This window comes from Somniosus microcephalus, chromosome 33 (genome assembly GCF_052327205.1).
Source record: "Somniosus microcephalus isolate GS21.2 chromosome 33, FLI_Smic_1.0, whole genome shotgun sequence".
Lineage (NCBI taxonomy): Eukaryota > Metazoa > Chordata > Chondrichthyes > Squaliformes > Somniosidae > Somniosus > Somniosus microcephalus.
The window spans coordinates 35,814,137-35,885,218 of NC_141019.1; the positions used below are offsets into that span (position 1 = coordinate 35,814,137).

The 71,082-nt window shown below is 53.2% G+C and overlaps 1 protein-coding gene across 1 annotated transcript; it reads right to left on the reverse strand.

The window, feature by feature from the left end:
- Nucleotides 1-7,843: 7,843 nt before the first annotated feature.
- On the reverse strand, nucleotides 7,844-52,132 carry LOC147097165 (zinc finger E-box-binding homeobox 2). Its single transcript, XM_085973051.1, has 7 exons — nucleotides 50,928-52,132; nucleotides 35,872-36,039; nucleotides 32,587-32,801; nucleotides 18,420-18,528; nucleotides 16,371-17,893; nucleotides 13,770-13,953; nucleotides 7,844-11,710 (listed from the first exon to the last, which is right to left on the reverse strand). The coding sequence occupies exons 1-7, from the start codon at nucleotides 51,196-51,198 to the stop codon at nucleotides 11,355-11,357; spliced, it is 2,826 nt and encodes a 941-aa protein (XP_085829177.1). The 5' UTR covers nucleotides 51,199-52,132; the 3' UTR covers nucleotides 7,844-11,354.
- Nucleotides 52,133-71,082: the final 18,950 nt, after the last annotated feature.

Below are 71,082 nucleotides of genomic sequence, written 5' to 3' on the forward strand. Positions count from 1 at the left end.
AGTTGAGGCCAATTCATTAAATATATTCAAGAAGGAGTTGGATATATTTCTTAAGGCTAAAGGGATATGGGGAGAAAGCAGGGACAGGGTACTGAGTTTGGACGATCAGCCATGTCTCATTAAATGGCGGAACAGGCTCGATGGGCCGAATGGCCGACTCCTCCTATCTTCTATGTTGCAGTTTGCGGGAGCTTTGCGGCGCGCAAACTGGCTAGCCGCGTTTCCCTGCGTTACAAGAACGACTGACTACACTTCGAAAGCTTGACGAGATGCAGCGGGTGTTTGATTTAACTCGCACCTTCCCTCCCTGTGGGAATGTGGGATTGTGCTCGGGTTTCAGCTCCGGCACAGCGGACCGCCAGATTCTCGAACGGCTTTCGTGCGAACTAGGTGGGACGGCGAGTTGTGAGGAGAACGCAAAGAGGCTTCGAGGCGATTTAGACAAGTTGGGTGAGTGGGCAAATACATGGCAGATGCAGCACGGTGGCATAGTGGTTAGCACTGTTGCCTCACAGCGCCAGGGACCCGGGTTCGAATCTGGCCTCGGGTGACTGTGTGGAGTTTGCACATTCTCCCCGTGTTTGCGTGGGTTTTCTCCGGGTGCTCCGGTTTCCTCCCACAGTCCAAAGATGTGCGGGTTAGGTTGATTGGCTATGATAAATTGACCCTTAGTGTTAGGGGGATTAAATACGTGGGGTTACGGGGATAGGGTGGGATATGTGTTGATGTAGGGGTTACGGGGATCGGGTGGGATATGTGTCGGTGCAGGCTCGATGGGCCGAAATGGCCTCTATCTGCACTGTGGGGTTTCTGTGATTCTGTGAAATGTGAAGTTATCCACTTCGGTAGGAAAAACAGAAAGGCAGAGTATTATTTAAATGGTGATAGATTGGGAAATGCTGATGTACAGAGGGACCTGGGTGTCCTTGTATACCAGTCACTGAAAGCAAACATGCAGGTGCAGCAAGCAGTTAGGACAGCAAATGGTTTGTTGGTCTTCATTGCAAGAGGATTCGAGTACAGGAGCAAGGATGTCTTACTACAGTTATACAGGGCCTTGGTGAGACCACACCTGGAGTATTGTGGACAGTTTTGGTCTCCTTACCTAAGAAAGGATATACTTGCCATAGAGGGAGTGCAGCGAAGGTTCACCAGACTGATTCCTGGGATGGCAGGACTGTCCGTATGAGGGGAGATTGGGTCGACTAGGCCTGTATTCACTAGAGTTTAGAAGAATGAGAGGGGATCTCATTGAAACGTATAAAATTCTGACCGGGCTAGACAGACTGGATGCAGGGAGGATGTTTCCCCTGGCTGGGTGGTCTAGAACGAGGGGTCACAGTCTCAGGATACGGGCTAGGACATTTAGGACTGAGATGAGGAGAAATGTCTTCACTCAGAGGGTGGTGAACCTGTGGAATTCACTACCACAGAAGGCTGTGGAGGCCAAGTCACTGAATATATTTAAGAAGGAGATAGATAGATTTCTAGACACAAAAGGCATCAAGGGGTATGGGGAGAGAGCGGGAATATGGTATTGAGATAGAGGATCAGCCATGATCATATTGAATGGCGGAGCAGGCTCGAAGGGCCGAATGGCCGACTCCTGCTCCCATTTTTCGATGTTTCTATGGACCATTGCAACCCTGAGGCTCGCCTGCGCTTATTTTATTTCTCTTTTTCTTCATTCCCGCTCCTTCCAATATTTAGAGTCATAGAGTTTTACAGCGCAGAAAGAGGCCCTTCGGCCCATCGTGTCCGCGCCGGCCATCAAGCCCTGTCTATTCTAATCCCATTTGCCAGCACTTGGTCCCTAGCCTTGATGCTCTCCTGAAAGCATTAACTGCCCCTTGGCTCTGCGGAGATGGAGTGGGGGGGAGAAAGGGATCGTGCTTTGGTGGAGGACCGTCGACGACGCCGACTCGCAATCATCAGGGAGGAAGAAGATGAGTATTGGCGGGCTGTTGGGCTGTGTGGGGCCGGAGGCAGCGTACCCGAGCCCAACCCTTCCCCGTGTGCGCACACACACACACACACACACTCACACGGGGGCATACACACACATGTACACACAGAAAGAAAGACTTGCATTTCTCCAACGCCTTTCACCAACTCAGGATGTCCCTAAGCGCTTCACAGTTTTTTTGAAGTGTGATCATGTGGGAAAGGCGGCAGCCATTTTTGCGCACAGCAAGCTCCCACAAACAGCAATGTGATAAATGACCAGATCATCGTTTTTTTAGCGATGTTAGTCGAGGGATAAATATTGGCCCCAGGACACCGGGGAGAACTCCCCCCTGCTCTACCTTGAAATAGTGGCTGTGGGATCATTTACATCCACCTGAGAGGGCAGATGGGGTCTCGGTTTAGTGTCTCATCCAGAAGACGGCCCCTCCGACAGTGCGGTACTCCCTCAGTACCACCTCTCCGACAGTGCGGCGTTCCCTCAGTACCGCCCCTCCGACAGTGCTGCGCTCCCTCAGTACTGCCCCTCCGACATTGCGGCGCTCCCTCAGTACTGCCCCTCCGACAGTGGGGCGCTCCCTCAGTACTGCCCCTCCGACAGTGCGGCGCTCCCTCAGTACTGCCCCTCCGACAGTGCGGCGCTCCCTCAGTACTGCCCCTTCGACAGTGCGGCGCTCCCTCAGTACCGCCCCTCTGACAGTGCAGCGCTCCCTCAGTACTGCCCCTCCGACGGTGCGGCGCTCCCTCAGTACCGCCCCTCTGACAGTGCAGCGCTCCCTCAGTACTGCCCCTCCGACAGTGCGGCGCTCCCTCAGTACCGCCCCTCTGACAGTGCAGCGCTCCCTCAGTACTGCCCCTCCGACGGTGCGGCGCTCCCTCAGTACCGCCCCTCCGACAGTGAGGCGCCCCCCTTAGTACCGCCCCTCCGACAGTGCTGCGCTCCCTCAGTACTGCCCCTCCAACAGTGCGGTGCTCCCCTCAGTACCGCCCCTCCGACAGTGCGGCTCTCCCTCAGTACCGCCCCTCCGACAGTGCGGCGCCCCCCTCAGTACCGCCCCTCCGACAGTGCGGCGCTTCCTCAGTACTGCCCCTCCGACAGTGCGGCGCCCCCCTCAGTACCGCCCCTCCGACAGTGCGGCTCTCCCTCAGTACCGCCCCTCCGACAGTGCGGCGCTCCCTCAGTACCGCCCCTCCGACAGTGAGGCGCCCCCCTTAGTACCGCCCCTCCGACAGTGCTGCGCTCCCTCAGTACTGCCCCTCCAACAGTGCGGTGCTCCCCTCAGTACCGCCCCTCCGACAGTGCGGCGCCCCCCTTAGTACCGCCCCTCCGACAGTGCTGCGCTCCCTCAGTACCGCCCCTCCGACAGTGCGGCGCTCCCTCAGTACTGCCCCTCCAACAGTGCGGTGCTCCCCTCAGTACCGCCCCTCCGACAGTGCGGTGCTCCCCTCAGTACCGCCCCTCCGACAGTGCGGCTCTCCCTCAGCACTGCACTGCGAGTGCCAGCCTAGATTTTTGAGTTCAGGTGTCTGGAGCGGGTCGCGAACACCCACAGCCTTACTGACGCCGAGGCGAGGGTGCTTACCCACTGAGCCACCCACTGAGAAACACGTGAACACACACACATTCCAGGGGGTGGCAGCCCTCACCCATGGGAACCCTGGCGGGGCAGATCATTCCACCTCCCCTCGGCTGAGGGGTCCTGAGGCCAGCTGTGGGAACCCGCTGCCGCTGCTTCTGTCGCGCTGAGCTCAGCATTGTTGTTTTCACCTATTTTTTTTTTGCTTAGAGTGGGAGGAGGCTGAGGACAGAGTAGAAAAAAAGAGTCCCGACCTGCATCACATGTACAGCAGATGTGAATGACGCATTGCCACAGGATGACACACCAGAACATGAGATGAGTCGCCTCGCGCAACGGTAGGACGGTTCTGACTCTGCTTTTAATGTAGAGTCAGAATTCGACGAGATTGGGCGATTTATGCCGTCAACCGCAATTTCAAACCATACGTCAGCAGATATAGGAGCGAGTTTTACTCTGTATCTAACCCCGTGCTGTACCTGCCCTGGGAGTGTTTGATGGGGACAGTGTAGAGGGAGCTTTACTCTGTATCTAACCCCGTGCTGTACCTGCCCTGGGAGTGTTTGATGGGACAGTGTAGAGGGAGCTTTACTCTGTATCTAATCCCGTGCTGTACCTGCCCTGGGAGTGTTTGATGGGACAGTGTAGAGGGAGCTTTACTCTGTATCTAACCCCGTGCTGTACCTGCCCTGGGAGTGTTTGATGGGACGGTGTAGAGGGAGCTTTACTCTGTATCTAACCCGTGCTGTACCTGCCCTGGGAGTGTTTGATGGGACAGTGTAGAGGGAGCTTTACTCTGTATCTAACCCCGTGCTGTACCTGCCCTGGGAGAGTTTGATGGGACAGTGTAGAGGGAGCTTTACTCTGTATCTAACCCCGTGCTGTGCCTGCCCTGGGAGTGTTTGATGGGACAGTGTAGAGGGAGCTTTACTCTGTATCTAACCCGTGCTGTACCTGCCCTGGGAATGTTTGATGGGACAGTGTAGAGGGAGCTGTACTCTGTATCTAACCCCGTGCTGTACCTGCCCTGGGAGTGTGTGACGAGACAGCACAAAGAAGAAATTAAAATGAAATCGAATCTTTCTTTCAGTAATACTGTTTATAGATGGGTTTTCACAATTTGTCATCATGCATTGCTTCTCTTGAAAAATACAGAAACCACATTTTATTTTATAAAGTGTTTAAAATTTAAACTGATATAGTTTTCTTTATTTTTAAAAACAAAATTTTGTAAAAGATGAAAGTAAACAAAAGCAGATTGTTAGATCGAAACTGTGCACCTGAAACTGCAACAGAACAAACAATTTTATTTTTAAATGTATTTTGAGGGTTCCAACAATTTCTGCACTAGTGTATATGGCGTCGATAAATAAATAAAATTTTGCACGCTGAAGACACGCAATGTCATTAGCTACAACACTGATGCTGGTGGCTTTATAAAGTAACACTGATGTGGTAAAAGTGACGACACCTAGACTTTTCATCCAGGCTCCCAAGACTAGAGCTCAACAATCTAGGCTGAAACTCCAATGCAGTACTGAGGGAGCCCCGCACTGTCGGAGGGGCAGTACTGAGGGAGCGCCGCACTGTCGGAGGGGCAGTACTGAGGGAGCGCCGCACTGTCGGAGAGGCAGTACTGAGGGAGCGCCGCACTGTCGGAGGGGCAGTACTGAGGGAGTGTCGGAGGGGCGGTACTGAGGGAGCGCCGCACTGTCGGAGGGGCGGTACTGAGGGAGCGCCGCACTGTCGGAGGGGCGGTACTGAGGGAGCGCCGCACTGTCGGAGGGGCGGTACTGAGGGAGCGGCGCACTGTCGGAGGGGCAGTACTGAGGGAGCGCCGCACTGTGGGAGGGGCAGTACTGAGGGAGCGCCGCACTGTGGGAGGGGCGGTACTGAGTGAGCACCACACTGTGGGAGGGGCGGTACTGAGGGAGTGCGGCACTGTCGGAGGGGCGGTACTGAGGGAGCGCTGCACTGTCGGAGGGGCGGTACTGAGAGAGCACAGCACTGTCGGAGGGGCGGTACTGAGGGAGCGCCGCACTGTCGGAGGGGCGGTACTGAGGGAGCGCCGGACTGTCGGAGGGGCAGTACTGAGGGAGCGCCGCACTGTCGGAGGAGCGGTACTGAGGGAGCGCCGCACTGTCGGAGGGACGGTACTGAGGGAGTGCTGCACTGCTGGAGGTGCCGTCTTTCAGATGAGACGTTAAACCGAGGCCCCGTCTGCTCTCTCAGGGGAATGTAAAAGATCCCACGGCTACTATTTTGAAGAAGACGGGGAAGTTCTCCTCGATGTCCTGAGGCCAATATTTATCCCTCAATCAACATCACAAAAAAAAAATGATCCGGTCATTTATCACACGGCTGTTTGTGGGAGCTTGCTGTGCGCAAATTGGCTGCTGCGTTTCCTACATTACAACAGTGACCACATATTTAAAAAAAGCACTTCATTGGCTGTGAAGCGCTTTGAGACGTCCTGAGGTGGTGAAAGGCGCTGGGGAAATGCAAGTTTTACTTTCTTTTTGATCTGTAAACCATCCTAAACCCTGCTGCCCGTGTCCTAACTCGTTCGTACTCACCGACTTCCCGGTCCGGCAACCCCTCAATTTTTAAAGTTCCCACCCTCCTGCTCAAATCCTTCCACGGCCTTGTCCCCTCTCCCTATCTCTGGAACCTCCTCCAGCCCCCTACAACCCTCCCTATCTCTGTAACCTCCTCCAGCCTCCTACAACCCTCCCTATCTCTGTAACCTCCTCCAGCCCCTACAAACCTCCCTATCTCTGTAACCTCCTCCAGCCCCTACAACCCTCCCTATCTCTGTAACCTCCTCCAGCCCCTACAAACCTCCCTATCTCTGTAACCTCCTACAGCCCCTACAACCCTCCCTATCTCTGTAACCTCCAGCCCCCTACAACCCTCCCTATCTCTGTAACCTCCTCCAGCCTCCTACAACCCTCCCTATCTCTGTAACCTCCTCCAGCCCCTACAAACCTCCCTATCTCTGTAACCTCCTCCAGCCCCTACAACCCTCCCTATCTCTGTAACCTCCTCCAGCCCCTACAACCCTCCCTATCTCTGTAACCTCCTCCAGCCCCTACAACCCTCCCTATCTCTGTAACCTCCTCCAGCCCCGTACAACCCTCCCTATCTCTGTAACCTCCTCCAGCCCCCTACAACCCTCCCTATCCCTGTAACCTCCTCCAGCCCCCTACAACCCTCCCTATCTCTGGAACCTCCTCCAGCCCCCTACAACCCTCCCTATCTCTGTAACCTCCTCCAGCCCCGACAACCCTCCCTATCTCTGTAACCTCCTCCAGCCCCCTACAACCCTCCCTATCTCTGTAACCTCCTCCAGCCTCCTACAACCCTCCCTATCTCTGTAACCTCCTCCAGCCCCTACAACCCTCCCTATCTCTGTAACCTCCTCCAGCCCCTACAACCCTCCCTATCTCTGTAACCTCCTCCAGCCCCCTACAACCCTCCCTATCTCTGTAACCTCCTCCAGCCCCCTACAATCCTCCCTATCTCTGTAACCTCCTCCAGCCCCCTACAACCCTCCCTATCTCTGTAACCTCCTCTAGCCCCCTACAACCCTCCCTATCTCTGTAACCTCCTCCAGCCCCCTACAACCCTCCCTATCTCTGTAACCTCCTCTAGCCCCCTACAACCCTCCCTATCTCTGTAACCTCCTCCAGCCCCCTACAACCCTCCCTATCCCTGTAACCTCCTCCAGCCCCCTACAACCCTCCCTATCTCTGTAACCTCCTCCAGCCCCCTACAACCCTCCCTATCTCTGTAACCTCCTCCAGCCCCCTACAACCCTCCCAGATCTCTGCGCTCCTCCAATTCTGGCCTCTTGAGCATCCCCCCCGATTTACATCGCTCCACCATTGGCGGCCGTGCCTTCAGCCGCCTGGGCCACGAACTCTGGAATTCCCTCCCTAAACCTCTCCGCCTCTCCTCCTTTAAGACGCTCCTTAAAACCGCCCTCTTTTGGTCACCACTCCTGACATCTCCTTGTGGAGCTCGGTGTCAAAATCTGTTTGATAGTCGCTCCTGTGAAGCCCTTTGGGATGTTTCTCCCAAACCTACCACACATCATGTCTCAGATTACTCATATACTCTATTCCAAAATATTTGTACAATTTGAAGGGCTGTTGGAGATTCACAACAGATTCCCGATAATGAATGACAGGCTGGAATCTAATCGAGGGGTTCGGGGTGTTTATATATAGAATAAAGGTACCCGGGAGCGAGTTACAGGCTAGAATCTAATCGAGGGGTTCGGGGGGGTTTATATATAGAATAACAGATACCCGGGAGTGAGTTACAGGCTGGAATCTAATCGAGGGGTTCGGGGGGGTTTATATATAGAATAACAGATACCCGGGAGTGAGTTACAGGCTGGAATCTAATTGAGGGGTTCGGGGGGGGGTTTATGTATAGAATAACAGATACCCGGGAGTGAGTTACAGGCTGGAATCTAATCGAGGGGTTCAGGGGGTTTATATATAGAATAACAGATACCCAGGCGTGAGTTACAGGCTGGAATCTAATCAAGGGGTTCGGGGGGGTTTATATATAGAATAACAGATACCCGGGAGTGAGTTACAGGCTGGAATCTAATCGAGGGGTTCGGGGGTTTATATATAGAATAACAGATACCCGGGAGTGAGTTACAGGCTGGAATCTAATTGAGGGGTTCGGGGGGGGGGGTTATGTATAGAATAACGGATACCCGGGAGTGAGTTACAGGCTGGAATCTAATTGAGGGGTTCAGGGAGGTTTATATATAGAATAACAGATACCCGGGAGTGAGTTACAGGCTGGAATCCAATCGAGGGGTTCAGGGGGTTTATATATAGAATAACAGATACCCAGGCGTGAGTTACAGGCTGGAATCTAATCAAGGGGTTCGGGGGGGTTTATATATAGAATAACAGATACCCGGGAGTGAGCTACAGGCTGGAATCTAATTGAGGGGTTTGGGGGGGTTTATATATAGAATAACAGATACCCGGACTGAATAGTGCATTACACCGGGGGAGCCCTGGTGAATGAATAGTGCATCGCAGAGGGGAATGAATAGTGCATTGCCCAAGATCACTATTGTAGTGCAAGATACTTGTTGGCTCTCACAGCATGCAGCCATGCATTTCATTCCGCTGCTTGCGTTGTGTGTACACGTTAGCTGCCATTTCACACCAAGGCCCTTGGGTGGTTGGTTACGCTCCATATCCTATCTGTCAGGCAAGGCTCCCCTCGCCTGACCCTGTCCAACAGGGGTCAAATGACCGATCGGCCCGGGAGCAGAGGTCAACGGTCAAATTTGGATCACCCCCCCCCCCCGCCCCGTTTAGTTTGCGTTGCGTGGGGTGGGGTGGGGAGGGGAGGGGAGGGGAAGAATTTGCCTCCTCCCCACATGGAATCATAGAAATGTACGGCACAGAAGGCGGCCGTTCGGCCCATCTTGTCCGTGCCGGCCGACAAAGAGCTATCCCAGCCTGATCCCACTTTCCAGCTCTTGGTCCGTAGCCCTGTAGGTTACGGCACTTCGAGTGCATAGCCAAGTACTTTTTAAAAATACGATGAGGGTCTCTGCCTCTACCACCCCTTTCAGGCAGTGAGTTCCAGACCCTCACCACCCTCTGGGTGAAAAAAGTTCTCCTCAACTCCCCTCTAAACCTTCTACCAATTACTTTAAATCTCTGCCCCCCTGGTTATTGACCTCTCTGCTAAGGGAAAATAGTGAGAAGTCACACAACACCAGGTTATAGTCCAAAAGCTTTATTTGAAATCACAAGCTTTCGGAGCGCTGCTCTTTCGTCAGGTGAAGTGAAGAGATGCATATAGGCACAGCATATATAGTCAGAGAACACTGCCAGATGATTACAGGTAATCTTTCTAACTGCCCTTTATCCCACCTCGGCAGAGAGATCTTCGGGTAAGCATTCTCCAAGGCGGCCTTCGAGACACACGACAACGCAAAATCGTCGAGCAGAAACTGATAGCCAAGTTCCGCACTCATGAGGACGGCCTCAACCGGGATCTTGGGTTCATGTCACGCTACATGTAACCCCACCTGACGTAGAGTCATCCAGACTCGAGCCGTCGTTGGCTTGTTCTCTCGACACAGATGCGGCCGGACCTGCTGTGATTTCCAGCAAAAAAAATCTTTTTTTTTATTGTTCTTTGTTTGTTTTTTGTTTTTCATACAGACCCCAGCATCTGCAACATTTGACCCCTGGTGACCCCACCTCATTGTTCTTTGATGTAATGTTTTCCTGACTGACCTATTTGGACACCATCCACACCTTTGATTGCTGTGATTATCTCTCTGCCGAGGTGGGATAAAGGGCAGTTAGAAAGATTACCTGTAATCATCTGGCAGTGTTCTCTGACTATATATGCTGTGCCTATATGCATCTCTCCACTTCACCTGACGAAGGAGTAGCGCTCCAAAAGCTTGTGATTTCAAATAAAGCTGTTGGACTATAACCTGGTGTTGTGTAACTTCTCACATTTGTCCACCCCAGTCCAACACCGGCATCTCCACATCAAGGGAAAATAGGTCCTTCCTATCCACATCAATCTTGGCCCCTTGTCATTTTATACACCTCAATTAGGTCTCCCCCTCAGCCTCCTCTGTTCCAAAGAAAACAACCCCAGCTTATCCAATCTTTCCTCATTAGTTAAAATTCTCCAGTCCTGGTAACATCCTGATAAATCTCCTCTGCACCCTCTCTAGTGCGATCAGATCGTTCCTTTCAGGTGGTGACCATCTTTGTGGGGCATTTTTAGCCCGAGAGGCATCAGGAGGCGTGCATTACAGAGAACGTCATTGATATAACTCATTGATCGTTCTTGCGCGAATACCCAATCTAGCCCATTGATTGGCTCCACTGAATGATCCCAGAAATTTGGTGAGACCACACCTGGCGCACTGTGCACAGTTTTGGTCTCCTTATCTAAGGAAGGATGTACTTGCCTTGGAGGCGGTGCAACGAAGGTTCACTAGATTGATTCCTGGGATGAGAGGGGCTGTCCTATGAGGAGAGATTGAGTAGAATGGGCCTGTACTCTCTGGAGTTTAGAAGAATGAGAGGTGATCTCATTGAAACGTATAAAATTCTTAGAGGGATTGACAGGGTAGATGCTGAGAGGCTGTTTCCCCCCTGGCTGGAGAGTCGAGAACCAGGGGTCACAGTCTCAGGATAAGGGGTCGGCCATTTAGGACTGAGATGAGGAGGAATTTCTTCACTCGGAGGGTGGTGAATCTTTGGAATTCTCTAACCCAGAGGGCTGTCGTTTGGCAGAGATCTTTGGACTCTCGGGGAATCGAGGGATATGGGGATCGGGCGGGAAAGTGGAGCTGAGGTCGAAGATCAGCCATGATCTTATTGAATGGCGGAGCAGGCTCGAGGGGCCGAATGGCCGACTCCTGCTCCTAATTCTTGTGTTCCGAAGAGAACAGAAACCTGAGATGCCAAACGAGCGCGGGAAGGTGCAAGGAAAGGTATCTAAAATTGGAACAACCCGCCTCTCGCAGATTTGTTTTGTCCGAACTGGGAGCTTCCTTCGAAGTCGGTGACTCCTCCTCTGTGGCTTCTGCATCTTGGCGAATATTGGAGAGGTAATGTGTGCGTCCCAGGCACGAGTTGAACGCCAATCTGTCTTAAACACGGAATGTGAATTTCTTGCAAAGTGCCATTGGTTTTTGATGTGGAATATGGATATGGCCAATAAGGCTTGTTAGTACCAACAGATTCATCCATTGGCCAACATCTCTCTCTCTCTCTCTCTGGCGGTGTGTCCTTAGTCAGGCTGCTCCTCCTCCTCCTCCTCCTCTTCCTCCTCCTCCTCCAGCGAGCCCTGCCGCGATTCCGATTGCTCCTGGGCTGGTGGGAATCCCTCCCCGTTCTCCCCCTCGGCTCCCTGCCCCTCGTTGGAGGACTCGGCCGGTCCCCTGGTCCCCGCTTCCTCCTCGCCCTTCCTGCAGTAGGAGTACCGGTGGTTCATGTGCTGGGAGTAGGAGCCGGAGTGGGAGAAGCGCTTCCCGCACTTGTCGCACTGATAGGGCTTCTCGCCGGAGTGAAGCCGCAAGTGTTCGATGAGGTGGTGCTTGTGTTTGAAGGCTTTCGAGCAGATCTCACACTGGTGCGGACGTTTCCCTGCAGGGATCGGAAGAATTTGCGATTACACACTGCCTTTTAACAACCGCGGGATGTCCAAAAGCGTATCTAACCCCGTGCTGTACCTGCCTTGGGAGTGTTTGATGGGACAGTGTAGAGGGAGCTTTACGCTGTATCTAACCCGTGCTGTACCTGCCCTGGGAGTGTTTGATGGGACAGTGTAGAGGGAGTTTTACTCTGTATCTAACCCGTGCTGTACCTGCCCTGGGAGTGTTTGATGGGACAGTGTAGAGGGAGCTTTACTCTGTGTCTAACCCCGTGCTGTACCTGCCCTGGGAGTGTTTGATGGGACAGTGTTGAGGGAGCTTTACTCTGTATCTAACCCCGTGCTGTACCTGCCCTGGGAGTGTTTGATGGGACAGTGTAGAGGGAGCTTTACTCTGTATCTATCCCGTGCTGTACCTGCCCTGGGAGTGTTTGATGGGACAGTGTAAAGGGAGCTTTACTCTGTATCTAACCCCGTGCTGTACCTGCCCTAGGAGTGTTTGATGGGACAGTGTAGGGGGAGCTTTACTCTGCATCTAACCCGTGCTGTACCTGCCCTGGGAGTGTTTGATGGGACAGTGTAGAGGGAGCTTTACTCTGTATCTAACCCGTGCTGTACCTGCCCTGGGAGTGTTTGATGGGACAGTGTAGAGGGAGCTTTACTCTGTATCTAACCCTGTGCTGTACCTGTCCTGGGAGTGTTTGATGGGACAGTGTTGAGGGAGCTTTACTCTGTATCTAACCCCGTGCTGTACCTGCCCTGGGAGTGTTTGATGGGACAGTGTAGAGGGAGCTTTACTCTGTATCTAACCCCGTGCTGTACCTACCCTGGGAGTGTTTGATGGGGACAGTGCAGAGGGAGCTTTACTCTGTATCTAACCCCGTGCTGTACCTGCCCTGGGAGTGTTTGATGGGACAGTGTAGAGGGAGCTTTACTCTGTATCTAACCCCGTGCTGTACCTGCCCTGGGAGTGTTTGATGGGACAGTGTAAAGGGAGCTTTACTCTGTATCTAACCCCGTGCTGTACCTGCCCTGGGAGTGTTTGATGGGACAGTGTAGGGGGAGCTTTACTCTGCATCTAACCCGTGCTGTACCTGCCCTGGGAGTGTTTGATGGGACAGTGTAGAGGGAGCTTTACTCTGTATCTAACCCGTGCTGTACCTGCCCTGGGAGTGTTTGATGGGACAGTGTAGAGGGAGCTTTACTCTGTATCTAACCCCGTGCTGTACCTGTCCTGGGAGTGTTTGATGGGACAGTGTTGAGGGAGCTTTACTCTGTATCTAACCCCGTGCTGTACCTGCCCTGGGAGTGTTTGATGGGACAGTGTAGAGGGAGCTTTACTCTGTATCTAACCCCGTGCTGTACCTGCCCTGGGAGTGTTTGATGGGGACAGTGCAGAGGGAGCTTTACTCTGTATCTAACCCCGTGCTGTACCTGCCCTGGGAGTGTTTGATGGGACAGTGTAGAGGGACCTTTACTCTGTATCTAACCCCGTGCTGTACCTGCCCTGGGAGTGTTTGATGGGGCAGTGTAGAGGGAAATTTACCAGAATGGTACCGGGGGATGAGGGACTTCAGTTACGTGGAGGGACTGGAGAAGTTGGGATTGTTAGTACCCACAGAGAAGGTTAACGGGGAGATTTAATAGAGGCGTTCAAAATTGCGAGGGGTTTTCATAAGAGTAGAGAGGAAGAAACTGTTTCCAGTGGCAGGAGGGTCGGTAACCAGAGGACACAGATTGAAGATAATCAGCAAATGAACCAGAGGGGGAGATGAGGAGAATGTTTTTACGCAGCGAGTTGTTGTGATCTGGAACGCGCTGCCTGAAAGGGCGGTGGGAGCAGATTCAATAGTAACTTTCAAAAGGGGAATTGGATAAATACTTGAAGGGGAAAAATTCACAGGGCTACGGGGGAAAGAGCAGGGGGAGTGGGACTAATTGGAGAGCTCGTTCAAAGGGCCGGCACAGGCACGACGGGCCGAACAGCCTCCTCCTGCGCTGTATCACTCTGCGATTCTGTAAAGAGACACAGAGAGAGGAATCTTTACTCACCTGTGTGTTCGTACTTGTGTCGCAGCAGCGAGCTGCTCTTTTGGAAGTTTTTATCGCACTGATCGCAAGGGTAGAGGCCGCTCTCTGTCTTCCGCAGTCTCTTTCTGGCCGGTCCGAATTCGAAATCGCTCCCGTCCTCCAGCGGCGACAGGTAATTCAGCGCCCGTCCGGCCAACAGGTCCCCCTGCGAACGGACCAGAGTGAGAGAGGAGAGGAAACACAAACCGCTCCCCAGTGGGCGGCGTTGTTCTCGAGCTTTCAAATTCCCGTCTCCGCCACACAGGTTTCGGGCCGAGCCCTGCCCCTGCCCCCCACCCCCCGCAACACCCTGGTTCAATCCCACCCACCAGTTGAAGGCTTGCCAATAAAAAGCCAACTGGCTGACTGGGCCATTGCCTCTCGCACCCGCCTCTCCCTATCTCTGTAACCTCCTCCAGCCCCTACAACCCTCCCTATCTCTGTAAACTCCTCCAGCCCCTACAACCCTCCCTATCTCTGTAACCTCCTCCAGCCCCTACAACCCTCCCTATCTCTGTAACCTCCTCCAGCCCCTACAACCCTCCCTACCTCTGTAACCTCCTCCAGCCCCTACAACCCTCCCTATCTCTGTAACCTCCTCCAGCCCCTACAACCTTCCCCATCTCTGTAACCTCCTCCAGCCCCTACAACCCTCCCTATCTCTGTAACCTCCTCCAGCCCCCTACAACCCTCCCTATCTCTGTAACCTCCTCCAGCCCCTACAACCCTCCCTATCTCTGTAACCTCCTGCAGCCCCTACAACCCTCCCTATCTCTGTAACCTCCTCCAGCCCCTACAACCCTCCCTAACTCTGTAACCTCCTCCAGCCCCCTACAACCCTCCCTATCTCTGTAACCTCCTCCAGCCCCTACAACCCTCCCTATCTCTGTAACCTCCTCCAGCCCCCTACAACCCTCCCTATCTCTGTAACCTCCTCCAGCCCCCTACAACCCTCCCTATCTCTGTAACCTCCTCCAGCCCCTACAACCCTCCCTATCTCTGTAACCTCCACCAGACCCTACAACCCTCCCTATTTCTAACCTCCTCCAGACCCTATAATCCTCCCTATCTCTGTAACCTCCTCCAGCCCCTATAACCCTCCCTATCTCTGTAACCTCCTCCAGCTCCCTACAACCCTCCCTACCTCTGTAACCGCCTCCAGCCCCCGACAACCCTCCCTATCTCTGTAACCTCCTCCAGCCCCCTACAACCCTCCCTATCTCTGTAACCTCCTCCAGCCCCTACAACTCTCCCGAGATCTCTGCGCTCCTACAATTTTGGCCCTCTTGTGCATCCCATACTGCATTCGCTCCAGCATTGGTGGCCGTGCCTTCAGCTGTTTAGCTAGAAGGATCTGGTGATGTGGTGAGATGAAGTAGGGTTGGGAGGAGGCTCGTGTGGAGCATAAACACCGGCACGGACCAGTTGGGCCGATTGGCCTGTTACATTAGGAACAGGAGGAGGCCATTTAGCCCCCCTCGAGCCTGTTACATTAGGAACAGGAGGAGGCCATTCAGCCCCCCTCGAGCCTGTTACATTAGGAACAGGAGGAGGCCATTCAGCCCCCCTCGAGCCTGTTACATTAGGAACAGGAGGAGGCCATTCCCTCGAGCCTGTTACATTAGGAACAGGATGAGGCCATTCAGCCCCCCTCGAGCCTGTTACATTAGGAACAGGAGGAGGCCATTCAGCCCCTCGAGCCTGTTACATTAGGAACAGGAGGAGGCCATTCAGCCCCTCGAGCCTGTTACATTAGGAACAGGAGGAGGCCATTCAGCCCCCCTCGAGCCTGTTACATTAGGAACAGGAGGAGGCCATTCAGCCCCCCTCGAGCCTGTTACATTAGGAACAGGAGGAGGCCATTCAGCCCCCCTCGAGCCTGTTACATTAGGAACAGGAGGAGGCCATTCAGCCCCTCGAGCCTGTTCCTCCATTCAATTAGATCGTGGCTGATCTGTATCTTAACTCCATCCACCCACCTTGGTTCAATATCCCTCGATACCCTTACCCAACAAAAATCTCAGTTTTGAAAGCTCGAATTGACCCCCAGCCTCGACAGCTTTTTGGGGGGAAGAGTCCCAGATTTCCACCACCCTTTGTGTGAAGAAGTGCTTCCTGACACACACCCTGACGTAAGAAAACTACTAGGCACTTGGTCTAACCGTTAAACAAAGCTTTAATCAACTGTTTTACAACATGGAGGTCTAGTTGTGTCCTTCACTAGTTCCTGTTAAAGAATGTCCTGAGCAAGCTGGGCCCGTGCCCGAGTATTTATACTCTCCCTGGACAGCGCCACCCGCAGGCCGCTCAGAATTATTTCATAAGACTTTCTTTCATGAATGAATGACTCATGTCAAACCCTGAACGGCCTGGCTCTAATTTTAAGATTACGCCCCCCTTGTTCTGGACTCCCCCCACCAGAGGAAATAGTCTCTCTATCGACCCAATCGAATTCTTCAATCATCTTAAACACCTCGATTAGATCACCCCTTAATCTTCTACACTCGAGGGAACACAAGCCCAGTCTGTGCAACCTGTCCTTGTAATTTAAACCCTTTTAAGCTAACTGTGTCTTTTCCTTACCAGAATCAATTGTTTGTGTCGGTGCTTCCGCTGCAGTCGAATATCTTCGTCCATTATGTACGCGTAGCCCAGCTGCTGGGGGAAGCTGATTCCAGTGGAGGCGTGGTAAGGTTGTAGGCCAGCGGCGGTGCGGAGGAAGGGGCTGGTGGGCGGGAAGCTGGGGTACAACCTATCGTTGCCCAGCCCGTGGAAAGCGAACATTTCTCGGACCCCCTGCTCCGAGGGGGCGGCCTGAGGGTAGCGGGGCGCGGTGCCGGTCGAGAACGCGGGGCCGGCGACTTTCCCGTCTCCTGCGCGGTCTGCCATCTTGGGGAGCGACAGGTCAAGCGGCTCCGACTGCGCATCCGAGGAGGAGGAGGTGGAGGTGGCCAGGCTCGTTGGGGAGCAGGAGGCGGTGGAGAGGTTGAGCGGCGACGGAGAGGCCCCCGGGGAAACGGCGCGCTTCGTCGTCGGCGCCTCGCCCTCCCAGCGGCGGGACGGGAAAGGCGTCGGGGTGGAGGCGGGGCGCGGGCAACCGCCCGGCGACCGCGGCACGAAACGTAGACGGCTCTTTTCCGTGAACTCCTGGGGGGCCACGATGCCCGTGGGCCTGGCGGGGACACCACCGCGGCGCCTGTCCTTCCCGAGGTCGCCGCGCCCCGCGAAAGACGGCCCGCGGCCGCCCCGCCGAGCCTGGGCCGCCGGCGACCCGGCCTCCTGTCCCCGGCTCCCTCGCCACCCGCCGCAGGCGTGCTGCTGGAGGGAGGCGGGGTTGGGGAAGCCCCGCCGGCACTCCCGGCACGGGTAGCGGCACTCGCCGTCCCAGCCGGAGAACGGCAGCACCACCCGGGTGATCCAACTCAACTGCCGGTTCGACTCCGGCCCCGGGTCCAGCCCGCCGAAGATGTCCTCTCCGTAGCGCTCCAGCGCGCAGTTGGGAACGGACTTTGAGGGGCTGCCGGGGCTCTGGCATGGCAAACCCAGACCGGTGACCCCCTGCCGCCCTGCGTTCATCAATGTCCTGAACCCTGAGCCAATCGCACTGCACCCGCTACCGCTGTCCAACCCTTCTTCCTTGACCTCCGTCCTTCTGGTCGAGAATATGTCGCTCACGAGCCGGAGAAAGCTGTCAGCGGCGCTGCTGCCTGAATTGGGGAGTTCCGTGGCACTGTCCAAATATTGGATTTGATTCTGGAGGACATGGTTCAGAGACAGGAGCTGGCCGGGGTCCAGGCTGCCGTTGACTGGTGCCGCACAAGGGCCAAAGTCTCGGGCCGCTAGGCACACACCCCTGAGGTCCCTGTAGTCCAGAGGCTCCTGCTTGATTCTGATCGAGTCCATCCCTTCCTTGGGTCCGCCCGCGGTCAAGGTCAGTGCGGCGGCCGAACTGGGCACCAGCGCGGGCAAGGCCGGCCGCAGCCCGCCCTCCGCCTTGCCGGGCACCGGAGCGAGACTGACGCACTTCCTGTTGCTGATGTGCGAGCTGTAGGAGCCGGAGTGGGAAAACCTCTTCCTGCAGTTTGAGCACTCGTACGGTTTCTCCCCTGTGTGAGGCAAGAGATTTGGGATTACATAGGGGAAAGAGAAGGGCTGCACTGTTGGAGGGGCAGTACTGAGGGAGCGCCGCACTGTCGGAGGGCCGGTACTGAGGGAGCGCCGCACTGTCGGAGGGGAGGTACTGAGGGAGCGCCGCACTGTCGGAGGGGCAGTACTGAAGGAGCGCCGCACTGTCGGAGGGGCAGTGCTGAGGGAGAGCAGCACTGTCGGAGGGGCAGTGCTGAGGAAGCGCCGCACTGTCGGAGAGGCAGTACTGAGGGAGTGCCGCACTGTCGTAGGGGCAGTACTGAGGGAGTGCTGCACTGTCGGAGGGGCGGTACTGAGGGAGCGCCGCACTGTCGGAGGGGCAGTACTGAGGGGAGAACTACCCTGCTCTTCTATGAAACAGTGGCTGTGTGATCTTGTATATCAACCTGAGATGACAATGGGGCTTGGGTTTAACGTCACAGCTGAAAGACTGCACCTCCGGCCCGACGTCTGAAAGGGGCTGTGAGCGGAAGGTTTGGGACTTACCACTGTGTATGCGTATGTGCTCCTTCAGGTGGTGTTTATACTTGAAAGCTTTTCCACATTCCATGCACTTGAACTTTCGGTCCCCAGTGCTCCCGCCTGCTGTTTGACCCTGTGAGGCATCGCAACAAGGGAGACAGTGAGTCGTACACATTCCTGTGCTCAAGGACTTACATTGACTCCCGGTCCAGCAACACTACAAACTTAATATTCTTATCATTTTTTCACATCCTTCCGTGGCCTCCGTGCCCACTCCCTATCTCTGTAACTTCCTCCAGCCCCTACAACCCTCCCTATCTCTGTAACCTCCTCCAGCCTCCTACATCCCTCCCTATCTCTGTAACCTCCTCCAGCCCCTACAACCCTCCCTATCTCTGGAACCTCCTCCAGCCCCCTACAACCCTCCCTATCTCTGTAACCTCCGCCAGCTGCTACAAACCTCCCTATCTCTGTAACCTCCTCCAGCCCCCTACAACCCTCCCTATCTCTGTAACCTCCTCCAGCCCCTACAACCCTCCCTATCTCTGTAACCTCCTCCAGCCCCCTACAACCCTCCCTATCTCTGTAACCTCCTCCAGCCCCTACAACCCTCCCTATCTCTGTAACCTCCTCCAGCCCCCTACAACCCTCCCTATCTCTGTAACCTCCTCCGGCCCCTACAACCCTCCCTAACTCTGTAACCTCCTCCAGCCCCCTACAACCCTCCCTATCTCTGTAACCTCCTCCAGCCCCTACCACCCTCCCTATCTCTGTAACCTCCTCCAGCCCCTACAAACCTCCCTATCTCTGTAACCTCCTCCAGCCCCCTACAACCCTCCCTATCTCTGTAACCTCCTCCAGCCCCTACAACCCTCCCTATCTCTGTAACCTCCTCCAGCCCCTACAACCCTCCCGATCTCTGTAACCTCCCCCAGTCCCTACAACCCTCCCTATTTCTGTAACCTCCCCCAGTCCCTACAACCCTCCCTATCTCTGTAACCTCCTCCAGCCCCCTACAACCCTCCCTATCTCTGTAACCTCCTCCAGCCCCCTACAACCCTCCCTATCTCTGTAACCTCCCCCAGCCCCTACAACCGTCCCTATCACTGTAACCTCCCCCAGCCCCTACAACCCTCCCTATCTCTGAAACCTCCTCCAGCCCCTACAACCCTCCCTATCTCTGCAACCTCCTCCAGCCCCTACAGCCCTCCCTATCTCTGTAACCTCCTCCAGCCCCTACAACCCTCCCTATCTCTGTAACCTCCTCCAGCCCCTACAATCCTCCCTATCCCTGTAACCACCTCCAGCCCCCTACAACCCTCCCTATCTCTGTAACCTCCTCCAGCCCCCTTCAACCCTCCCTATCTCTGTAACCACCTCCAGCCCCCTACAACCCTCCCTATCTCTGTAACCTCCTCCAGCCCCCTACAACCCTCCCTATCTCTGTAACCTCCTCCAGCCCCCTACAACCCTCCCTATCTCTGTAACCTCCTCCAGCCCCTACAACCCTCCCGATCTCTGTAACCTCCCCCAGTCCCTACAACCCTCCCTCTTTCTGTAACCTTCCCCAGTTCCTACAACCCTCCCTATCTCTGTAACCTCCTCCAGCCCCTACAACCCTCCCTATCTCTGTAACCTCCTCCAGCCCCCTACAACCCTCCCTATCTCTGTAACCTCCTCCGGCCCCTACAACCCTCCCTAACTCTGTAACCTCCTCCAGCCCCCTACAACCCTCCCTATCTCTGTAACCTCCTCCAGCCCCTACCACCCTCCCTATCTCTGTAACCTCCTCCAGCCCCTACAAACCTCCCTATCTCTGTAACCTCCTCCAGCCCCCTACAACCCTCCCTATCTCTGTAACCTCCTCCAGCCCCTACAACCCTCCCTATCTCTGTAACCTCCTCCAGCCCCCTACAACCCTCCCTATCTCTGTAACCTCCTCCAGCCCCCTACAACCCTCCCTATCTCTGCAACCTCCTCCAGCTCCTACACCCCTCCCTATCTCTGTAACCTCTTCCAGCCCCTACAACCCTCCCTATCTCTGTAACCTCCTCCAGCCCCCTACAACCCTCCCTATCTCTGCAACCTCCTCCAGCTCCTACACCCCTCCCTATCTCTGTAACCTCTTCCAGCCCCTACAACCCTCCCTATCTCTGTAACCTCCTCCAGCCCCCTACAACCCTCCCTATCTCTGTAACCTCCTCCAGCCCCTACAACCCTCCCGATCTCTGTAACCTCCCCCAGTCCCTACAACCCTCCCTATTTCTGTAACCTCCCCCAGTCCCTACAACCCTCCCTATCTCTGTAACCTCCTCCAGCCCCCTACAACCCTCCCTATCTCTGTAACCTCCTCCAGCCCCCTACAACCCTCCCTATCTCTGTAACCTCCCCCAGCCCCTACAACCGTCCCTATCACTGTAACCTCCCCCAGCCCCTACAACCCTCCCTATCTCTGAAACCTCCTCCAGCCCCTACAACCCTCCCTATCTCTGCAACCTCCTCCAGCCCCTACAGCCCTCCCTATCTCTGTAACCTCCTCCAGCCCCTACAACCCTCCCTATCTCTGTAACCTCCTCCAGCCCCTACAATCCTCCCTATCCCTGTAACCACCTCCAGCCCCCTACAACCCTCCCTATCTCTGTAACCTCCTCCAGCCCCCTTCAACCCTCCCTATCTCTGTAACCTCCTCCAGCCCCTACAACCCTCCCTATCTCTGCAACCTTCTCCAGCCCCGACAGCCCTCCCTATCTCTGTAACCTCCTCCAGCCCCTACAACCCTCCCTATCTCTCTAACCTCCTCCAGCACCCTACAACCCTCACTATCTCTGTAACCTCCTCCAGCCCCTACAAACCTCCCTATCTCTGTAACCTCCTCCAGCCCCTACAACCCTCCCTATCTCTCTAACCTCCTCCAGCCCCTACAACCATCCCTATCTCTGTAACCTCCTCCAGCCCCTACAACCCTCCCTATCTCTCTAAACTCCTCCAGCACCCTACAACCCTCACTATCTCTGTAACCTCCTCCAGCCCCTACAACCCTCACTATCTCTGTAACCTCCTCCAGCCCCTACAACCCTCCCTATCTAGGTAACCTCCTCCAGCCCCTACAACCCTCCCTATCTCTCTAACCTCCTCCAGCACTCTACAACCCTCACTATCTCTGTAACCTCCTCCAGCCCCTACAACCCTCACTATCTCTGTAACCTCCTCCAGCCCCTACAACCCTCCCTATCTCTGTAGCCTCCTCCAGCCCCTACAACCCTCCCTATCTCTGTAACCTCCTCCAGCCCCCTACAACCCTCCCTATCTCTGTAACCTCCTCCAGCCCCCTACAACCCTCCCTATCTCTGTAACCTCCTCCAGCCCCTACAACCCTCCCGATCTCTGTAACCTCCCCCAGTCCCTACAACCCTCCCGATCTCTGTAACCTCCCCCAGTCCCTACAACCCTCCCTATTTCTGTAACCTCCCCCAGTCCCTACAACCCTCCCTATCTCTGTAACCTCCTCCAGCCCCCTACAACCCTCCCTATCTCTGTAACCTCCTCCAGCCCCCTACAACCCTCCCTATCTCTGTAACCTCCCCCAGCCCCTACAACCGTCCCTATCACTGTAACCTCCCCCAGCCCCTACAACCCTCCCTATCTCTGAAACCTCCTCCAGCCCCTACAACCCTCCCTATCTTTGCAACCTCCTCCAGCCCCTACAGCCCTCCCTATCTCTGTAACCTCCTCCAGCCCCTACAACCCTCCCTATCTCTGTAACCTCCTCCAGCCCCTACAATCCTCCCTATCCCTGTAACCACCTCCAGCCCCCTACAACCCTCCCTATCTCTGTAACCTCCTCCAGCCCCCTTCAACCCTCCCTATCTCTGTAACCTCTTCCAGCCCCTACAACCCTCCCTATCTCTGCAACCTTCTCCAGCCCCGACAGCCCTCCCTATCTCTGTAACCTCCTCCAGCCCCTACAACCCTCCCTATCTCTCTAACCTCCTCCAGCACCCTACAACCCTCACTATCTCTGTAACCTCCTCCAGCCCCTACAAACCTCCCTATCTCTGTAACCTCCTCCAGCCCCTACAACCCTCCCTATCTCTCTAACCTCCTCCAGCCCCTACAATCATCCCTATCTCTGTAACCTCCTCCAGCCCCTACAACCCTCCCTATCTCTCTAAACTCCTCCAGCACCCTACAACCCTCACTATCTCTGTAACCTCCTCCAGCCCCTACAACCCTCACTATCTCTGTAACCTCCTCCAGCCCCTACAACCCTCCCTATCTAGGTAACCTCCTCCAGCCCCTACAACCCTCCCTATCTCTCTAACCTCCTCCAGCACTCTACAACCCTCACTATCTCTGTAACCTCCTCCAGCCCCTACAACCCTCACTATCTCTGTAACCTCCTCCAGCCCCTACAACCCTCCCTATCTCTGTAGCCTCCTCCAGCCCCTACAACCCTCCCTATCTCTGTAACCTCCTCCAGCCCCCTACAACCCTCCCTATCTCTGTAACCTCCTCCAGCCCCTACAACCCTCCCTATCTCTGTAACCTCCTCCAGCCCCTATAACCCTCCCTATCTCTGTAACCTCCTCCAGGCCCTACAACCCTCCCTATCTCTCTAACCTCCTCCAGCCCCTACAACCCTCCCTATCTCTGTAACCTCCTCCAGCCCCTACAACCCTCCCTATCTCTGTAACCTCCTCCAGTCCCCTACAACCCTCCCTATCTCTGTAACCTCCTCCAGCCCCCAACAACGCTCCCTATCTCTGTAACCTCCTCCAGCCCCTACAACCCTCCCTATCTCTGTAACCTTCTCCAGCCCCCGACAACCCTCCCTATCTCTGTAACCTCCTCCAGCCCCTGCAACCCTCCCTTTCTCTGTAACCTCCTCCAGCCCCCTACAACCCTCCCTATCTCTGTAACCTCCTCCAGCCCCCTACAACCCTCCCTATCTCTGTAACCTCCTCCAGCCCCTACAAACCTCTGAGATCTCTGCATTCCTCCAATTCTGGCCTCTTGAGCATCCCCCCGATTTCCATCGCTCCACCATTGGCGGCCGTGCCTTCAGCCGCCTGGGCCCCGAGCTCTGGAATTCCCTCCCTAAACCTCTCCGCCTCTCCAATTCTCTCTCCTCCTTTAAGACGCTCCTTAAAACCTCCCTCTTTGACCAAGCTTTTGGTCACCTGCCCTAATATCTCCTGATGTGGCTCGGGGTCAGATTCTGTCTGATTTACGCTCCTGTGAAGCGCCTTGGGATGTTATACTGCATTAAAGGCGCTGTATAAATTCAAGTTGTTGTTTATGTTGTTGTTGTAAGGGACTGTCCATCAATGAGTGTTGGGGCTGATTTCTCTCTCTCTCTCTCTCTCTTTCTCCGTCTCTCTCTGTCTGTGTCTCTCTCTCTGTCTGTCTCTCTCTCACTCTCTCTCTGTCTCTCTCTCTCTCTCTCTGTCTCTCTCTCTCTCTGTCTCTCTCTGTCTCTCTCTCGCTGTCTCTCTCTCGCTGTCTCTCTCTCTCTGTCTATCTCGCTCTCTCCCTCTCCCTTTCTCTCTCTCTCTCTGTCTCTGTCTGTCTATCTCACACTCTCTCTCTGTCTATCTCACTCTCTCCCTCTCCCTTTCTCTCTCTCTCTCTGTCTATCTCACTCTCTCCCTCTCCCTTTCTCTCTCTCTCTCTCTCTGTCTATCTCACTCTCTCCCTCTCCCTTTCTCTCTCTCTCTCTCTCTGTCTATCTCACTCTCTACCTCTCCCTTTCTCTCTCTCTCTCTCTGTCTCTGTCTATCTGACCCTCTCCCTTTCTCTCTCTCTCTGTCTATCTCACTCTCTCCCTCTCCCTTTCTCTCTCTCTTTCTCTCTCTGTCTATCTCACTCTCTCACACTCTCTCTCTGTCTCCCTCTCTCTCTGTCTCTCCCTCTCCCTCTCTCTAACTGTCTCTCTCTCTCCTCCACCACTAGGATCCCAATGCTACAATTTGAGGTCATTCAAAGGCACAAAGATAATTGAAGGATGTTGCTGACTGCTCCAATTATTTGACGCTGTACTTTGACATTTCAAAGTTACTTGATGACCAGTCTCTCATTATCCGATGTGCCAACAGGAAGCCAGGCTCACAAACGAGGTATATAAAGCACCAAGGGTTCCTGTGATACAAGTCAGCGGCTCACTGCAAACCTACATATTTAGTTTAAAAAAAACACAATCCTCCGGACTTTCAATGACTTCATTTGAAATCATTTGAAGCTCGTGACTCATAAATCCTTTGGGAAAGGCTTACTGGACAGCGATCCAAAATTCCCCTTTCCTTTCCTGTCCTGGCATTGCGCCTTGAAGCATTTCGCGTTGGTGTCTCACACTTGGGTGAATTATCACCGGTACGTTTTTATCGACACCAACACCTCTGGCCTCACCGTGCTTGCAAACATCGCAACGCCACATCCGCGGTCTCATAGATTGTGCGGTCTCATAGAAAAATAGGAGCAGGAGTCGGCCATTCGGCCCTTTGAGCCTGCTCCGCCATTCAATATGATCATGGCTGATCTTCTATCCCAATACCATATTCCCGCTCTCCCCATACCTGCATTTTGGGAGGACTAGCAAGGCAAGGGAATACACAATGAATGGTAGGACCCTAGGAAGGACAGAGGATCAGAGGGAGCTTGGTGTGCATGTACATAGATCCCTGAAGGCAGCAGGACAGGTCGATAAGGTGGTTAAAAAGGCATATGGGATACTTGCCTTCAAGGCATAGAATATAAGAGCAGGGAGGTTATGATGGAGCTGTACAAAACACTAATACGGGGTAGGACATTTAGGACTGAGATGAGGAGAAATTTCTTCACTCAGAGGGTGGTGAACCTGTGGAATTCTCTACCACAGAAGGCTGCGGAGGCCAAGTCACTGGCTATATTTAAGAAAGAGATCGATAGATTTCTAGACACAAAGGGCATCAAGGGGTCATAGAGTTATACAGCGCAGAAAGAGGCCCTTCGGCCCATCGTGTCCGCGCCGCCCATCAAGCCCTGTCTATTCTAATCCCATTTTCCAGCACTTGGTCCCTAGCCTTGTATGCTATGGCGTTTCAAGTGCTCATCTAAATGCTTCTTGAATGTTGTGAGGGTTCCTGCCTCTACCACCCTTTCAGGCAGTGAGTTCCAGATTCCAACCACCCTCTGGGTGAAAAAGTTTTTCCTCAAATCCCCTCTAAACCTCCTGCCCCTTACCTTGAAACTATGCCCCCCTGGTTATTGACCCCTCTACTAAGGGGAAAAGTTCCTTTCTATCTACCCTATCTATGCCCCTCATAATTTTGTGCACCTCAATCAGGTCCCCCCTCAGCCTTCTCTGCTCTAAGGAAAACAACCCCGGCCTGTCCAGTCTCTCTTCATAGCTGAGGCGCTCCAGCCCAGGTAACATCCTGGTGAATCTCCTCTGCACCCTCTCCAATGCAATCACATCCTTCCAATAGTGTGGCGACCAGAACTGCACACAGTATTCCAGCTGTGGCCTAACTAGCGTTTTGTACAGCTCCATCATAACCTCCCTGCTCTTACATTCTATGCCTCGGGTAATGAGGGCAAGTATCCCATATGCCTTTTTAACCACCTTATCTACCTGTCCTGCTGCCTTCAGGGATCTATGTACATGCACACCAAGGTCCCTCCGATCCTCTGTCCTTCCTAGGGTCCTACCATTCATTGTGTATTCCCTTGCCTTGTTAGCCCTCCCAAAATGCATCACCTCACACCTTTCAGGGTTAAATTCCATTTGCCACTGTTCTACCCATCTGACCAACCCGTCTATATCGTCCTGTAGCCTGAGGCTTCCCTCCTCGCTATTTACCACTCCACCAATTTTCGTGTCATCTGCGAACTTACTGATCATACCTCCTACATTCATATCTAAATCATTGATGTACACTACAAACAGCAAAGGACCCAGCACCGATCCCCGCGGTACACCACTGGACACAGGCTTCCAGTCACAAAAACAACCTTCGACCATCACCCTCTGCCTCCTGCCACTAAGCCAATTTTGGATCCAATGTGCCAAATTGCCCTGGATCCCATGGGCTCTCACCTTCTTGACCAGTCTCCCATGTGGGACTTTGTCAAAAGCCTTACTGAAGTCCATGTAGATGACATCAACTGCACTACCCTCATCCACACACCTAGTCACCCCCTCGAAAAATTCAATCAAATTGGTCAGACATGATCTCCCCCTGACAAAGCCATGCTGACTATCCTTGATTAATCCCTGCCTCTCCAAGTGGAGACTAATTCTGTCACTCAGAATTTTTTCCAGAGGTGATCTCATTGAAACATATAAAAGTCTGAGGGGGGATTGACAGGGTAGATGCTGAGAGGCTGTTTCCCCCTGGCCGGAGAGTCTAGAACCAGGGGTCACAGTCTCAGGATAAGGGGTCGGCCATTCAGGACTGCGATGAGGAGGAATTTCTTCACTCAGAGGGTGGTGAATCTTTGGAATTCTCTGCCCCAGAGGGCTGTGGAGGCTCAGTCGTTGAGTATATTCAAGGCCGAGGTCGATAGATTTTTGGACTCTAGGGGAATCGAGGGATATGGGGATCGGGCGGGAAAGTGGAGTTGAGGTCAAAGAGCATAGGAGCAAGGATATCTTGCTGCAGTTGTACAGGGCCTTGGTGAGACCACACCTTGAGTATTGTATGCAGTTTTGGTCGCCTTATCTGAGGAAGGATGTTCTTGCCATGGAGGGAGTGCAGCGAAGATACACCCGACTGATACCTGGGATGGCAGGAATGACGTATGAGGAGAGATTGGGTCGATTGGGCTTGTATTCGCTAGAGTTTAGCAGAATGAGAGGGGATCTCATTGAAACTTATAAAATTCTAACAGGACTAGACAGACTAGATGCAGGAAGGATATTCCCGATGGCCGGGGAGTCCAGAACCAGGGATCACAGTCTAAAGATAAGGGGTAAGCCATTTAGGATAGAGATGAGGAGGAATTTCTTCACCCAGAGAGTGGTGAACCTGTGGAATTCTCTACCACAGAAGGCAGTTGAGGCCAATTCATTAAATATATTCAAGAAGGAGTTAGATATATTTCTTAAGGCTAAAGGGATCAAGGGGTATGGGGAGAAGGCAGGGACAGGGTACTGAATTTGGATGATCAGCCATGATCGCATTGAATGGCGGAGCAGGCTCGAGGGGCCGAATGGCCTGCTCCTGCTCCTATTTCTTATGTTCTTATATTTAATTTGCTGTTTGCCACTACCAGACGAAAGAAGACTTGGAGTGTAGTGTGCCACTCTGTGTTGGCATCTCACACTTGATGGAGTGTGTAGGTTGGCGGCTGCTTGTAAATCCCGGGTGGGTCCTGGCCTCGGGGAGCGTCCGGGTTATCGGGGTCTGGGGAAAAGCCAGCAGGAAATGCCTGGCACTCTTTATACTTTTGACATGTTCAGATGTGACCGATACCGGTCAGATGCCTAACTGGTCGATTTTAAAAGTACGGCACGGATTAATTAAAAAAAAACAATCTTTTCTGCGCCAGATGAGGACCACGGTCAGAGGGAGGATATCCCAAATTGTAAAAATACCATCCATCCATCTCTCTCTGTCCATTCCTCCCCTCCCCTCCACTGAGAGGCTCGTGGATAGCACGTGTTTAGCGAGTTGTTCACGCCTCAGGGTAGGGCAGCACAGGGGGTGACCATCAGGCGGAGCAACAAAGGCAGGCAGGTAGTGCAGGGAACCCCTGCGGACATCCCCCTTTCAAACAAGTATACCGCTTTGGATACTGTTGAGGGGGATGACTCACCAGGGGAAGGCAGCAGCAGCCAACTTCCTGGCACTGGCGGTGCTCCTGCTGCCCAGGAAGGGGGGAAAAAGAGTGGGAGAGCAATAGTGGTAGGGGATTCTATAGTAAGGGGAACAGATAGGCGTTTCTGTGGCCGTAGACGTGAATCCAGGATGGTTTGTTGCCTCCCTGGTGCCAGGGTCAAGGATGTCACTGAGCGGCTGCAGGGCATTCTGGAGGGGGAGGGTGAACAGCCAGTGGTCGTGGTCCACATTGGTACCAACGACATAGGTAAAAAGAGGGATGAGGTCCTGCAGCAAGAATTTAGGGAGCTAGGTGAAGGATTAAAGAGCAGGACCTCAAGGGTTGTAATCTCTGGATTACTCCCGGTGCCACGTGCTAGTAAGTATAGGAATAGGAAGATAGAACAGATGAATGCGTGGCTAAAGGGATGGTGCAGGGGGGAGGGCTTTAGTTTCCTGGATCACTGGGTCTGCTTCTGGGAAAGGTGGGACTTGTACAAGTCGGACGGTTTACACCTGAACCAGAGGGGAACCAATATCCTTGCGGGGAGGTTTGCTAGCACTGCTGGGGGGGGGGTTTAAACTAACTTGGCAGGGGGATGGGGTACAGAGTGGAGCTATAGTAGGGGGTGATTTACAGCCAAATACAGAGGGAAAAACAAGTCAGCTGGGAAGGCAAAGCAAATATGTGAAGGCAAAAGAGAATATGGCAGGGCTGGAAGGCATTTATTTTAATGCAAGGAGTCTTGCAAATAAGGTGGATGAACTGAAGTTGTTGTTGAACACATGGGAGTACGATATTGTTGCTATCACGGAGACATGGTTGAGGGAGGGTCAGGACTGGCAGCTCAATATTCCGGGGTATAGAATCTTCAGGCGAGACAGAGGGGGGTGTAAAAGGGGAGGGGGTGTTGCAATATTAATTAAGGAGTCAATTACTGCTGTAAGGAGGGATGATATATTAGCGGGTTCCTCTAATGAGGCCATATGGGTAGAACTTAAAAACAAAAAGGGGGCAAGCACTTTGCTGGGAGTGTACTATAGGCCCCCAAACAGTCAGGGGGCGATAGAGGAACAGATATGTAGGCAAATCTCAGAAAAGTGTGAAAATAATAGGGTAATAATAGTGGGGGATTTCAACTTCCCCAATATAAATTGGGATAGTCAGAGTGTGAAAGGCTTAGAGGGTGCAGAATTCTTAAAGTGCATCCAGGAGAGCTTTTTGAGCCAACATGTAGAAAGTCCTACAAGAGAGGGGGCGGTACTGGACCTAATTCTGGGGAATGTAGCCGGGCAAGTGGTGGAAGTGTCAGTAGGAGAGCATTTTGGCGACAGTGACCACAATTTGGTGAGATTTAAGGTGGTCATGGAAAAAGACAAAGACGGCCCGGAAATAAGGGTTCTAAATTGGGGGAAGGCCGATTTTAATATGATAAGGCAGGATCTGGCCAAATTGGACTGGGAGCAGCTACTTATAGGAAAATCCGCATCAAAACAGTGGGAGACTTTCAGAAGGGAAATAGAGAGAGTACAACGCCAACATGTTCCTGTAAAGGTCAAGGGTGGGACCAACAAGCAAAGGGAACCTTGGATGACAAGGGATATACAAAAATGCATTAGAAATAAAAGGGGGGCTTTTGGCAGTTACAAAAGACTAAAGACGGAAGAAGCCCTAGAGGAGTATAAAAAATGCAGGGGCATACTTAAAAAAGAAATTAGGAGGGCGAGGAGGGGCCATGAAATAACACTGGCGAGCAAAATAAAGGAAAATCCTAAGATGTTTTATAAGTATATTAAGGGCAAGAGGATAACCAGGGAAAGGGTAGGGCCCATTAGGGACCAAAGTGGCAATCTGTGTGTAGAGCCAGATGATGTAGGCGGGGTTTTAAATGAATTTTTTGCATCTGTGTTCACTATGGAGAAAGACGATGCAGACATAGAAATCGGGCAAGGGGGCTGTGACATACTTGAACATATTAGCATCGAGAGGGAGGAGGTGCTAGCGGTTTTAGCAGGCCAAAAAGTGGATAAATCCCCAGGCCCAGACGAGATGTATCCCAGGTTGCTGTGGGAGGCAAAGGAGGAGATTGCAGGGGCTCTGACACAAATTTTCAGAACCTCTCTGGCCACAGGGGATGTACCAGAGGACTGGAGAACAGCTAACGTAGTACCATTATTCAAGAAGGGTAGCAGGGATAAACCAGGGAATTACAGGCCAGTGAGCCTAACATCTGTGGTAGGGAAATTATTGGAAAAAATTCTGAGGGACAAAATTAGTCTCCACTTGGAGAGGCAAGGATTAATCGGGGATAGTCAGCATGGCTTTGTCAAGGGTAAATCATGTCTGACAAATCTGATTGAATTTTTCGAGGGGGTGACTAGGGGGGTGGATGAGGGAAATGCTGTGGATGTGGTTTACATGGACTTCAGTAAAGCTTTTGACAAAGTCCCACATAGGAGACTGGTCAAGAAGGTAAGAGCCCATGGGATCCAGGGTGCCTTGGCGCGTTGGATCATAAACTGGCTGAGTGGCAGGAGGCAGAGGGTGATGGTCGAAGGTTGCTTTTGTGACTGGAAGACTGTGTCCAGTGGGGTACCTCAGGGATCGGTGCTGGGTCCCTTGTTGTTTGTGATCTACATAAATGATTTGGATGAGAATGTAAAAGGTATGATCAGTAAGTTCGCAGATGACACGAAAATTGGTGGGGTGGTAAATTGTGAGGAGGAAAGCCTCAGGCTACAGGACGATATAAACGGGTTGGTCAGATGGGCGGAAAAGTGGCAAATGGAATTTAACCCTGAAAAGTGCGAGGTGATGCATTTTGGACGGACAAATAAGGCAAGGGAATACACAATGAGTGGTAGGACCCTAGGAGGTACAGAGGGTCAGAGGGACCTTGGTGTACATGTACATAGATCCCTGAAGGCAGCGGAACAGGTAGATAAGGTGGTTAAAAAGGCATATGGGATACTTGCCTTCATTAGCCGAGGCATAGAATATAAGAGCAGGGAGGTTATGATGGAGCTGTACAAAACGCTGGTGAGGCCACAGCTGGAGTACTGTGTGCAGTTCTGGTCGCCTCACTATAGGAAGGATGTGATTGCTTTGGAGAGGGTGCAGAGAAGATTCACCAGGATGTTACCTGGGATGGAGCGCCTCAGCTATGAAGAGAGGCTGGACAGGCTGGGGTTGTTTTCCTTGGAGCAAAGAAGGCTGAGGGGGGACCTGATTGAGGTGTACAAAATGATGAGGGGCATAGATAGGGTAGACAAAGAGGAACTTTTCCCCTTAGTAGGGGGGTCAATAACAAGGGGGCATAGATTCAGGGTAAGGGGCAGGAGATTTAGAGGGGATTTGAGGAGGAACTTTTTCACCCAGAGGGTGGTTGGAATGTGGAACTCAATGCCTGAAAGGGTGGTAGAGGCAGGAACCCTCACAACATTCAAGAAGCATTTGGATGAGCACTTGAAATGCCATTGCATACAAGGCTATGGACCAAATGCTGGAAAATGGGATTAGACTGGACAGGGATGGATGGGCGGCGCAGACACGATGGGCCGAAGGGCCTCTTTCTGTGCTGTAAAACTCTATGACTCTATGACTCCCCTCTCCTCTCCTCTCCTCTCCCCTCCCCTCCCCTCCCCTCTCCCCTCTCCTCCCCTCTCCTCTCCTCTCCCCTCCCCTCTCCCCTCCTCTCCTCTCCTCTCCCCTGTTTCCTCTCCTCTCCCCTCTTTCCTCTCCTCTCCTCTCCCCTCTACATCTCCCCTCCCCTCCCCTCATCTCTCCTCTCCTCCACACCTCTCCTCTCCGCTCTCCTCTCCCTCTCCCTTCTCTCACCCCTCAATTTCCCCCTCCCGCTCTCCCCTCTCTCTTGCCCTCCCCTCTCTCTCTCTCCCTCTCTCTCTCGCTCCCCCCTCTCTCTCTTCCCCCCTCTCTCTCTCATACACCTCCATCACTTTCCCTGCCAAAGATCGATCCAGCTCCCTCTCTCTCCCCCTCTTTCTCTCGCTCGCTCCCCCTCCCTCTCTTGCTCCCCCTTCCTCTCTCTCTCTTCCCCCCCCTCTCTCTTCCCCCCCCTCTCTCTCTTCCCCCTCTCTCTCTCTTCCCCCTCTCTCTCTCTTCCCCCCCCCTCTCTCTTCCCCCTCTCTCTCTCTTCCCCCCCTCTCTCTCTTCCCCCTCTCTCTCTCTTCCCCCCCCCTCTCTCTTCCCCCCCTCTCTCTCTTCCCCCCCTCTCTCTCATACACCTCCATCACTTTCCCTGCCAAAGATCGATCCAGCTCCCTCTCCGCCTCCCCCTCTCCTGACCTCGATCCCCTCGGGCGGTTTGCCAGTGCTCTGTTTCTCCATGCCCTTTGAGCTCCTGATCCGATCCCCCCCGGGATAAGTGTCTCACCTGATCCAGACTCCGGTTGTGGAGTGCCGTGTGACGGTCCAGCTGTCCGCGGTGGCTGAACGAGTAACCACACAACGCGCAGATGAAGCTCTCCTCTGTCTTCTCGTGGCGCTTAATGACGTGCTCCTTCAGGGCGCTCAATCTCTTGTAGCCTCTGTCGCAGTACGGGCAGGTCAGAAGCTGCGCAAAGGCATCAGGAATCCTCGACATCAACTCTGCAAAAACGGACAGCGGTCAAAAGTCTGTTTGGCGTGGCGGGCACAGAAATCAGGGCGAGTTTGAACCTCACTCCAGAGACTCGAGCCCCATTATCCAGACCCACACTCCCAGTGCCAAACATAGAAACATAGAAGATAGGAGCAGGAGTCGGCCATTCGGCCCCTCGAGCCTGCTCCGCCATTTAATGAGATCATGGCTGATCATCCAAATTCAGTACCCTGTCGCTGCTTTCTCCCCATATCCCTTGATCCCTTTAGCCTTAAGAAATATATCTAACTCCTTCTTGAATATATTTAATGAATTGGCCTCCACTGCCTTCTGTGGTAGAGAATTCCACAGGTTCACCACTCTCTGGGTGAAGAAATTCCTCCTCATCTCAGTCCTAAATGGCTTACCCCTTATCCTTAGACTGTGACCCCTGGTTCTGGACTCCCCCGCCATCAGGAACATCCTTCCTGCATCTAGTCTGTCTAGTCCTGTTAGAATTTTATAAGTTTCAATGAGATCCCCTCTCATTCTTCTAAACTCCAGCGAGTACAAGCCCAATCGACCCAATCTCTCCTCATACGTCGTTCCTGCCATCCCAGGTATCAGTCTGGTGAATCTTCACTGCACTCTCTCCATGGCAAGAACATCCTTCCTCAGATAAGGTGACCAAAACTGCACACAATACTCAAGGTGTGGTCTCGCCAAGGCTCTGTACAACTACAGGTGACCAAAAGCTGGGTCAAAGAGGGAGGTTTTAAGGAGCGTCTTAAAGGAGGAGAGGGAGAGAGGCGGAGAGGTTTAGGGAGGGAATTCCAGAGCTCGGGGCCCAGGCGGCTGAAGGCACGGCCGCCAATGGTGGAGCGATGGATATCGGGAGGTGGGGGGGATGCTCAAGAGGACAGAATTGGAGGAGCGCAGAGATCTCGGAGGATTGTAGGGACTGGAGGAGGTTACAGAGATAGGGAGGGTTGTAGGGGGCTGGAGGAGGTTACAGAGATAGGGAGGGTTGTAGGAGGTTACAGAGATGGGGAGGGTTGTAGGGGCTGGAGGAGGTTACAGAGATAGGGAGGGTTGTAGGGGCTGGAGGAGGTTACAGAGATGGGGAGGGTTGTAGGGGCTGGAGGAGGTTACAGAGATAGGGAGGGTTGTAGGGGCTGGAGGAGGTTACAGAGATAGGGAGGGTTGTAGGGGCTGGAGGAGGTTACAGAGATAGGGAGGGTTGTAGGGGGCTGGAGGAGGTTACAGAGATAGGGAGGGGGCAAGGAGGTTACAGAAATAGGGAGGTTTGTAGGGGGCTGGAGGAGGTTACAGAGATGGGGAGGGTTGTAGGGGCTGGAGGAGGTTACAGAAATAGGGAGGGTTGTAGGGGCTGGAGGGGGTTACAGAGATAGGGAGGGTTGTAGGGGGCTGGAGGAGGTTACAGAGATAGGGAGGGTTGTAGGGGCTGGAGGAGGTTACAGAGATAGGGAGGGTTGTAGGGGGCTGGAGGAGTTTACAGAGATAGGGAGGGTTGTAGGGGCTGGAAGAGGTTACAGAGATAGGGAGGGTTGTGGGGGCTGGAGGAGGTTACAGAGATAGGGAGGGTTGTAGGGGGCTGGAGGAGGTTACAGAGATAGGGAGGGTTGTAGGGGCTGGAGGAGGTTACAGAGATAGGGAGGGTTGTAGGGGGCTGGAGGAGTTTACAGAGATAGGGAGGGTTGTAGGGGGCTGGAGGAGGTTAGAGAGATAGGGAGGGTTGTAGGGGCTGGAGGAGGTTACAGAGTTAGGGAGGGTTGTAGGGGGCTGGAGGAGGTTAGAGAGATTGGGAGGGTTGTAGGGGCTGGAGGAGGTTACAGAGATAGGGAGGGTTGTAGGGGGCTGGAGGAGTTTACAGAGATAGGGAGGGTTGTAGGAGGCTGGAGGAGGTTACAGAGATAGGGAGGGTTGTAGGGGCTGGAGGAGGTTACAGAGTTAGGGAGGGTTGTAGGGGCTGGAGGGGGTTACAGAGATAGGGAGGGTTGTAGGGGCTGGAGGAGGTTACAGAGATAGGGAGGGTTGTAGGGGCTGGAGGAGGTTACAGAGTTAGGGAGGGTTGTAGGGGCTGGAGGGGGTTACAGAGATAGGGAGGGCTGTAGGGGCTGGAGGAGGTTAGAGAGATAGGGAGTGGGCGAGGAGGCCGTAGAGGGATTTGAAAACAAGAATGAAAATTTTGAAATCGAGGCGTTGCCGGACCGGGAGCCAGTGTAGGTCAGCGAGCACAGGGGGTGACGGGTGAACGGGACTCGGTGCGAGTTACGACACGGGGGGCGGCAGAGTTTAGGATGAGCTGAAGTTTAGGGAGGGTGGGAGGTGGGAAGCCGGCCAGGCGTGCATTGGAATAGTCGAGTCTGGAGGGCAGGGATGAGGGTTTCAGCAGCGGATGAGCTGAGGCAGGGGCGGAGATGGAAGTCGGCGATACAGGCGATGGCGCGGAGATGTGATCGGAAGCTCTTCTCGGGGGTCAAATGCGACACCAAGGTTGCGGACAGGGTGGTTTAGCCTCAGGCTGACGTTAGGGAGAGGGATGGAGCCGGAGGCGAGGGAACGGAGGTTGTGGTAGGGACCGAAGACAATCGGTCTTCCCAATAGTTACATAGAAACATAGAAGATAGTAGCAGGAGTAGGCCATTCGGCCCTTCGAGCCTGCTCCGCCATTCAACGAGATCATGGCTGATCATCCAAACCCTAACACCCGGTCCCTACACCGACAGCCATCCCACCCAAGCCCTATCCCCGTAACCCCACGTATTTAATCCCCCCCTAACACTAAGGGCCAATTTTTATCATGGCCAATCAACCTAACCCGCACATCTTTGGACTGTGGGAGGAAACCGGAGCACCCGGAGGAAACCCACGCAAACACGGGGAGAATGTGCAAACTCCACACAGACAGTCGCCCGAGGCCGGATTTGAACCCGGGTCCCTGGCGCTGTGAGGCAACAGTGCTAACCACTATGCCACCGTGCTGCCCTTTAGTTGGAGGAAATTTCTGCTCATCCAGAACTGGATGTCGGACATGCAACGTGACAGTTTGGAGACCGTGGAGATGAGATGCGGTACCTTGGGCGTGCTTGTCCAGAAACGGCCCCTTGTATTGTATGGCGCATTCAGTTGACTGGAAATACGGACCAACCCCGTTGAGCTGATAGTGTTCCACATCTCCAACTGGGCTGAGGTTTTCAGTCTTCAACTCCTCTTCCTCACGAAGACAGTCTCCGTCAGTGAGACCTGCGAATACGGTAACAGCCATGTAAGAGTTAATCGAATCAGGGAAATCAGAGAATCGTACAGCACAGGAGAAAGCTATCCAGATAGTCCCACTGTCGGAGGGGCGGTACTGAGGGAGCGCCACACTGTCAGAGGGGCAGTACTGTGGGAGTGCCGCACTGTCGGAGGGGCGGTACTGAGGGAGCGCCGCACTGTCGAAGGGGCGGTACTGAGGGAACGCCGCACTGTCGGAGGGGCAGTACTGAGGGAGCGCCCCACTGTCGGAGGGGCAGTACTGAGGGAGCGCTGCACTGTGGGAGGGGCGGTACTGAGGGAGTGCCGCACTGTCGGAGGGGCGGTACTCAGGAAGCGCCGCACTGTCGGAGGGGCGGTACTGCGGGAGCGCCACACTGTCGGAGGGGCGGTACTGAGGGAGCGCCGCACTGTCGGAGGGGCAGTACTGAGGGAGCGCCGCACTGTCGGAGGGACGGTGCTGAGGGAGCGCCGCACTGTCGGAGGGGCGGTACTGAGGGAGCGCCGCACTGTCGGAGGGGCGGTACTGAGGGAGCGCCGCACTGTCGGAGGGGCAGTACTGAGAGAGCGCCGCACTGTCGGAGGGGCGGTACTGAGGGAGCGCCGCACTGTCGGTGGGGCAGTACTGAGGGAGCGCCGCACTGTCGGAGGGGCGGTACTGAGGGAGCGCCACACTGTCAGAGGGGCAGTACTGTGGGAGTGCCGCACTGTCGGAGAGGCAGTACTGAGGGAGCGCCGCACTGTCGAAGGGGCGGTACTGAGGGAACGCCGCACTGTCGGAGGGGCAGTACTGAGGGAGCGCCCCACTGTCGGAGGGGCAGTACTGAGGGAGCGCTGCACTGTGGGAGGGGCGGTACTGAGGGAGTGCCGCACTGTCGGAGGGGCGGTACTCAGGAAGCGCCGCACTGTCGGAGGGGCGGTACTGCGGGAGCGCCACACTGTCGGAGGGGCGGTACTGAGGGAGCGCCGCACTGTCGGAGGGGCAGTACTGAGGGAGCGCCGCACTGTCGGAGGGACGGTGCTGAGGGAGCGCCGCACTGTCGGAGGGGCGGTACTGAGGGAGCGCCGCACTGTCGGAGGGGCGGTACTGAGAGAGCGCCGCACTGTCGGAGGGGCGGTACTGAGGGAGCGCCGCACTGTCGGTGGGGCAGTACTGAGGGAGCGCCGCACTGTCGGAGGGGCGGTACTGAGGGAGCGCCACACTGTCAGAGGGACAGTACTGTGGGAGTGCCGCACTGTCGGAGAGGCAATACTGATGGAGCGCCGCACTGTCGAAGGGGCGGTACTGAGGGAACGCCGCACTGTCGGAGGGGCAGTACTGAGGGAGCGCCCCACTGTCGGAGGGGCAGTACTGAGGGAGCGCTGCACTGTGGGAGGGGCGGTACTGAGGGAGTGCCGCACTGTCGGAGGGGCGGTACTCAGGAAGCGCCGCACTGTCGGAGGGGCGGTACTGCGGGAGCGCCACACTGTCAGAGGGGCAGTACTGTGGGAGTGCCGCACTGTCGGAGAGGCAATACTGATGGAGCGCCGCACTGTCGAAGGGGCGTTACTGAGGGAACGCCGCACTGTCGGAGGGGCAGTACTGAGGGAGCGCCCCACTGTCGGAGGGGCAGTACTGAGGGAGCGCTGCACTGTGGGAGGGGCGGGTACTGAGGGAGTGCCGCACTGTCGGAGGGGCGGTACTCAGGAAGCGCCGCACTGTCGGAGGGGCGGTACTGCGGGAGCGCCGCACTGTCGGAGGGGCGGTACTGAGGGAGCGCCGCACTGTCGGAGGGGCAGTACTGAGGGAGCGCCGCACTGTCGGAGGGACGGTGCTGAGGGAGCGCCGCACTGTCGGAGGGGCGGTACTGAGGGAGCGCCGCACTGTCGGAGGGGCGGTACTGAGGGAGCGCCGCACTGTCGGAGGGGCAGTACTGAGAGAGCGCCGCACTGTCGGAGGGGCGGTACTGAGGGAGCGCCGCACTGTCGGAGGGGCGGTACTGGGGGAGCGCCGCACTGTCAGAGGGGCAGTACTGAGGGAGCGCCGCACTGTCGGAGGGGCGGTACTGAGGGAGCGCCGCACTGTCGGAGGGGCGGTACTGAGGGAGCGCCTCACTGTCGGAGGGGCGGTACTGAGGGAGTGCCGCACTGTCGGTGGGGCAGTACTGAGGGAGTGCCGCACTGACAGAGGGGCAGTACTGAGGGAGCGCCACACTGTCGGAGGGGCAGTACTGAGGGAGAGCCGCACTGTCGGAGGGGCAGTACTGAGGGAGCGCCGCAGTGTCGGAGGGGCAGTCTTTTACGTGACATTAAACCGAGACCCAGTCTGCCCTGTCGGGTGGATGTAAAAGATCCCACGGCCACTATTTCGAAGAAGAACAGGGGGGAGTTCTCCCAGGTGTACCGGGGCCGATATTTATCCCTCAACCAACATCACGAATGAATCAGCTGATCTGATCATTTATCATATTGCTGTGTCTGGGAGCTTGCTGTGCCCAAATTGGCTGCCACGTTTCCCACATTACAACAGCGACCACACTTCCAGAAAAACGTACTTCATTGGCCGTGAGGTGCTTTGGGAGGTCCTGAGATGGGGAAAGGCGCTGGATTGTATCTTTAACCGTCAAATTGCAGCGAAGATTCACCAGACTGATACCTGGGATGGCAGGAATGACGTATGAGGAGAGATTGGGTCGATTGGGCTTATACTCACTGGAGTTTAGAAGAATGAGAGGGGATCTCATTGAAACTTATAAAATTCTAACAGGACTAGACAGACTAGATGCAGGAAGGATGTTCCCGATGGCGGGGGAGTCCAGAACCAGGGGTCACAGTCTAAGGATAAGGGGTAAGCCATTTAGGACAGAAATGAGGAGGAATTTCTTCACCCAGAGAATGGTGAACCTGTGGAATTCTCTGCCACAGAGGGTGGTGGAGGCCAGTTCATTAAATATATTCAAAAAAGAGTTGGATATATTTCTTAAGGCTAAAGGGATCAAGGGATATGGGGAGAAGGCAGGGACAGGGTACTGAATTTGGATGATCAGCCATGATCGCATTGAATGGCGGAGCAGGCTCGAGGGGCCGAATGGCCGACTCCTGCTCCTATCTTCTATGTTTCTATGTTTCTATCTTTGCGAATAAGCAGCTTTATTTGTTCCGGGAACGAGGGGGCTCAGTCTTGTCATTTCACAAACTTACACCGCCCCATTATGATGTGTGTCAACAGGGCTAGTCCCCTGTTGAGTCCCTGGGTAAACCCCACTGCTGGGTCGAAGCTCTGAGTTTACTCTGCAGTAAATGAGTTCTTGAGCCAGCTTTTGTACGGGATTTGGGCTCGGTGCTCTCCCCATAGCCCTGTATCAATCCCCAAACTAATCCCACTGCCCCGCTCTCTCCCCATAGCCCTGTATCGATCCTCAAACTAATCCCACTGCCCTGCTCTCTCCCCATAGCCCTGTATCAATCCCCAAACTAATCCCACTGCCCCGCTCTCTCCCCATAGCCCCGTATCAATCCCCAAACTAATCCCACTGCCCCGCTCTCTCCCCATAGCCCTGTATCGATCCTCAAACTAATCCCACTGCCCCGCTCTCTCCCCATAGTCCTGTATCAATCCTCAAACTAATCCCACTGCCCCGCTCTCTCTCCCCATAGCCCTGTATCGATCCCAAACTAATCCCACTGCCCCGCTCTCTCCCCATAGCCCTGTATCAATCCCCAAACTAAGCCCACTGCCCCGCTCTCTCTCCCCATAGCCCTGTATCAATCCCCAAACTAATCCCACTGCCCCGCACTCTCCCCATAGCCCCGCATCGATCCCAAACTAATCCCACTGCCCCGCTCTCTCCCCATAGCCCCGTATCAATCCCCAAACTAATCCCACTGCCCCGCTCTCTCCCCATAGCCCCGTATCAATCCCCAAACTAATCCCACTGCCCCGCTCTCTCCCCATAGCCCTGTATCGATCCCCAAACTAATCCCACTGCCCCGCTCTCTCCCCATAGCCCTGTATCGATCCCCAAACTAATCCCACTGCCCCGCTCTCTCTCCCCATAGCCCTGTATCGATCCCAAACTAATCCCACTGCCCCGCTCTCTCCCCATAGCCCTGTATCAATCCCCAAACTAATCCCACTGCCCCGCGCTCTCCCCATAGCCCCGCATCGATCCCAAACTAATCCCACTGCCCCGCTCTCTCCCCATAGCCCTGTATCAATCCCCAAACTAATCCCACTGCCCTGCTCTCTCCCCATAGCCCTGTATCAATCCCCAAACTAATCCCTCTGCCCCGCTCTCTCCCCATAGCCCTGTATCAATCCCCAAACTAATCCCACTGCCCCGCTCTCTCCCCATAGCCCCGCATCAATCCCAAACTAATCCCACTGCCCCGCTCTCTCTCCCCATAGCCCTGTATCAATCCCCAAACTAATCCCACTGCCCCGCTCTCTCCCCATAGCCCTGTATCAATCCCCAAACTAATCCCACTGCCCTGCTCTCTCCCCATAGCCCTGTATCAATCCCCAAACTAATCCCACTGCCCCGCTCTCTCCCCATAGCCCCGTATCAATCCCCAAACTAATCCCACTGCCCCGCTCTCTCCCCATAGCCCTGTATCAATCCCCAAACTAAGCCCACTGCCCCGCTCTCTCTCCCCATAGCCCTGTATCAATCCCCAAACTAATCCCACTGCCCCGCACTCTCCCCATAGCCCCGTATCAATCCCCAAACTAATCCCACTGCCCCGCTCTCTCCCCATAGCCCCGTATCAATCCCCAAACTAATCCCACTGCCCCGCTCTCTCCCCATAGCCCTGTATCAATCCCCAAACTAAGCCCACTGCCCCGCTCTCTCTCCCCATAGCCCTGTATCAATCCCCAAACTAATCCCACTGCCCCGCACTCTCCCCATAGCCCTGTATCAATCCCCAAACTAATCCCGCTGCTCCGCTCTCTCCCCATTGCCCTGTATCAATCCCCAAACTAATCCCACTGCCCCGCTCTCTCCCCATAGCCCTGTATCAAACCCCAAACTAATCCCACTGCCCCGCTCTCTCCCCATAGCCCTGTATCAATCCCCAAACTAATCCCACTGCCCCGCTCTCTCCCCATAGCCCTGTATCAATCCCAAACTAATCCCACTGCCCCGCTCTTTCCCCATCGCCCTGTATCAATCCCCAAACTAATCCCACTGCCCCGCTCTCTCCCCATAGCCCTGTATCAATCCCAAACTAATCCCACTGCCCCGCTCTCTCCCCATCGCCCTGTATCAATCCCCAAACTAATCCCACTGCCCCGCTCTCTCCCCATAGCCCTGTATCAATCCCCAAACTAATCCCACTGCCCCGCTCTCTCCCCATCGCCCTGTATCAATCCCCAAACTAATCCCACTGCCCTGCTCTCTCTCCCCATAGCCCTGTATCGATCCCCAAACTAATCCCACTGCCCCGCTCTCTCCCCATAGCCCTGTATCAATCCCCAAACTAATCCCACTGCCCCGCTCTCTCCCCATAGCCCTGTATCAATCCCCAAACTAATCCCACTGCCCTGCTCTCTCTCCCCATAGCCCTGTATTAATCCCCAAACTAATCCCACTGCCCTGCTCTTTCCCCATAGCCCTGTATCGATCCCCAAACTAATCCCACTGCCCTGCTCTTTCCCCATAGCCCTGTATCGATCCCCAAACTAATCCCACTGCCCTGCTCTTTCCCCATAGCCCTGTATCAATCCCCAAACTAATCCCACTGCCCCGCTCTTTCCCCATAGCCCTGTATCAATCCCAAACTAATCCCACTGCCCCGCTCTTTCCCCATATCCCTGTATCAATCCCAAACTAATGCCACTGCCCCGCTCTCTCCCCATATCCCTGTATCAACCCCAAACTAATCCCGCTGCCCCGCTCTCTCCCCATAGCCCTGTATCAATCCTAAAACTAATCCCACTGCCCCGCTCTCTCCCCATAGCCCTGTATCAATCCTAAAACGAATCCCACTGCCCCGCTCTCTCTTCCCTGTAAGAACATGTAGGAATGAATATTTTGAATTCAGGAGCATTGACCAGAGAGACAGGAAACAAGTAACTTTGAGAGAGGCCAGAGTTGAGAGTGGGGCCATGTAACAGATGCCGAGCTGTGTCTCGTACCGGGACCCGGAGTGTGGGAGAGGTGTCGGCCCCGATACGGCGGTGCACAGAAGGGTTCCGGCACTGAAGGAGGCCATTCGGCCCGTCGAGCTCGTGCAGGCGGTGCTCAGATTGGCCGGGAATAACACACTGCGTGACAATAAATTCATTCACACCTCATGCAACAGGGCGCGTCCCCCGACCTACTGGTCCAATCGTAGCGTCTCCTGCGGGTGTTCCAATTATAGCGCCCCCTATTGGTGTTCCAATTATAGCGCCCCCTATTGGTGTTCCAATTATAGCGCCCCCTATTGGTGTTCCAATTATAGCGCCCTCTACTGGTGTTCCAATTATAGCGCCCCCTATTGGTGTTCCAATTATAGCGCCCTCTACTGGTGTTCCAATTATAGCGCCCCCTATTGGTGTTCCAATTATAGCGCCCCCTATTGGTGTTCCAATTATAGCGCCCCCTATTGGTGTTCCAATTATAGCGCCCCCTATTGGTGTTCCAATTATAGCGCCCCCTATTGGTGATCCAATTATAGCGTCACCTATTGGTGATCCAATTATAGCGCCCTCTATTGGTGTTCCAATTATAGCGCCCTCTGTTGGTGTTCCAATTATAGTGCCCCCTATTGGCGATCCAAATATAGCGCCCCCTATTGGTGTTCCAATTATAGCGCCCCTATTGGTGATCCAATTATAGCGCCCCCTATTGGCGATCCAATTATAGCGCCCCCTATTGGTGTCCCAATTATAGCGCCCCCTATTGGTGATCCAATTATAGCACCCCCTATTGGTGATCCAATTATAGCGCCCCCTATTGGTGATCCAATTATAACGCCCCCTATTGGTGTTACAATTATAACGCCCCCTATTGGTGTTACAATTATAGCGCCCCCTATTGGTGTTCCAATTATAGCGCCCCCTATTGGTGTTCCAATTATAGCGCCCCCTATTGGTGACCCAATTATAGCGCCCCCTATTGGTGTTCCAATTATAGCGCCCCCTATTGGTGTTCCAATTATAGCGCCCCCTATTGGTGTTCCAATTATAGCGCCCCCTATTGGTGACCCAATTATAGCGCCCCCTATTGGTGTTCCAATTATAGCGCCCCCTATTCATGTTCCAATTATAGCGCCCCCTATTGGTGTTCCAATTATAGCGCCCCCTATTTGTGTTCCAATTATAGCGCCCCCTATTCGTGTTCCAATTATAGCGCCCCCTATTGGTGTTCCAATTATAGCGCCCTCTACTGGTGTTCCAATTATAGTGCCCCCTATTGGTGTTCCAATTATAGCGCTCCCTATTGGTGTTCCAATTATAGCGCTCCCTATTGGTGTTCCAATTATAGCGCCCCCTATTGGTGTTCCAATTATAGCGCCGCCTATTGGTGTTCCAATTATAGCGCCCTCTACTGGTGTTCCAATTATAGCGCTCCCTATTGGTGTTCCAATTATAGCGCCCCCTATTGGTGTTCCAATTATAGCGCCCTCTACTGGTGTTCCAATTATAGCGCTCCCTATTGGTGTTCCAATTATAGCGCCGCCTATTGGTGTTCCAATTATAGCGCCCTCTACTGGTGTTCCAATTATAGCGCCCCCTATTGGTGTTCCAATTATAGCGCCCTCTACTGGTGTTCCAATTATAGCGCTCCCTATTGGTGTTCCAATTATAGCGCTCCCTATTGGTGTTCCAATTATAGCGCCCTCTATTGGTGTTCCAATTATAGCGCCCCCTATTGGTGTTCCAATTATAGCGCTCCCTATTGGTGTTCCAATTATAGCGCCCCCTATTGGTGTTCCAATTATAGCGCTCCCTATTGGTGTTCCAATTATAGCGCCCCATTGGTGTTCCAATTATAGCGCCCCCTATTGGTGTTCCAATTATAGCGCCCTCTACTGGTGTTCCAATTATAGCGCCCCCTATTGGTGTTCCAATTATAGCGCCCCCTATTGGTGTTCCAATTGTAGCGCCCTCTACTGGTGTTCCAATTATAGCGCCCCCTATTGGTGTTCCAATTATAGCGCCCCCTATTGGTGTTCCAATTATAGCGCCCTCTACTGGTGTTCCAATTATAGCGCCCCCTATTGGTGTTCAAATTATAGCGCCCTCTATTGGTGATCCAATTATAGCGCCCCCTATTGGTGATCCAATTGTAGCGCCCCCTATTGGTCGGCCCGGTTCCGCACAGGTCCGGGAATGGAACCTGGAGCTTTGCCTGGTCTTTCCCCGGGCTGCATGGTGACATCTGACACCATGGCGATGGGGGGAGAAGCTTGCGTACAATGGCGCCTTTGAGGCCGGGCACTCAGCAGGAGACAGGGTCACTGCTGTGCATCACAGCTTCTTGGCTGCACAATAAAATCTATCAGGGAACCGAGCTCACTGCTGCCCTCGGTGACAGCACGCAGCTCAAGTGGCCTGTAAACATGCCTGCCTTGTACGCTGTTAATTTAGAGAGTATTGAGGTTAACCCCAAGGCAGTCGCAAAGAGTTTTTCCCAGGCCCCCTGCTCTGAGATTGAGAGATTGTTTTCTGCGCGGATTTCAACCCGCTTTCATTTCGACAAAAAACAAACAGCCCATTTTCACTCTTGTTTTAAGAGTGAACCACAGACCGAGTGACTCAAAGATTGGGTGATATTGAGTAAAGATTCATGGCTACACACTCTGTAACCCCCTCCAGCCCTCCCTATCTCTCTAACCCCCTCCAGCCCCCTACAACCCTCCCTATCTCTGTAACCCCCTCCAGCCCCCTACAACCCTCCCTATCTCTGTAACCTCCTCCAGCCCCTACAACACTCCCTATCTCTGTAACCTCCTCCAGCCCCCTACAACCCTCCCTATCTCTGTAACCCCCTCCAGCCCCCTACAACCCTTCCTATCTCTGTAACCTTCTCCAGCCCCCTACAACCCTCCCTATCTCTGTAACCTCCTCCAGCCCCTACAACCCTCCCTATCTCTGTAACCCCCTCCAGCCCCCTACAACCCTCCCTATCTCTGTAACCCCCTCCAACCCCCTACAACCCTCCCTATCTCTGTAACCTCCTCCAGCCCCTACAACCCTCCCTATCTCTGTAACCCCCTCCAGCCCCTACAACCCTCCCTATCTCTGTAACCCCCTCCAACCCCCTACAACCCTCCCTATCTCTGTAACCTCCTCCAGCCCCTACAACCCTCCCTATCTCTCTAACCTCCACCAGCCGCCTACAACCCTCCCTATCTCTGTAACCTCCTCCAGCCCCCTACAACCCTCCCTATCTCTGTAACCTCCTCCAGCCCCCTACAACCCTCCCTATCTCTGTAATCTCCTCCAGCCCCTACAACCCTCCCTATCTCAGTAACCTCCTCCAAACCCCTACAACCCTCCCTATCTCTGTAACCTTCTCCAGCCCCTACAACCCTCCCTATCTCTGTAATCTCCTCCAGCCCCTACAACCCTCCCTATCTCAGTAACCTCCTCCAAACCCCTACAACACTCCCTATCTCTGTAACCTCCTCCAGCCCCTACAACACTCCCTATCTCTGTAACCTCCTCCAGCCCCCTACAACCCTCCCTATCTCTGTAACCTTCTCCAGCCCCCTACAACCCTCCCTATCTCTGTAACCTCCTCCAGCCCCTAGAACCCTCCCTATCTCTGTAACCTCCTCCAGCCCCTACAACCCTCCCTATCTCTGTAAGCCCCTCCAGCCCCCTACAACCCTCCCTATCTCTGTAACCCCCTCCAACCCCCTACAACCCTCCCTATCTCTGTAACCTCCTCCAGCCCCTACAACCCTCCCTATCTCTGTAACCCCCTCCAGCCCCTACAACCATCCCTATCTCTGTAACCCCCTCCAACCCCCTACAACCCTCCCTATCTCTGTAACCTCCTCCAGCCCCTACAACCCTCCCTATCTCTCTAACCTCCACCAGCCGCCTACAACCCTCCCTATCTCTGTAACCTCCTCCAGCCCCCTACAACCCTCCCTATCTCTGTAATCTCCTCCAGCCCCTACAACCCTCCCTATCTCAGTAACCTCCTCCAGCCCCCTACAACCCTCCCTATCTCTGTAACCTTCTCCAGCCCCTACAACCCTCCCTATCTCTGTAACCCCCTCCAGCCCCCTACAACCCTCCCTATCTCTGTAACCTCCTCCAGCCCCTACAACCCTCCCCATCTCTGTAACCTCCTCCAGCCCCGACAACCCTCCCTATCTCTGTAACCTCCTCCAGCCCCCTATAACCCTTCCTATCTCTGTAACCTCCTCCAACCCCCTACAACCCTCCCTATCTCTGTAACCTCCTCCAGCCCCTACAACCCTCCCTATCTCTGTAACCTCCTCCAGCCCCCTACAACCCTCCCTATCTCTGTAACCTCCTCCAGCCCCTACAACCCTCCCTCTCTCTGTAACCCCCTCCAGCCCATACAACCCTCCCTATCTCTGTAACCTCCTCCAGCCCCTACAACCCTCCCCATCTCTGTAACCTCCTCCAGCCCCCTACAATCCTCCCTATCTCTGTAACCGCCTTCAGATCCTACAACCCTCATTATCTCTGTAACCTCCTCCAGCTCCTACAACCCTCCCTATCTCTGTAACCTCCTCCAGTCCCCGACAACCCTCCCCATCTCTGCAACCTCCTCCAGCCCTACAACCCTCCCTATCTCTGTAACCTCCTCCAGCCCCCTACAACCCTCCCTATCTCTGTAACCTCCTCCAGCCCCCTACAACCCTCCCTATCTCTGTAACCTCCTCCAGCCCTACAACCCTCCCTATCTCTGTAACCCCCTCCAGCCCCCTACAACCCTCCCTATCTCTGTAACCTCCTCCAGCCCCTACAACCCTCCCTATCTCTGTAACCTCCTCCAGTCCCTACAACCCTCCCTATCTCTGTAACCTCCTCCAGTCCCTACAACACTCCCTATCTCTGTAACCTCCTCCAGCCCCCTACACCCCTCCCTAACTCTGTAACCTCCTCCAGCCCCCTACAACCCTCCCTATCTCTGTAACCTCCTCCAGCCCCCTACAACCCTCCCTATCTCTGTAACCTCCTCCAGCCCCCTACACCCCTCCCTATCTCTGTAACCTCCTCCAGCCCCTACAACCCTCCCTATCTCTGTAACCTCCTCCAGCCCCCTACAACCCTCCCTATCTCTGTAACCTCCTCCAGCCCCTACAACCCTCCCTCTCTCTGTAACCCCCTCCAGCCCATACAACCCTCCCTATCTCTGTAACCTCCTCCAGCCCCTACAACCCTCCCCATCTCTGTAACCTCCTCCAGCCCCCTACAATCCTCCCTATCTCTGTAACCGCCTTCAGATCCTACAACCCTCATTATCTCTGTAACCTCCTCCAGCTCCTACAACCCTCCCTATCTCTGTAACCTCCTCCAGTCCCCTACAACCCTCCCCATCTCTGCAACCTCCTCCAGCCCTACAACCCTCCCTATCTCTGTAACCTCCTCCAGCCCCCTACAACCCTCCCTATCTCTGTAACCTCCTCCAGCCCCCTACAACCCTCCCTATCTCTGTAACCTCCTCCAGCCCTACAACCCTCCCTATCTCTGTAACCCCCTCCAGCCCCCTACAACCCTCCCTATCTCTGTAACCTCCTCCAGCCCCTACAACCCTCCCTATCTCTGTAACCTCCTCCAGTCCCTACAACCCTCCCTATCTCTGTAACCTCCTCCAGCCCCCTACAACCCTCCCTATCTCTGTAACCTCCTCCAGCACCCTACAACCCTCCCTTTCTCTGTAACCTTCTCCAGCCCGCTACAACCCTCCCAGATCTCTGCCCTCCTCCAATTCTGGCCTCTTGAGCATCCCCCGATTTCCATCGCTCCACCATTAGCAGCCGTGCCTTCAGCCGCCTGGGCCCCGAGCTCTGGAATTCCCTCCCTAAACCTCTCCGCCTCTCTCTCCTCCTTTAAGACGCTCCTTAAAACTCCCTCTTTGACCAAGCTTTTGGTCACCTGTCCTAATATCTCCTGATGTGGCTCGGGGTCGGATTGTGTCTGATTTACTCTCCTGTGAAGAGCCTTGGGACATTTCACTACGTTAAAGGTGCCGTATAAATACAAGCTGGTGTTGTTGTATCTGACACTTTGTTTTCATTATCAGAAGTAGAGAGGAAAAAAATCCTGAGTCATGAGAAAGGGGTTTGTGGCAACACTGGAGTGAGGGGAGCGACAGAGAGAGAGAGCGACAGAGAGAGAGAGAGAGACAGAGAGAGAGAGAGAGAGAGAGAGAGAGAGAGAGAGAGAGAGACAGAGACAGAGAGAGAGACAGAGAGAGAGAGAGAGACACACAGTGAGAGAGAGAGAGAGAGAGACAGAGAGAGAGACAGAGACAGAGAGAGAGACAGAGAGAGACACAGAGAGAGAGAGAGAGACAGAGAGAGAGAGAGAGACACAGTGAGAGAGAGAGAGAGACAGAGTGAGAGAGAGAGAGACAGAGAGAGAGAGAGAGAGAGACAGAGAGAGAGAGACAGAGAGAGAGAGGGACAGACAGAGAGAGAGAGAGAGACACACACAGTGAGAGAGAGAGAGAGAGAGAGAGAGAGACAGAGTGAGAGAGAGAGAGCGACAGAGAGAGAGAGATAGAGACAGAGAGAGAGAGATAGAGACAGAGAGTGAGAGAGAGAGAGAGACAGAGAGAGAGAGAGAGACAGAGTGAGAGAGAGAGAGAGAGAGACAGAGAGAGAGAGAGGAACGGAGAGAAACGAGGCCAGGGCTAGCGTTGGTTCTGCTACTGGGGGAACACTCCATAGAGTGTGAGGGCGAGAAATTAAATTCCATTTCAGAAACCTGGAGGTAAAAAAGCTGTTGTCATTAAAAGTGACGGTAAGTCCGACGGATTGTGGTTAAAAACAGGACCGGTTCACTGTTGCCGTCTTTCGGATGAGACGTTAAAACCGAGGCCCGCGTCTGCCCTCTCGGGTGGACGTATTTCGAAGAAGAGCTGGGGTGGGGGGAGTTCTCCCCGGTGTCCTGGGGCCAATATTTGTCCCTCTACCAACATGACGAGAAACAGATGATCTGGTCATTTATCACATTGCTGTTTGTGGGAGCTTGCTGTGCGCAAATTGGCTGCCGCGTTTCCTACATTACAACAGTGAGCACACCTCAAAAAAAGTCCTTCATTGACTGTGACGCACTTTGGGACGTCCTGAGGTGGTGAAAGGGGCTGGAGAAATCTTTCTTCCTTCCTTCCATCCATCCTTCCACCCTTTCTTCCATCCTTCCTTCCTTCATTCCTTCCTTCCATCCTTCCTTCCTTCATTCCTTCCATCCTTCCTTCATTCCTTCCATCCATCCTTCCTTCATTCCTTCCATCCATCCATCCTTCCTTCCATCCTTCATTCCTTCCATCCTTCCTTCATTCCTTCCTTCATTCCTTCCATCCTTCCTTCATTCCTTCCATCCTTCATTCCTTCCTTCCTTCCTTCATTCCTTCCATCCTTCCTTCATTCATTCCTTCCATCCTTCCTTCCATCCTTCCTTCCATCCTTCCTTCCTTCCATCCTTCCTTCATTCCATCCTTCCTTCCATCCTTCCTTCCATCCTTCCTTCCATCCTTCCTTCATTCCTTCCTTCCATCCATCCTTCCACCCTTCCTTCCTTCCTTCCTTCATTCCTTCTTCCATCCTTCCTTCCATCCTTCTTTCCATCCTTCCTTCCATCCTTCCTTCATTCCTTCCATCCATCCTTCCTTCCTTCATTCCATCCATCCTTCCTTCATTCCTTCCATCCTTCATTCCTTCCATCCATCCTTCCATCCTTCATTCCACCCTTCCTTCCATCCTTCATTCCTTCCATCCTTCCTTCCATCCTTCATTCCTTCCATCCTTCCTTCCATCCATCCTTCCACCCTCCCATCCATCCTTCCTTCCTTCATTCCTTCCATCCATCCATCCTTCCAGCCTTCCTTCATTCCTTCCTTCCATCCTTCCATCATTCCTTCCTTCCTTCCATCCTTCCTTCATTCCTTCCTTCCATCCTTCCTTCCTTCATTCCTTCCATCCTTCCTTCATTCCTTCCATCCTTCATTCCTTCCATCCTTCCTTCCTTCCTTCCATCCATCCTTCCTTCATTCCTTCCATCCATCCTTCCAGCCTTCCTTCATTCCTTCCTTCCATCCTTCCATCCTTCCTTCATTCCTTCCTTCCTTCCATCCTTCCTTCCTTCCATCCTTCCTTCCTTCATTCCTTCCATCCTTCCTTCATTCCTTCCATCCTTCATTCCTTCTATCCTTCCTTCCTTCCTTCCATCCATCCTTCCTTCATTCCTTCCATCCATCCTTCCAGCCTTCCTTCATTCCTTCCTTCCATCCTTCCATCCTTCCTTCATTCCATCCTTCCTTCATTCCTTCCTTCCATCCTTCCTTCATTCCTTCCATCCTTCATTCCTTCCATCCTTTCTTCATTCCTTCCTTCCATCCTTCCTTCATTCCTTCCTTCCATCCTTCCTTCCATCCTTCCATCCATCCTTCCTTCATTCCTTCCATCCATCCTTCATTCCATCCATCCATCCTTCCTTCCATCCTTCCTTCCATCCTTCCATCCATCCTTCCATCCATCCTTCCTTCATTCCTTCCATCCAACCTTCCTTCCATCCATCCTTCCTTTATTCCTTCCATCCAACCTTCCTTCCATCCATCCTTCCTTTATTCCTTCCATCCTTCCTTCCATCCATCCTTCCTTCATTCCTTCCATCCAACCTTCCTTCCATCCATCCTTCCTTTATTCCTTCCTTCCATCCATCCATCCATCCTTCCTTCCTTCCCGCTCGAGTTTACCTGCAGTGTGCTCGCAGGGAGGCAGCCCGGATTGGCCCCGGGCCTCCATCCCGTCCTCCTCGGCGGGCCTCTCCCTCTCCCCCTCCCGCTCCCCCTCCTCCGCCGGGCTCTCGGGACCCTCGCCGGCCTTCAGCTCCTCGGCACCCGCGCTGGAACGCCCGCCGCCATCGGCCGCCTCCCCGAGACTCGCGACTGCTGTAGAAGCAAGAGGGCGAGGACGGTGAAGCAGGCGAGCTCGGGCCAGAGTGACGAGTGAAACCTCAAGATGCATTTATACAGAGAGAGAGAGAGAGAGGGGGAGGTCTGACTCAGCATCCTAACCACACGATGCACATTGCAGGACTGAACTTGCTCTCAGTTGGAAACCAGCAAGATCTTGTATTTATCATAGAATCATAAAATAACACAACATAGTAGGAGGCCATTCGGCCCATCGTGCCTGTGCCAGCTCTTTGAACGAGCTCTCCAATTAGTCCCACTCCCCCTCCCTGCTCTTTCCCCCGTAGCCCTGTGAATTTTTCCTCTTGAAGTATTTATCCAATTCCGTTTTGAAAGTTACTATTGAATCTGCTCCCACCGCCCTTTCAGGCAGCGCGTTCCAGATCACAACAACTCGCTGCGTTAAAACATTCTCCTCATCTCCCCCTCTGGTTCTTTTGCCGATTATCTTCAATCTGTGTCCTCTGGTTACCGACCCTCCTGCCACTGGAAACAGTTTCTCCCTCTCTACTCTGTCCAAAAACCCCTCGTAATTTTGAACGCCTCTATTAAATCCCCTCTTAACCGTCTCTGCTCTAAGGAGAACAACCCCAGCTTCTCCAACCTCTCCACGTCACTGAAGTCCCTCATCACTTGGTACCATTCTGGTCAATCTCCCCCTTAACCTTCTCTGCTCTAAGGAGAACAATCCCAGCTTCTCCAGTCTCTCCACGTAACTGAAGTCCCTCATCACTTGGTACCATTCTGGTCAATCTCCCCCTTAACCTTCTCTGCTCCAAGGAGAACAACCCCAGCTTCTCCAGTCTCTCCGTGTAACTGAAGTCCCTCATCCCCTGGTACCATTCTGGTCAATCTCCCCCTTAACCTTCTCTGCTCTAAGGAGAACAATCCCAGCTTCTCCAGTCTCTCCGCGTCACTGAAGCCCCTCATCCCCTGGTACCATTCTGGTCAATCTCCCCCTTAACCTTCTCTGCTCTAAGGAGAACAATCCCAGCTTCTCCAGTCTCTCCACGTAACTGAAGTCCCTCATCCCCTGGTACCATTCTGGTCAATCTCCCCCTTAACCTCCTCTGCTCTAAGGAGAACAACCCAGCTTCTCCAGTCTCCCCACGTCACTGAAGTCCTCATCCCCTGGTACCATTCTGGTCAATCTCCCTTAACCTTCTCTGCTCTAAGGAGAACAATCCAGCTTCTCCAGTCTCCCCACATCACTGAAGTCCCTCATCCCCCTGGTACCATTCTGGTCAATCTCCTCCGCACCCTCTCCAAGGCCCTTAAAATTTTTGATTAATTTGATTAATGATTTAGATATGAATGTAGGAGGTAGGATCAGTAAGTTTGCAGATGACACGAAAATTGGTGGAGCGGTAAATAACGAGAAGGGAAGCCTCAGGCTACAGGACGATATAGACGGGATGGTTAGATGGGCAGAACAGTGGCAAATGGAATTAACCCTGAAAAGTGTGAGGTGATGCATTTTGGGAGGACTAACAAGGCAAGGGAATACATAATGAATGATAGGACCCTAGGAAGGACAGAGGATCAGAGGGACCTTGGTGTGCATGTACATAGATCCCTGAAGGCAGCAGACAGGTAGATAAGGTGGTTAAAAAGACACATGGGATACTTGCCTTCATTAGCTGAGGCTTAGAATATAAGAGCAGGGAGGTTATGATGGAGCTGTACAAAACGCTAGTTAGGCCACAGCTGGAGTACTGTGTGCAGTTCTGGTCACCACACTATAGGAAGGATGTGATTGCATTGGAGAGGGTGCAGAGGAGATTCACCAGGATGTTACCTGGGATGGAGCGCTTCAGCTATGAAGAGAGACTGGACAGGCTGGGGTTGTTTTCCTTAGAGCAGAGAAGGCTGAGGGGGGACCTGATTGAGGTGTACAAACTTATAAGGGGCATAGATAGGGTAGATAGAAAGGAACTTTTCCCCTTAGTAGAGGGGTCAATAACCAGGGGGCATAGTTTCAGGGTAAGGGTCAGGAGGTTTAGAGGGGATTTGAGGAAAAACTTTTTCACCCAGAGGGTGGTTGGAATCTGGAACTCACTGCCTGAAAGGGTGGTAGAGGCAGGAACCCTCACAACATTCAAGAAGCATTTAGATGAGCACTTGAAACGCCATAGCATACAAGGCTAGGGACCAAGTGCTGGAAAATGGGATTAGAATAGACGGGGCTTGATGGCCGGCGCGGACACGATGGGCCTCTTTCTGTGCTGTGACTCTATCACTCTCCTCCTTGCTGGTCACTCCACTCCCAAGTTTCGTGTCATCTGTAAATTTCAAAACTGTACCCTGTACCCTTAAGTCCAAGTCATTAATATCAAAAACAGCAGTGGTCCCAGTACTGAGCCTTGGGGAACGCCACTGTGTACCTCCCTTCGGTCTGAAAAGCAGCCATTCACCACAACTCTCTGTTTTCTGACCCTTGGCCACTTTTCTATCCATATTGCCCCTTTTATCCAGTGGTATTTAGACAGTGCCTTTCACTGACTCAGGACGTCCCAAAGCGCTTCACAGCCAAAGAAGTGCTTGTTTTGAAGTGCGGTCACTGTTGTAATGTCGGAAACGCGGCAGCCAATTTGTGCACAGCAAGCTCCCACAAACAGCAACGTGATAAATGATCAATGACGGCACCTCCGACAGTGCGGCGCTCCCTCAGTACTGCCCCTCCGACAGTGCGGCGCTCCCTCAGTACTGACCCTCCGACAGTGCGGCGCTCCCTCAGTACTGCCCCTCCAACAGTGCGGCGCTCCCTCAGTACCGCCCCTCCGACAGTGCGGCACTCCCTCAGTACTGCCCCTCCGACAGTGCGGCGCTCCCTCAGTACTGCCCCTCCGACAGTGCGGCGCTCCCTCAGTACCGCCCCTCCGACAGTGCGGCGCTCCCTCAGTACCGCCCCTCCAACAGTGCCGGCAAGAAATAGGACAGGAGAGACTGAGAGGCTGCGAGTGAGAGAGTGAGAGAAGCGAAGGTGCTCCCCTCACCGCTCTCCAGTGAACAGAGAGAAGTCTTCTCAAGAGACTTAAAGTCGTCCCCTTGTGGCTAATGGACGAGACTTGACCGAGATTGTCTTTTCGTCACACGATTGCCGGCTGGATCTCCGGCACTCGAGCAGCCCAGTGGGATCTGTTCCGCTGCCCGCACGTTTTCCACTCTACCCTTGCGATCAGGCAACCCTTCGGACATGCTCCCCGCGAGCCCGCCTATCGCACTACCCGCGCTCATCAAAGGGCGTAAAGTGATGCGTGGACAGGAACTGTCAATCATTGAATCATAGTACCGAAGGAGGCCATTCGGCCCATCGTGCCTGTGCCGGCTCTTTGAACGAGCTCTCCAATTAGTCCCACTCCCCCCTGCTCTTTCCCCCGTAGCCCTGTGAATTTTTCCCCTTCTAGTATTTCTCCAATTCCCCCTTTTGAAAGTTACTATTGAATCTGCTCCCACCGCCCTTTCAGGCAGCGCGTTCCAGATCACAACAACTCGCTGCGTTAAAAACATTCTCCTCATCTCCCCCTCTGGTTCTTTTGCCGATTATCTTCAAGCTGTGTCCTCTGGTTACCGACCCTCCTGCCACTGGAAACAGTTTCTCCCTCTCGACTCTTATCAAAACCCCTCATACATTTCAATACCTCTATTAAATCTCCCCCTTAACCTCTTTCCTTGAAAGAGAACAATCCCAGCTTCTCCAGTCTCTCCACGTAACTGAAATCCCTCATCCCCTGGCACCATTCTGGTAAAAGCTCCATCTACACTATCCCATCAAACACTCCCAGGGCAGGTACAGCACGGGGTTAGATACAGAGTAAAGCTCCCTCTGCACTGTCCCATCAAACACTCCCAGGGCAAGTACAGCACGTGTTAGATACAGAGTAAAGCTCCCTCTACACTGTCCCATCAAACACTCCCAGGGCAGGTACAGCACGGGGTTAGATACAGAGTAAAGCTCCCTCTACACTGTCCCCATCAAACACTCCCAGGGCAGGTACAGCACGGGGTTAGATACAGAGTAAAGCTCCCTCTACACTGTCTCCATCAAACACTCCCAGGGCAGGTACAGCACGGGTTAGATACAGAGTAAAGCTCCCTCTACACTGTCTCCATCAAACACTCCCAGGGCAGGTACAGCACGGGTTAGATACAGAGTAAAGCTCCCTCTACACTGTCCCATCAAACACTCCCAGGGCAGGTACAGCACGGGGTTAGACACAGAGTAAAGCTCCCTCTACACTGTCCCATCAAACACTCCCAGGGCAGGTACAGCACGGGGTTAGATACAGAGTAAAGCTCCCTCTACACTGTCTCATCAAACACTCCCAGGGCAGGTACAGCACGGGTTAGATACAGAGTAAAGCTCCCTCTACACTGTCCCCATCAAACACTCCCAGGGCAGGTTCAGCATGGGTTAGGTACAGAGTAAAGCTCCCTCTGCACTGTCCCATCAAACACTCCCAGGGCAGGTACAGCATAGGTTAGATACAGAGTAAAGCTCCCTCTACACTGTCCCATCAAACACTCCCAGGGCAGGTACAGCATAGGTTAGATACAGAGTAAAGCTCCCTCTACACTGTCCCATCAAACACTCCCAGGGCAGGTACAGCACAGGTTAGATACAGAGTAAAGCTCCCTCTACACTGTCCCCATCAAACACTCCCAGGGCAGGTACAGCACAGGTTAGATACAGAGTAAAGCTCCCTCTACACTGTCCCCATCAAACAGGCCTAGGGCAGGTACAGCACGGGTTAGATACAGAGTAAAGCTCCCTCTGCACTGTCCCATCAAACACTCCCAGGGCAGGTACAGATTGGGTTAGATACAGAGTAAAGCTCCCTCTACACTGTCCCATCAAACACACCCAGGGCAGGTACAGCATAGGTTAGATACAGAGTAAAGCTCCCTCTACATTGTCCCCATCAAACACTCCCGGGGCAGGTACAGCACGGGTTAGATACAGAGTAAAGCTCCCTCTACACTGTCCCATCAATCACTCCCAGGGCAGGTACAGCACGGGTTAGATACAGAGTAAAGCTCCCTCTGCACTGTCCCATCAAACACTCCCAGGGCAAGTACAGCACGTGTTAGATACAGAGTAAAGCTCCCTCTACACTGTCCCATCAAACACTCCCAGGGCAGGTACAGCACGGGGTTAGATACAGAGTAAAGCTCCCTCTACACTGTCCCCATCAAACACTCCCAGGGCAGGTACAGCACGGGGTTAGATACAGAGTAAAGCTCCCTCTACACTGTCTCCATCAAACACTCCCAGGGCAGGTACAGCACGGGTTAGATACAGAGTAAAGCTCCCTCTACACTGTCTCCATCAAACACTCCCAGGGCAGGTACAGCACGGGTTAGATACAGAGTAAAGCTCCCTCTACACTGTCCCATCAAACACTCCCAGGGCAGTTACAGCACGGGGTTAGACCCAGAGTAAAGCTCCCTCTACACTGTCCCATCAAACACTCCCAGGGCAGGTACAGCACGGGGTTAGATACAGAGTAAAGCTCCCTCTACACTGTCTCATCAAACACTCCCAGGGCAGGTACAGCACGGGTTAGATACAGAGTAAAGCTCCCTCTACACTGTCCCCATCAAACACTCCCAGGGCAGGTTCAGCATGGGTTAGGTACAGAGTAAAGCTCCCTCTGCACTGTCCCATCAAACACTCCCAGGGCAGGTACAGCATAGGTTAGATACAGAGTAAAGCTCCCTCTACACTGTCCCATCAAACACTCCCAGGGCAGGTACAGCATAGGTTAGATACAGAGTAAAGCTCCCTCTACACTGGTACGATAGCAAAATACTGCAGATGTTGGAAATCCGAAATAACAACAGAAAATGCTGGAAAAACTCAGCAAGTCAGGCAACATCCGTGGAGAGAAATTTGAGTTGACGTTTCGGGTTTGACCCTTCTTCAAAACTGGAGAGAAAAGGAACTAGATCGAAGGCAGGGCTGCGATCGGACAAAAGAATAAAAGAACCAAAAGAAGTAAAAGAGATTAGAAGCTAGACGAGATGGTAATAGGCTGTGATTAGGTGTAAAGTGTACTGGCAGGGTAAAAGGCTACACTGTCCCATCAAACACTCCCAGGGCAGGTACAGCACAGGTTAGATACAGAGTAAAGCTCCCTCTGCACTGTCCCCATCAAACACTCCCAGGGCAGGTACAGCACAGGTTAGATACAGAGTAAAGCTCCCTCTACACTGTCCCCATCAAACACGCCTAGGGCAGGTACAGCACGGGTTAGATACAGAGTAAAGCTCCCTCTGCACTGTCCCATCAAACACTCCCAGGGCAGGTACAGATTGGGTTAGCTCCAGAGTAAAGCTCCCTCTACACTGTCCCATCAATCACTCCCAGGGCAGGTACAGCACGGGTTAGATACAGAGTAAAGCTCCCTCTACACTGTCCCATCAAACACTCCCAGGGCAGGTACAGCACGAGGTTAGATACAGAGTAAAGCTCCCTCTACACTGTCCCCATCAAACACTCCCAGGGCAGGTACAGCACGGGGTTAGATAAAGAGTAAAGCTCCCTCTACACTGTCCCCATCAAACACTCCCAGGGCAGGTACAGCATGGGGTTAGATACAGAGTAAAGCTCCCTCTACACTGTCCCATCAAACACTCCCAGGGCAGGTACAGCACGGGTTAGATACAGAGTAAAGCTCCCTCTACACTGTCCCATCAAACGCTCCCAGGACAGGTACAGCACGGGGTTAGATACAGAGTAAAGCTCCCTCTACAGTGTCCCATCAAACAATCCCAGGGCAGGTACAGCACGGGGTTAGATAAAGAGTAAAGCTCCCTCTACACTGTCCCATCAAACACTCCCAGGACAGGTGCAGCACGGGGTTAGATAAAGAGTAAAGCTCCCTCTACACTGTCCCATCAAACACTCCCAGGGCAGGTACAGCACGGGGTTAGATATAGAGTAAAGCTTCCTCTACACTGTCCCATCAAACACTCCCAGGGCAGGTACAGCACGGGTTAGATACAGAGTAAAGCTCCCTCTACACTGTCCCATCAAACACTCCCAGGGCAGGTACAGCACGGGGTTAGATGCAGAGTAAAGCTCCCTCTGCACTGTCCCCATCAAACACTCCCAGGGCAGGTACAGCACGGGTTGGATCCGACACTCCTTAAAATTTAGCTCTTTGACCAAACTTTTGGTTACCTGTCCAACTGTTTCCCAATACTTTTAACAGCCTTCTCAACTTTTACCAAACCCCGAGGTCTCTCTATTCCCGCACCCCGTCCTTTGAACCCATCTGGTTTTCCTTATTGAAAGTTACGACGTAAATCTGCCAATTTCCACCCCCCGCACCATCCCGTCCCCATAACAGAACAGTCCCGTTCAAATCTATCGGCAACAATTTCACCGTACTGAGGTAGCGCCGCACTGTCGGAGGGGTGGTACTGAGGGAGCGCCGCACAGTCGGAGGGGTGGTACTGAGGGAGCGCCGCACAGTCGGAGGGGCGGTACTGAGGGAGAGCCGCATTGTCGGAGGGGCGGTACTGAGGGAGAGCCGTACTGTCGGAGGGGCAGTACTGAGGGAGCGCCGCGCTGTCGGAGGGGCAGTACTGAGGGAGTGCCGCACTGTCGGAGGGGCGGTACTGAGGGAGCGCCGCGCTGTCGGAGGGGCAGTACTGAGGGAGCGCCGCACTGTCGGAGGGGCGGTACTGAGGGAGCGCCGCACTGTCGGAGTGGTGGTACTGAGGGTGCACCGCTCAGTCGGAGGGGCAGTACTGAGGGAGCGCAGCACTGTCGGAGGGGCGGTACTGAGGGAGCACCGCGTTGTCGGAGGGGCAGTACTGAGGGAGTGCCGCACTGTCGGAGGGGCAGTGCTGAGGGAGCGGCGCACTTTCGGAGGGGCGGTGCTGAGGGAGCGCTGCACTGTTGGAGGGGCGGTACTGAGGGAGCGCCGCACTGTCGGAATGCCAGTGCTGAGGGAGCTTCGCACTGTCGGAGGGGCAGTGCTGAGAGAGCGGCGCACTGTCGGAGGGGCAGTACTGAGGGAGTGCCGCACTGTCGGAGGGGCGGTACTGAGGGAGCGCCGCGCTGTCGGAGGGGCAGTACTGAGGGAGCGCCGCACTGTCGGAGGGGCGGTACTGAGGGAGCGCCGCACTGTCGGAGGGGCGGTACTGAGGGAGCGTCGCACTGTCGGAGGGCCGGTACTGAGGGAGCGCCGCATTGTCGGAGGGGCGGTACTGAGGGAGCGCCGCACTGTCGGAGGGGTGGTACTGAGGGTGCACCGCTCAGTCGGAGGGGCAGTACTGAGGGAGCGCCGCACTGTCGGAGGGGCAGTACTGAGGGAGCGCCGCACTGTCGGAGGGGCAGTACTGAGGGAGCGCCGCACTGTCGGAGGGGCGGTACTGAGGGAGCGCCACACTGTCGGAGGGGCAGTACTGAGGGCGCGCCGCACTGTCGAAGCTGCCGTCTTTTGGATGAGACATTAAACCGACGCCCCTCTCGTGCAGACCAGGCGCGTTCTCCCCGGTGTCCTGGGGCCAATATTTATCCCTCAACCAACATCGGCAAGAACAGATGATCTTGTCATTTATCACATCGCTGTTTGTGGGAGCTTGCCGTGCGCAGATTGGCTGCCGTGTTTCCCACATTACAACAGCGACCACACTTCAGAAAAAGTACTTCATTGGCTGTGAAGCGCTTTGGGACGTCCGGAGGTGGGGAAAGGGGCTGGAGAAATGCGAGTCTGTCTCTCTTTCTATCCATGAGGTTGAGAGAGGAGACTTATTTGGAGCCTGTGAGCGATTGAATCTCATGTTTAGCACAGTAACAAGAGGGGACGATCTTGCACAGGTATATCAGACAGCGGATAATGAAAGGCTGATCCCAGAGACTGATATCAACGTGCACCGAGTATTTTAACTCGTCAGCCTAATTGAGCCAGCAAATAAAACCCAATAGTGGTCGGCATAGAAGAAATAAAATCTCCATTAATCAACAGTGTGGTTATGTGTTTTGGTGATGATGAAGATATCCAGCTAGATACATAGATTTCTTGCAGCCTAATGTGCGCCGAGCTATTTTAAGACATCTCTCAGTGCCCAGAAACACATAGTGAACCCTCACACACGCACACACAGACTTGCAAAATATTTCAGCGGTGGAGCTGGGTGAAGTGCCAACGACAAGGCCTAGGTCAAGAGTGGAGGCTCGAGTGAGGAGTGAAGACTGAGGAGTGAGGAGTGGAGGCTGGGGTGAGGAGTGGAGGCTGGGCTAAGGAGTGGAGACTCGGGTGAGGAGTGGAGGTTCGAGTGAGGAGTGGAGGCTGGAGTGAGGAGTGGAGACTGGGGCGAGGAGTGGAGGCTGGGGTGAGGAGTGGAGGCTGGGGTGAGGAGTGGAGGCTGGGGTGAGGAGTGGAGGCTGGGGTGAGGAGTGAAGACTCGGGTGAGGAGTGGAGGCTGGAGTGAGGAGTGGAGGCTGGAGTGAGGAGTGAAGACTCGGGTGAGGAGTGGAGGCTGGAGTGAGGAGTGGAGGCTGGAGTGAGGAGTGGAGGCTGGAGTGAGGAGTGGAGGCTGGAGTGAGGAGTGAAGACTCGGGTGAGGAGTGGAGGCTGGAGTGAGGAGTGGAGGCTGGAGTGAGGAGTGGAGGCTGGGGTGAGGAGTGGAGGCTGGGGTGAGGAGTGAAGACTCGGGTGAGGAGTGGAGGCTGGAGTGAGGAGTGGAGGCTGGAGTGAGGAGTGAAGACTCAGGTGAGGAGTGGAGGCTGGAGTGAGGAGTGGAGGCTGGAGTGAGGAGTGGAGGCTGGGGTGAGGAGTGGAGGCTGGAGTGAGGAGTGGAGGCTCAAGTGAGGAGTGGAGGCTCGGGTGAGGAGTGGAGGCTCGAGTGAGGAGTGGAGGCTCGAGTGAGGAGTGGAGGCTCGAGTGAGGAGTGAAGACTCGGGTGAGGAGTGAAGACTCGGGTGAGGAGTGAAGACTCGGGTGAGGAGTGGAGGCTCGGGTGAGGAGTGAAGACTCGGGTGAGGAGTGAAGACTCGGGTGAAGAGTGGAGGCTCGAGTGAGGAGTGGAGGCTGGGGTGAGGAGTGGAGGCTCAGGTGAGGAGTGGAGGCTCGAGTGAGGCGTGGAGGCTCGAGTGAGGAGTGGAGGCTCAGGTGAGGAGTGAAGGCTTGAGTGAGGAGTGAAGACTCGGGTGAGGAGTTGAGGCTCCGGTGAGGAGTGAAGACTCGGGTGAGGAGTGAAGACTCGGGTGAGGAGTGGAGGCTCGGGTGAGGAGTGAAGACTTGGGTGAGGAGTGGAGGCTCGGGTGAGGAGTGAAGACTCGGGTGAGGAGTGGAGGCTCGGGTGAGGAGTGAAGACGGGTGAGGAGTGAAGACTCGGGTGAAGAGTGGAGGCTCGAGTGAGGAGTGGAGGCTGGGGTGAGGAGTGGAGGCTCAGGTGAGGAGTGGAGGCTCGAGTGAGGAGTGGAGGCTCGAGTGAGGAGTGGAGGCTCAGGTGAGGAGTGAAGGCTTGAGTGAGGAGTGAAGACTCGGGTGAGGAGTTGAGGCTCCGGTGAGGAGTGAAGACTCGGGTGAGGAGTGAAGACTCGGGTGAGGAGTGGAGGCTCGGGTGAGGAGTGAAGACTCGGGTGAGGAGTGAAGACTTGGGTGAGGAGTGGAGGCTCGGGTGAGGAGTGGAGGCTCGGGTGAGGAGTGAAGACTCGGGTGAGGAGTGAAGACTCGGGTGAGGAGTGAAGACTCGGGTGAGGAGTGGAGGCTCCGGTGAGGAGTGGAGGCTGGGGTGAGGAGTGCAGGCTGGGGTGAGGAGTGCAGGCTGGGGTGAGGAGTGGAGGCTGGGGTGAGGAGTGGAGGCTGGGGTGAGGAGTGGAGGCTGGGGTGAGGAGTGAAGACTCGGGTAAGGAGTGGAGGCTCCGGTGAGGGGTGGAGGCTGGGGTGAGGAGTTGAGACTGGGGTGAGGAGTTGAGGCTGGGGTGAGGAGTTGAGGCTGGGGTGAGGAGTTGAGGCTGGGGTGAGGAGTTGAGGCTGGGGTGAGGAGTGGAGGCTTGGGTGAGGAGTGGAGACTCAGTGAAGAGTGGAGGCTCCGGTGAGGGGTGGAGGCTGGGGTGAGGAGTTGAGGCTGGGGTGAGGAGTTGAGGCTGGGGTGAGGAGTGGAGGCTGGGGTGAGGAGTGGAGGCTCGGGTGAGGAGTGGAGGCTGGGGTGAGGAGTGGAGGCTGGGGTGAGGAGTGGAGGCTGGGGTGAGGAGTGGAGGCTGGGGTGAGGAGTGGAGGCTCCGGTGAGGAGTGAAGACTCGGGTGAGGAGTGAAGACTCAGGTGAAGAGTTGAGGCTGGGGTGAGGAGTGGAGGCTGGGGTGAGGAGTGGAGGCTCCGGTGAGGAGTGAAGACTCGGGTGAGGAGTGAAGACTCAGGTGAAGAGTTGAGGCTGGGGTGAGGAGTGGAGGCTGGGGTGAGGAGTGGAGGCTGGGGTGAGGAGTTGAGGCCTGAGTAATTGGTGAGGACACAGATGACCAGTCAAACCCTGGGAGAAGGATTGAGGCTAAGGTGACTTGAGGCCATGGTGAAGAGTTGAATGAAGATCGCAGGGCCCCGTGTATATTGTAGAGAATAGCAGCCCCTGTGTATGTTTTAGGGAATAGCAGCCCCTGTGTATATTATAGGGAATAGCAGCCCCTGTGTATATTATAGGGAATAGCAGCCCCTATGTATATTATAGAGAATAGAAGCCCTGTGTATATTATAGAGAATAGCAGCTCCTGTGTATATTATAGAGAATAGCAGCCCCTGTGTATATTATAGAGAATAGCAGCCTCTGTGTATATTATAGGGAATAGCAGCCCCTGTGTACATTATAGAGAATAGCAGCCCCTGTGTATATTATAGGGAATAGCAACCCATGTATATTATAGTGAATAGCAGCCCCTGTGTATATTATAGAGAACTAGCTGGGGGGCCCGGCGTTGCCAAGGCTTTTTTGTAAAACGGCAGTTTGAAGGATTAGGCCCCGCCCACCCCATAGGATTGGTCAACCATCAAGTCAATCAACGCTAATGAGCGGATTCCCCCGTAGGATTGGTCAACCATCAGGTTTCGTTTTTTGTATACCGTCCGAACAATTTTTGTCGGACCAAAAAGTAAATATCCCTATGACACTCCCCTAATTATAAGCTTTCTTTTGATATAACATATGTGTAGGTACGCTCTGTAACTTTTGAGTGTATAGCGGACATACACACACAGACACACCGACAGACAGACGGACGGATCCTTTTATTTATATATATAAATAAGATAGCAGCCCCTGTGTATATTATAGAGAATAGCAGCCCTGGTGTATATTATAGAGAATAGCAGCCCCTGTGTATATTATAGAGAATAGCAGCCCTGGTGTATATTATAGAGAATAGCAGCCCCTGTGTATATTATAGAGAATAGCAGCCCCTGTGTATATTATAGAGAATAGCAGCTCCTGTGTATATTATAGAGAATAGCAGCTCCTGTGTATATTGTAGAGGATAGCAACCCCTGTGTATAATATAGAGAATAGCAGCCCCTGTGTATATTATAGAGAATAGCATCCCCTGTGTATATTATAGAGAATAGCAGCCCCTGTGTATATTATAGAGAATAGCAGCCCCTGTGTATATTACAGAGAATAGCAGCCTCTGTGTATATTATAGAGAATAGCAGCCCCTGTGTATATTATAGAGAATAGCAGCCCCGGTGTATATTATAGAGAATAGCAGCCCCTGTGTATATTATAGAGAATAGCAGCCCCTGTGTATATTACAGAGAATAGCAGCTCCTGTGTATATTATAGAGAATAGCAGCCCCTGTGTATATTATAGAGAATAGCAGCCCCTGTGTATATTATAGGGAATAGCAGCCTCTGTGTATATTATAGAGAATAGCAGCCCTGGTGTATATTATAGAGAATAGCAGCTCCTGTGTATATTATAGAGAATAGCAGCCCCTGTGTATATTATAGGGAATAGCAGCCCCTGTGTATATTATAGAGAATAGCAGCCCCTGTGTATATTATAGAGAATAGCAGCCCCTGTGTATATTATAGAGAATAGCAGCCCCTGTGTATATTATAGGGAATAGCAGCCCCTGTGTATATTATAGAGAATAGCAGCCCCGGTGTATATTATAGAGAATAGCAGCCCCTGTGTATATTATAGAGAATAGCAGCCCCTGTGTATATTATAGAGAATAGCAGCCCCTGTGTATATTATAGAGAATAGCAGCCCGTGTATATTATAGAGAATAGCAGCCCCTCTGTATATTATAGAGAATAGCAGCCCCTGTGTATATTATAGAGAATAGCAGCCCCTGTGTATATTATAGAGAATAGCAGCCCCTGTGTATATTATAGAGAATAGCAGCCCCTGTGTATATTATAGAGAATAGCAGCCCCTGTGTATATTATAGAGAATAGCAGCCCCTGTGTATATTATAGGGAATAGCAGCCCCTGTGTATATTATAGAGAATAGCAGCCCCTGTGTATATTATAGAGAATAGCAGCCCGTGTATATTATAGAGAATAGCAGCCCCTGTGTATAATATAGAGAATAGCAGCCCCTGTGTATATTATAGAGAATAGCAGCCCCTGTGTATATTATAGAGAATAGCAGCCCTTGTGTATATTATAGGGAATAGCAGCCCCTGTGTATATTATAGAGAATAGCAGCCCCTGTGTATATTATAGAGAATAGCAGCCCGTGTATATTATAGAGAATAGCAGCCCCTGTGTATATTATAGGGAATAGCAGCCCTTGTGTATATTATAGAGAATAGCAGCCCCTGTGTATATTATAGAGAATAGCAGCCCCTTGTGTATATTATAGAGAATAGCAGCCCCTGTGTATATTATAGGGAATAGCAGCCCCTGTGTATATTATAGAGAATAGCAGCCCCTGTGTATATTATAAAGAATAGCAGCCCCTGTGTATATTATAGAGAATAGCAGCCCCTGTGTATATTATAGGGAATAGCAGCCCCTGTGTATATTATAGAGAATAGCAGCTCCTGTGTATATTATAGAGAATAGCAGCCCCTGTGTATATTATAGAGAATAGCAGCCCCTGTGTATATTATAGAGAATAGCAGCCCTGGTGTATATTATAGAGAGTAGCAGCCCCTGTGTATATTATAGAGAATAGCAGCCCCTGTGTATATTATAGAGAATAGCAGCCTCTGTGTATATTATAAAGAATAGCAGCCCCTGTGTATATTATAAAGAATAGCAGCCCCTGTGTATATTATAGAGAATAGCAGCCCCTGTGTATATTATAGGGAATAGCAGCCCTGGTGTATATTATAGGGAATAGCAGCCCTGGTGTATATTATAGGGAATTATTCTGTGTGCGTGTCTAGAAGAATGCTGCAAGTAATTAAAAGGCTTTCAGAAAGCTACCCATTAATCTGTAAACTGTAAACGTACAGCAGCACTCGTGTCTTCAATAATTATTTTCTGTGTGCGCATTACAGAGCTGTGTGTGTCTCCGTCTGCCTGATAAAAGCGCGCTAGAGACAGTCTTGGAAAGTCACCGGACAGAGGGCTATTGTCTTAAGGCATGCGATGTTCCAAAATAGCCTCCCAGCGAATGGAAAATTGTACCCCATGCAAAATGCACCCCTTTGTTTCCCCCCCACCCCCCCCCCCCACTGCTCCTGCCCTCCCCTCAGCAGTGAGCGATAAACAAGCGGAGAGAATGACTCATGCGGTCAGACACTCTGCATTCTCCCCCCCACCCCCCTCTCCCTTTTCCGCCCAACCTCTTGCTGCTTGCTGCTGTGATTCCGGATCTTCAGCGACAAGCCCTGTCCCCGCAAACCCTAAGGCCGCCGCGCGGTCTCGGATCGTCCGACTCCCAGTCAGTTTCCCCGCAGCCTTGTCTGTCCCAGCGGAAATAAGACTGAATAGGCTGATACAGGCAGGAGGAGGCTGTTCGGCCCGTCGTGCCTGTGCCGGCTCTTTGAACGAGCTCTCCAATTAGTCCCACTCCCCCCTGCTCTTTCCCCCGTAGCCCTGTGAATTTTTCTCCTTCAAGTATTGATCCAATTCCCCCTTTTGAAAGTTACTATTGAATCTGCTCCCACCGCCCTTTCAGGCAGCGCGTTCCAGATCACAACAACTCGCTGTGTTAAAACATTCTCCTCATCTCCCCCTCTGGTTCTTTTGCCGATTATCTTAAATCTGTGTCCTCTGGTTACTGACCCTCCTGCCAGTGGAAACAATTTCTCCCTCTCTACTCGATCAAAACCCCTCGTAATTTTGAACACCTCTGTTAAATCTCCCCCTTAACCTTCTCTGCCCTAAGGAGAACAACCCCAGCTTCTCCAGTCTCTCCACCTCACTGAAGTCTCTCATCCCCTGGTACCATTCTGGTCAATCTCCCCCTTAACCTTCTCTGCTCTAAGGAGAACAATCCCAGCTTCTCCAGCCTCTCCACGTAACTGAAGTCCCTCATCCCCTGGAACCATTCAGGTCAGTCTCCCCCTTAACCTTCTCTGCTTTGAGAACAATCCCAGCTTCTCCAGTCTCTCCACGTCACTGAAGTTCCTCATCCTCTTGAACCATTCTGGTAAATCTGCCCCTTAACCTTCTCTGCTCTAAGGAGAACAACCCCAGCTTCTCCAGTCTCTCCATGTAACTGAAGTCCCTCATCCCCTGGAACCATTGTGGTAAATCTCCTCCGCACCCTCTCCAAGGCCCTTCACATCCTTCCTAAAGTGCGGTGCCCAGAATTGGAACATTCTGGTCGCTACACTATAGGAAGGATGAGATTGCATTGGAGAGGGTGCAGAGGAGATTCACCAGGATATTACCTGGGCTGGAGCGCTTCAGCTATGAAGAGAGACTGGACAGGCTGGGGTTGTTTTCCTTAGAGCAGAGAAGGCTGAGGGGGGACCTGATTGAGGTGTACAAAATTATGAGGGGAATAGATAGGGTAGATAGAAAGGAACTTTTCCCCTTAGTAGAGGGGTCAATAACCAGGGGGGCATAGTTTCAAGGTAAGGGGCAGGAGGTTTAGAGGGGATTTGAGGAAAAACTTTTTCACCCAGAGGGTGGTTGGAATCTGGAACTCACAGCCTGAAAGGGTGGTAGAGGCAGGAACCCTCACAACATTCAAGAAGCATTTAGATGAGCACTTGAAACGCCATAGCATACAAGGCTAGGGACTAAGTGCTGGAAAATGGGATTAGAATAGACAGGGCTTGATGGCCGGCGCGAACACAATGTGCTGAAGGGCCTCTTTCTGCGCTGTATAAGAAGGCAAATGTTAAGAAGGCAAATGGTATGTTGGCCTTCGTAACGAGAGGGTTTGAGTACAGGAACAAGGATGCCTTGCTGCAGTTGTACAGGGCCTTGGTGAGACCACACCTTGAGTATTGTGTGCAGTTTTGGTCGCCTTATCTGAGGAAGGATGTTCTTGCCATGGAGGGAGTGCAGCGAAGATTCACCAGACTGATACCTGGGATGGCAGGAATGACGTATGAGGAGAGATTGGGTCGATTGGGCTTATACTCGCTGGAGTTTAGAAGAATGAGAGGGGATCTCACTGAAACATAAAATTCTAACAGGACTAGACAGACTAGATGCAGGAAGGATGTTCCCGATGGTCGGGGAGTCCAGAACCAGGGGTCACAGTCTAAGGATAAGGGGTAAGCCATTTAGGACAGTGATGAGGAGGAATTTCTTCACCCAGAGAGTGGTGAACCTGTGGAATTCTCTACCACACAAGGCAGTTGAGGCCAATTCATTAAATATATTCAAGAAGGAGTTAGATATATTTCTTAAGGCTAAAGGGATCAAGGGGTACGGGGAGAAAGCAGGGACAGGGCACTGAATTTGGATGATCAGCCATGATCTCATTAAATGGCGGAGCAGGCTCGAGGGGCCGAATGGCCTACTCCTGCTCCTATCTTCTATGTTTCTATGTTTCTATGAATAGACAGGGCTTGATGGCCGGCGTGGACATGATGGGCCGAAGGGCCTCTTTCTGCGCTGTATAACTCTATGACTCTATGACAGTACCCCAGCTGAGACCTAACCAGCGATTTATAAAGGGTTTAGCGTAACTTACTAGCTTTTGTATTCTGCTTATAAAGCCAACATGTTTTTACCTTCAAAGGTTTGTGTACGTACACCCACCGGTCTCCCTGTTTAAAACTGCACCATTTAGTTCATATTGCCCCTCCTCGTTCTTTCAAAACACAATCACTTTGCCCTTCTCTGCATTAAATTCCATAAGTACTTAACGTTAGCTGAGAATTCTTTACCAGCAATTTAAAAAAAAGATAACAACAGAAAACGCTGGAAAAACTCAGCAGGCCAGGCAACATCCGTGGAGAGAGAGAAACAGAGTCAATGTTTCGGGTCGAAACCCTTCGTCAGAACTGAGGGGTAAAAAAGGCAGAAAATGAAACAGATTAAAAAGGCCAGTTTGGGGGGCTGGGGAATGGGGCAGGGGGTGAAAGAAGAGACATCATAGAAACATAGAAAGATAGAAGATAGGAGCAGGAGTAGGCCATTCGGCCCCTCGAGCCTGTTCCGCCATTCAATGAGATCATGGCTGATCATCCAAATTCAGTACCCTGTCCCTGCCTTCTCCCCATATCCCTTGATCCCTTTAGCCTCAAGAAATATATCCAACTCTTTCTTGAATATACTTAATGAACTGGCCTCCACCGCCCTCTGTGGCAGCGAATTCCACAGGTTCACCACTCTCTGGGTGAAGAAATTCCTCCTCATTTCAGTCCTAAATGGCTTACCCCTTATCCTTAGACTGTGACCCCTGGTTCTGGACTCCCCCCGCCATCGGGAACATCCTTCCTGCATCTAGTCTGTCCAGACCTGACAGAATTTTATAGGTTTCGATGAGATCCCCTCTCAATCTTCTAAACTCCAGTGATTATAAGCCCAATCGACACAATCTCTCCTCATACGTCATTCCTGCCATCCCAGGTATCAGCCTGGTAAATCTTCGCTGCACTCCTTCCATGGCAAGAACATCCTTCCTCAGATAAGGCGACCAAAACTGCACACAATACTCAAGGTGCGGTCTCACCAAGGCCCTGTACAACTGTAGCAAGACATCCTTGTTCCTGTACTCGAACCCTCTCGCTACGAAGGCCAACATACCATTTGCCTTCTTAACCGCCTGCTGCACCTGCATGCTTACCTTCAGCGACTGGTGCACAAGGACACCCAGGTCTCGTTGCACTTCCCCTTCTCCCAATCTATTGCCATTCAAATAATAATCTGCCTTCCTGTTTTTGCCACCAAATTGGATAACCTCACATTTATCCATATTATACTGCATTTGCCATGTTTCTGCCCAATCACCCATATTCAAGGCGAGACGAGATGGTAATAGGACAGGTAAAGAAACAAAGGATGGCTCTAGATGAAGTGTGAAACGCGCTGGCAGAGTGAGAGACAGCTGCCATGTGGGAGAGAGAGCAAAAAGGAAAAGACATAAACCAAAAGTGGGGATAAAAAATATATAAAAATTGTTATGAATCTTATGATCCATGAAAAAATACTCATGAAATAACACTGGACGGCCAACTGGTGGCGCCGTCCAAGGAGTATAAATACTCGGGCGTGGGCCCAGCTTGTTGAGGGACATTTTGTAAGACAGGAACTAGTGAAGGACAACTAGACCTCCATGTTTTGAAACAAGTTGATTAAAGCCTCGCTTGATACTCGAACCAAGTGAGTAGTGAGTTTTATTCCGTCAAAAATATAATAAGGGGCCGAGGTTATGATCTGAAATTGTTGAACTCGATGTTGAGTCCGGAAGGCTGTGAAGTGCCGAATCGGAAGATGAGGTGCTGTTCCTCGAGCTTTATTTTTTAAACGTTGAATGGTCGAACGATACAGCACAGAAGGAGGCCATTCGTCCCATCGTGCCTCTTTGAAAGAGCTCTCCGATTCGCCCGTCTCTCACCGCCTTGCTCATTCCCCATAGCCCTGCAATTTCTTCCCCCTCCAACACTTATTGAAAAAATGTTATTTCTGTGTATATTATTAACATATTTACGGTTCAAAATGGGAAGCCGTCACCATCTGGATCTCACCCCTCGTGTAGGCGGACTCAAATTTTGCAATGTTCGACTCATTCGTTTCATGTGGTCACAAGTTTATTCTCTCACTAGTCAGCCAGCTCTCCGCAGTGGCGTCTTGAAATTAAACTCTCCGAGGCACTGTGGCATTAACCGAGCGAGCCTGGCTTCGGTCGGGCATCGAGGCTGGGACATTTCTGGTCTGCGCGGCTGACTACAGCGCGAGACAGCCTGGCACCAGCCCCTTGGCGTTGACTCCCTCAGCCTCTCCAGCTTCCTACTTCGTTCCGCATGCCTCTAAACCGCACTTCTAGCACTGTGCATTTCAGCCAATGCTTCGCAATCCCTTACACCTCGGTCATCTCTCTCCCAAACCATCGACCCTTCAGTCTATCTCTCTCCTAAACCATCGACCCTTCAGTCTATCTCCAAACCATCGACCCTTCAGTCTATCTCTCTCTCAAACCATCGACCCTTCAGTCTATCTCTCAAACCATCAACCCTTCAGTCTATCTCTCTCTCTCCAACCATCGACCCTTCAGTCTATCTCTCTCTCAAACCATCGACCCTTCAGTCTATCTCTCTCTCAAACCATTGACCCTTCAGTCTATCTCTCTCTCTCAAACCATCGACCCTTCAGTCTATCTCTCAAACCATCAACCCTTCAGTCTATCTCTCTCTCAAACCATCTACCCTTCAGTCTATCTCTCTCTCAAACCATCGACCCTTCAGTCTATCTCTCTCTCAAACCATCGACCCTTCAGTCTATCTCTCAAACCATCGACCCTTCAGTCTATCTCTCTCTCAAACCATGGACCCTTCAGTCTATCTCTCAAACCATCGACCCTTCAGTCTATCTCTCTCAAACCATCGACCCTTCAGTCTATCTCT

Coding starts and splice junctions, on each gene's coding strand:
- LOC147097165 (XM_085973051.1), bottom strand. CDS start 51,198: ATGCATCTTGAGGTTTCACTCGTCACTCTGGCCCGAGCTCGCCTGCTT. Junction 18,529..32,586: donor ACAACCGGAGTCTGGATCAG/GTGAGACACTTA, acceptor GATGCCTCACAG/GGTCAAACAGCAGGCGGGAG. Junction 11,711..13,769: donor ACACAAGTACGAACACACAG/GTGAGTAAAGAT, acceptor CGATCCCTGCAG/GGAAACGTCCGCACCAGTGT.